The 60,502-nt window shown below is 37.9% G+C and overlaps 7 protein-coding genes across 12 annotated transcripts in view; 3 read left to right on the top strand and 4 right to left on the bottom strand.

Moving 5' to 3' along the window:
- Positions 1-2,117: 2,117 nt before the first annotated feature.
- LOC107226026 lies at positions 2,118-15,433 on the top strand. The gene is made up of 7 exons (XM_015666699.2): positions 2,118-2,249; positions 8,445-8,691; positions 8,786-8,985; positions 9,110-9,313; positions 9,404-9,631; positions 10,870-11,333; positions 11,790-15,433. Exons 1-7 carry the CDS (start codon positions 2,192-2,194, stop codon positions 13,572-13,574), a joined length of 3,186 nt encoding a protein of 1,061 aa, XP_015522185.2. The 5' UTR covers positions 2,118-2,191; the 3' UTR covers positions 13,575-15,433.
- A 364-nt stretch (positions 15,434-15,797) lies between these two features.
- Positions 15,798-27,898, bottom strand: LOC107226022 (serine/threonine-protein kinase dst3). 3 transcript variants are annotated; one of them, XM_046739118.1, is made up of 6 exons: positions 25,970-27,898; positions 20,935-21,056; positions 19,596-20,142; positions 19,032-19,386; positions 18,850-18,907; positions 18,327-18,630 (listed from the first exon to the last, which is right to left on the bottom strand). In XM_046739118.1, the coding sequence occupies exons 1-6, from the start codon at positions 27,104-27,106 to the stop codon at positions 18,471-18,473; spliced, it is 2,379 nt and encodes a 792-aa protein (XP_046595074.1). In that variant the 5' UTR covers positions 27,107-27,898; the 3' UTR covers positions 18,327-18,470. The 3 variants fall into 3 exon arrangements, with proteins under 3 accessions (XP_015522181.2, XP_046595075.1, XP_046595074.1); XM_015666695.2 differs by having other exon boundaries at positions 15,798-18,630; positions 18,850-19,386; XM_046739119.1 differs by having other exon boundaries at positions 15,798-18,630; positions 18,850-19,386; positions 26,897-27,897.
- A 1,578-nt stretch (positions 27,899-29,476) lies between these two features.
- On the top strand, positions 29,477-36,552 carry LOC107226019. Its single transcript, XM_015666691.2, has 9 exons — positions 29,477-29,886; positions 29,990-33,810; positions 34,269-34,547; positions 34,649-34,799; positions 34,894-35,067; positions 35,247-35,514; positions 35,613-35,765; positions 35,913-36,055; positions 36,145-36,552. The coding sequence occupies exons 1-9, from the start codon at positions 29,663-29,665 to the stop codon at positions 36,431-36,433; spliced, it is 5,502 nt and encodes a 1,833-aa protein (XP_015522177.2). The 5' UTR covers positions 29,477-29,662; the 3' UTR covers positions 36,434-36,552.
- Positions 34,337-38,328, bottom strand: LOC107226018 (leucine-rich repeat-containing protein 34-like). Its single transcript, XM_015666690.2, has 5 exons — positions 38,165-38,328; positions 37,909-38,074; positions 36,826-37,826; positions 36,545-36,706; positions 34,337-34,439 (listed from the first exon to the last, which is right to left on the bottom strand). Exons 1-3 carry the CDS (start codon positions 38,326-38,328, stop codon positions 37,509-37,511), a joined length of 648 nt encoding a protein of 215 aa, XP_015522176.2. The 3' UTR covers positions 34,337-34,439; positions 36,545-36,706; positions 36,826-37,508.
- Positions 38,329-40,700: 2,372 nt separating this feature from the next.
- LOC107226023 (serine/threonine-protein kinase Pink1, mitochondrial) lies at positions 40,701-45,520 on the bottom strand. 2 transcript variants are annotated; one of them, XM_015666696.2, is made up of 7 exons: positions 45,220-45,519; positions 44,185-44,459; positions 43,178-43,713; positions 42,833-42,955; positions 42,183-42,600; positions 42,009-42,107; positions 40,701-41,925 (listed from the first exon to the last, which is right to left on the bottom strand). In XM_015666696.2, the coding sequence occupies exons 1-7, from the start codon at positions 45,332-45,334 to the stop codon at positions 41,671-41,673; spliced, it is 1,821 nt and encodes a 606-aa protein (XP_015522182.2). In that variant the 5' UTR covers positions 45,335-45,519; the 3' UTR covers positions 40,701-41,670. The 2 variants fall into 2 exon arrangements, with proteins under 2 accessions (XP_015522182.2, XP_046595016.1); XM_046739060.1 differs by lacking the exon at positions 42,833-42,955 and having other exon boundaries at positions 45,220-45,520.
- A 411-nt stretch (positions 45,521-45,931) lies between these two features.
- Positions 45,932-48,840, top strand: LOC107226028 (ubiquitin-conjugating enzyme E2 J2). The gene is made up of 4 exons (XM_015666700.2): positions 45,932-46,625; positions 46,782-47,016; positions 47,265-47,393; positions 47,490-48,840. The coding sequence occupies exons 1-4, from the start codon at positions 46,501-46,503 to the stop codon at positions 47,700-47,702; spliced, it is 702 nt and encodes a 233-aa protein (XP_015522186.1). The 5' UTR covers positions 45,932-46,500; the 3' UTR covers positions 47,703-48,840.
- A 2,515-nt stretch (positions 48,841-51,355) lies between these two features.
- The window catches only part of LOC107217181 (protein twist), a 16,442-nt gene continuing 7,295 nt past the window's right edge, over positions 51,356-60,502 (bottom strand). Inside the window, exon 3 of one of the 3 annotated variants that reach the window (XM_046739061.1) lies at positions 51,356-51,471. The gene's annotated coding sequence lies outside the window, so the exon portion shown is untranslated. Of the gene's footprint in view, positions 51,472-56,066; positions 56,532-59,382 lie in introns of those variants that run through there. The other 2 variants (XM_046739063.1, XM_046739062.1) reach the window with 2 other exon arrangements.

Below are 60,502 nucleotides of genomic sequence, written 5' to 3'. Positions count from 1 at the left end.
TACGCGCTTGTTGTGAGTCGCGATTAAAATTCACGTGTCAACAACCGGTTAATCTGCAGTATATGCGAGAGTGCCGAAAGTTTGAATCACCCGTCACTTAAATTGAACCGCCGCGCCGATCAGAATTATATATGTATAATGTACCAGGATGTAGGTATCGGTCTTATTTTTCTTTTTTCATCACCTATTTTTCTCTTTCTCTCGAAGGATGAAAGCAAAAGCTAAAAGAGTCCGGGAAGGCACGAGGCGATTGGTCGGCTACTACCGGGTTGACGTCATCTACCAATCAGCGATCAACTTTCAACTCTTGCTTTCATCTTTCTATACATATATAATGCGGTCGAAAGATGGACAACTACGACAAGTGAAACTCGCGCCTCCCCGCAAATCATTCCACGATTATTTTGCCCCATTATTCCTGAATGCTTCTTGACTATAAGTACCCATTCGCCTTTGGATGTGAGTTCAAAAGACAAACAAGACAACATCCGCGATTGACGTAAAGCATCGATATTAATTAAATGTCAATCAAAGAGAAACGAAGAAACCAAACAATTCGCAAACTTGATTTTTCCTCTAAAACGAATTGTCAACACCATGAACTACAAAAAAAAGTTGACTATATTGTAGTTATGCTCTTAACTATACGCATACGCACGCCGCACGTACGAGTAAATTTCACAAGCTGAATTCTTAGTTTTTAGGCTTTCGTTGAAGGTGAAATCATAACTGACCTATTCTTGCTGTCATTTAGTCCTGCGTGAAATAACTCTGGTCAACTAACAATACCTGAAAGTAATCATTACAGCCGAAAAGAAATTCCAGGCGTGTGAACGGCGGCCATGTTGAATTTCTTATTTCTTCCAGCATCTCAATTCCCGTGTCAAATACTTGTATGTTTGTTAGTTTTCTATCACCGCGCACCTGCGAGCATTAGGATTTAGAAAATAATTACTAGACTTCACATTCCATAAACATCTTTTCATTACCGAGAACGAGATCGTACAGTATCCAGCTCCATGCATATGTATGATTGTATTTTCGGCAAACTGGACACGGTTGACTGTTAAGGGAGCGCCTGGAATCTCTACCCCGGGACGGTGGCGTACTCGGCTTGTGAGCCCTGAGCAAAAGAGTTTGCCTCGTCAAGGTGGGAGTCAGTTCAGTTATAGTAGGCCACCAGGCTCGGGCCTCGTGAGCTCCCGCGGCAACGTTCGACTCCAGCAACTCTCTCTTTGCCGGATAAGGAGGCATAAGTGCAGCGCTCGGTGTGGCGAGTTTAGTTCGACCGGATCGTGGCCAGAGAATAAGATAGGTGAAAAAACCCGCGTTATATGGCCGTTGATCCGTTCTCCGGTACGTTTGATAAGGCCCTTCTTGTTAGGGGGCGATGCGGAAGAACCTGCAGTGCGTTGGTTCCGCGGTCCGAAGACATTGCAGCAGCGGAGTTTGTGCATAAATGTTTTACTCGTGCTCTCTTCGACAGCTGACTTCGATCACTAATGCCGCGTTTCGACTGCTGCAAGTGAACCGGAATACTGAAGAGATTAAATAATATAAACTGAGTGTAAACAATTTACTTTAAAACCCAAAGCGTACGATAATAACAAATATCAACGTGATCGGAACTAGTCGCTGCACCGGTATTTTAACATTGTGAATTATGCTTAAAAATAATTAATAAAGATTCGTCGAAATGCGATAATTTTACCGAATAAATGAAATTAATTTAATAATTCAAATAACGCAAAAAAAAACGATACATTACATGTTTATATGGCTGTGACAATAATTTCGAATCTCGAGTGTGGCCGCGTGGTGCGATAATTATAAAGTTCCTAAATTAGCTTCTGTGTTTACCTTTCGATAGAAGCCTACATGGTGTTGATTAACGCCACCGTGCACGAGGTTTGTCCACACTTGTCTGCGCCACCCGTGATAATTGACAGATCAATTTCAAATGTTATAAGATCGTGCGTTCGGGTACGCCGATAGAATACTGATAGCCGGTTCAAAACTCCAAAAGTCTCGAGCGGCGATAACCGCATGAGTAGATGGTATATCTATTTGTTAACAATATTTATTAACCGAGCTACCGAATCGATCACCGAGAATACACCTCCTGCATAAGATATGGAAGTTTAACTACTTGGATATAATAATCACTTTTTCACGAGTGCAAATACCTGCGATGATCGGCAAACTATTATTGGCCGGTTGGATACTTCAATGTCTTCGAGGTCTTCACGGTGCGTATTACAGCAATATATGATATATGTACATTTGTGTGTTATCATTTACGAATATTTGTTTCCTCTGATCAGTAGTCAATCATCGTGATTAAAATAAATCAAACGATTGAATATTTCAACGTTTAAAACAAGCAGGATTCATATTGCAACACGTACTTGCATCCAGGCCATTGATTGTAATTAACAAATTGTGCGCTCTTCCGGTTCTCACAGAATTTCAATTCTCACGTCAGGTTAGATGCAATCACTTGATTTTATAACGCAACTGACGCATATGAACGAGCCAACGTGTGCATGGACATAACAAATATTTCATAATATACCTATAATGTTTTTTCCATGTTTTGTTCACCTCTAGATGTTAAAATATTCTTAAATTACGGTTAATTATCTACTTAGAAATTTACTGCCGCAAGTGCTTGACCCCGTTGACTCAAGGCATCGTTTCAGTGTGATTTATAAAATATCGTAAAAATTTCGGACACTCGAACATGTATATATATATATATTTTTTTTTATATAGGCGTATGTACGCGCCTCCGTGTGTATTTGTATAAGAAAACTGAATCGTCATCCACGCCTCCTAGATCTGGTGAAATTATTTCTTTAGAAAGGCAAAGACTGGACCACAAATGAACCAAGGTAACTAACTCGCTCGAACACGCGCCAGCGAACCGGCTTAACTGAATTAAAAGGATCTAGGTTATCCCCGGCTGTATGTAGGTGTATACGTATATAACTCGTTCTAATCTGGATTTTGACCCTGCAGAGAGAGAACCGGTATCGGTCGAGCTGTTAAAGATCACATCACTCAAGTTTGTTAGACTTTATCCTATAGTAACGTGTGTAGGAGTACATGAAAATTGTTTTTCTCTTATCGCCAATTATTACAATATACATTTTACTTACTTTAACTCTCCGATACGAGAGACGGATGTAAAAAACATATTGATGCAGTTACGTAAGAATCGCTTGCGTAATGACCCATGAAATAAATTGCGTTGTGGGTGAATTTCATTCGCTCCAGGATACCTGTAAGATCTGTCTACAAGAGTCGAGCCGCGCCCTTCACATTGCAAGTGAAACATCCTGTATAAAAGTGTATGTACCATCCACATACATATACCTATGTACGTAATGCAGCGTTCCGATAAATGTCCGTCGCTTTCACTGTCCAGTGTCTAGCTGGAGGGGAAGACCACTCAATGTTCATGTACACAGTTCATTATACATCTGTATTATACTTCCACGATGCGGCGAGTTCACTGCAATGGAATTTCCAGGGTTGAAAGAATTTCCCATGTCAAAAAAAAACCCGGTCTCTTATGCAGCTGGAACCAGGTCAACTTCTGGAGTTGAAAAACGTTGAAGAAAACGGTGAAGAGAGAATCGGAGTACGTTTTTCTCGCTGAAACTTGTATACTTCCAATACTCGTCCATCGCTCATTGTCAACCTGTAAAAAAGCAGAGAAATTTAATTACTGCATTTTCAGACTATCGGGACCGAAATCTTTACGGTTGTAGTAATCCTTCACGCCATGGGAATTCGGACTGTCTCTGTAACTTACGTAAGGATAACTTTAACTAAAGCTACCCAGTCAAAGCGTGACGTGCCGTACAGTAGTTCGTCAGCTCCGCATTGTCCCGAGTAGATTTACTTTAATTTGCCAATTTTATTGTCCCTCGGTGCGTACTCGTTAACTACGTTTCCTTTTTATCTCAAGGACAAAGGATGTGACAGTACTCTGCGTAAATACAATTCATGTACCTACACCTACCTACTGGGGTGGGTGTGTGGGCGGGCAACGCAATCAGTGAGAGGCGAACGCCTGCAGACGAACCATTCTCGGTTCATGCTTTGACGACTGTGGAGGGAGCTATGTGAAAACTGAACAATTTGACGTTCGTGAAACTCCCTATTTTCGTCAAATACACGAAGGTAACGCGTGATCGTGAGCCTTTAAAATCCAGGAAGCATAAATTCAACTTCTCTCAAAGGTCACTAGGTCTTACGATTGCAGCCGTTACGAGTACAGTTAATAATCACTGAGTCGTACCGACTCAATTCGCGACGGTAGGTAAGTTCATCGTGAATTTATGCTTCGCGGGTTTTACGTACAGTATACCTGGCCACCCAGTACGTGATCGACGGATCGCGAATCTTGCGTGCAGAGACCGGTCCCGATTTCCAAATACTCGGAATCGCGCTGCTAAAGCACTGACTCTTACTACCGAAATCACCCATTGACGATTCTTCGTTATAAGTTTATTATACACGGGATAGTGACTCCATCAGTGTGTCGAAATTTTTGTAATCCTCGATGCGATTCTGCAGTTGCGAGTGACGCTGACTGTCAAATCGCAATCTCTCGCTGTAGAAACCGTTGAGCATTTGTATAATCAGCGGAATTTCTTCACCGATGATTGATTAGCGGAATGATTTATTTATAGTCGTCATATTGCCCTTATAATTATTCAAAACTGTCGGTTTAATGCAGTTAGCTGCGATAGCGTGTTTTGAATAATTATAAGGACATAGATATATATATATATATATTGCAACTTTCAAATCCACATACCGCAGACGAGAATATTATTGGATACTTTGAATAGAAACCAGCTGCAAGTGTTGAATGCATTCATTACTTTACTTAGCGAATAAATAAATTTTGAAGAGTTACGAGCCGTTTCTCTTATGGTACGAATGTATCCACTTTTAGGCTCATCGAACACTTCGAATAAGATTACAGGTGAAGTGTCTCTGTGACCAACATAGAGCCTTAACTGCGACGAGAAAACGTTGAAGCTTTCAAATTTTTAGATTAAATCAACAAAAGTTATACAGTTTTCAAACTATCGAATGACCTCATGTACATACGTGGCGGACGTTAAACCAATCAGAAAGTGTGACAGTGATGCTCATACCTTGCAGTAACCAGCTACTGGAATTGCATGGTGATCAAATGACTCCACCTAACTAAAATGCGACACTGATTTGCATGATTTTTCCAATCTTTCGAACATCAGATGCTGTCCAATTCACTTACGAGCACTTGAACCTCATTGGGAATGGCTTGAAATGATCCAGAACATCCAGTAATCGGTAGATGACAATCACGACTGTGCTGTAATCGCGACGTCACCAATCACAAGCAAATAGCTGTAGAACATTCTCGAAGATTGACAGGAAGGGATATTGAGATGTTGAATTTGAATTTAAAATTAGGAACAGTATAGGTATGATGAGGTTTGAAAGAACAGTAGCTATAGAATTTTTGAGAGCGTATAGTTCACTGCATTCAATGCGGAACATCGATTCACGAAGAATAGGAAGCGTAGAAATAGAGACAATTTGATACGCAGCAAGTGACGACCTATTTCTCACGGGTCGAATATGAAAACAAGATTGGGATGAAAAGCCAAAGAAAATGGCGATGTAGACTGTTGAGGTTAACATCAAAAGACTCCGCTCATCGCGTACCGCAATGAGTTTATTGGATATACGGGTTACTCTGACCACGTGCGCGGCTGCTTGTGCCTGTATTAGAATAACATTAACCTCAGGAGAAGCACTTCTCATTGTATTCTCATACCTGTAGTCTAAGCCTCAGACTAACGAAGTTCATTGATCCTGGACAACGAAAACTGTGTCAGTAGTCATCGCACAGACACTTTTAGAACTAATCATGCCTCTAGTAACCGTCTCCCCGTTAGCTTAATACATTCTCCTGTGACATAACTTATATGGAAGATAAAAGGGGTCGTCAGTTATTGTCTGTTAATGACGACATGTCCTCGAATTGAGAAAAGAAATTGCACACTACATGCATTACGAGGATACTGGACTTGTGCAATATTCAAGATATACCGGGTTATTTTCGTGATGCGCCATTCAGGAACCCCTAATTATAAGCAAATCAGGGTACAAGTCCACTCTGAGCAGCTCCGAGCACGGAGCCTAGATATAAAGAGAACAATCATGGTGGGCGTTTGGCTTTTATTTACGGCCAGAAAAAAACGAGCAAGACCATTTTCTCGCAATGTCTACCAAGGTAACGCTGGTGACGTTAATGTCAGGTTCATGGCGTCCGTTTGTTATTGTTTGTAACGCGTGGTCACGGCATTCCCCTTCTTAAATTTAAAAAACCAGACATTAGCAACTCTAGCAACTCTATTGTAGAAAGATTTTACTACAAATTTTCGGTCGTTTCTTATACATTACGATCGTTCTCCTTATACCTGGGCTCCGTGACTCCGAGTTTCACCAGGGCAACATCAGTCGCGTGCTAACAAAATAAAAGAACATCGGAGCTGCTCAGATGGACTTGTACCTTGATTTGCCTACAGTTAGGGGCCCCTAAGGGTGCATCACGAAAATTACCCGGTATATGCACTTTCTACGCAATAACTGTATGATATTTGAACATCAAATCAGAATTCTCAATTTTCGCACGATACTGTAGTATGCATATAAATGGTGGTTGAATTCAACGAAAAAGCCTGCACATTGCATATGCGAGAAAGGGTGCGTTCCGAAATTAGCTAACAGTGCTAAAAAATTCCCTAGGACAGAGACAGAGCTACCCACGAACTCGGCGGCGCAAAAGAGATAAAGGATTGTCAACAGCACTGGGAGCTAACTAATACCGGAACGCATCCTAAATATAGCTACAATATGGTTATACCTAGATTGTTTTGAATAGCGCAATGCAATGCAAGTTAATGAACTGAGTCAAGCTTGTTTGTCGAGGAGGTGTATAATGGGAGGCGGGCTTACGCATAGCTGCTTATTGTTAGAGATTCGTTGTTCTTCTCTCTCGTTGTTCTCGTAAGAGAGTAGGTAATTGGTTCGCGCGACAGGTGTCCAAGTTGACCGGAGATGTACCGTTGGATTTGTCGGGGACGAGAACCCGCACAATTCTTGAGTGCCTACCGCGTTCCGCGTCACTCACTTGCGCAAGCACATTGTCTCGTACCGTTGTTTCTGGAGCCCAACCGCGGCCTGACCTCCTGCCCAACTCTCATCCGTTTCGATCGTCATCAACTCACCTAGTTTACCCCTACTTTTCGTCCCCCGTCAACCCGAATCCATATCAATGCCTCCAATTTATTTATCCGATACTTCCGTCCCATCATCATTATCGCAAATTACAGAAAATATTCATACACGCCTCGTCGCTTAACGTGCAGAAAAATTAACGCGGTCAAATCACAGTTCAACGAATCAATCGATCGTCAAAATATTTGTCCGTTATTCAGGTCAAGATTTTACAACGATACTTACTGTCGCATAATTGTACCTATTAGGTGGTTTATGAAGGACATAAAATTATAGTACTATACCATTTTTATAATTTTTAAAAGTTTATTTTTATGCTTAATTCAGGCATACAGGAATCAGCCGTTTCAATGACACATTCTTGTACAAGACGACGGTATATTTTGCAGATTATTTGCAGGACGTTAAAACTGGTGTAGCTGGTCAGGCAGCACTTACGTATTGCCTATTGAGTAATGGTTGAAACTCAGATATTTCTTACGATGATATGACGGAACGCGGTGTTTTACCGAGCATAACTCCTCAAATCGGTATAACTTACACTGGTATCCATATGTACTGTGTAGGTTGATGTACTTGCGAATTTATTGTATGCGTAAAGTGCCTTCGAACAAATTGACAATTTCGGAGATAAACGAAATGGGTGAGAAATAGCATGTGAAAATTTTACAACCAGCTGTACTGCGAATGACTCAATCCGCTCTGAATAATCACAGATCTGCAGATGAGCGTTGAAGACTACAATCACAACAGAGAGACAGTACAGTCCGTATACAACAATGTGACGTTATCCAGATCATGAACGAACAGCTTACCGTTACTCATTTATCGTTCATTTAAAGGTATATAGAACAGACCAGTTGCAGCATTCCATTCGCATTCTTTTAATAACAAGTAACCCCTCACCGATCATGCAGATTGCGACCGTAATGTGGATAACAAATCATCAGCAAGGCTAGTGAAGGTCTATTCAGTTATATAATAGCGAATTGAGCATTAATTTTTACAAATTATGAATAAAAATCCTGCACATAATGAGGATAAACAACTAAAAATTACCTGTTAGACTTCTGCAAGGACCTCACAATCATCATGACCACTTGTATAAATGAGAAAATGTTGCATCTGTCTAGGAGATCTAGCGACGCGTGCGAAGTGGCCCACGGCCCTGGAAGAGGCATACGACGAACGAAACGACCGCGAGATATTCCAGGCAGTGGTACAATCGATGCGGGAATGGGAGGCACACAAGAAGCACAACCGTCGATTGAAGCGGGACGTCTCCAGGGTTTGCTACGAGGATGTGGGCTGCTTCGAAGACACAGGACCATTCGGTTATCTGGAAATGTTGCCGTCGCCTCCCAAGGACGTCGGAACCAGGTACGCCCGCTAACGATAAGACCGATATAGTCTCACAGTGTATTCGCCATAAGAACATGCATGGTTATATCGATGAAGGATTTTTCTTCGACAGATTTTTGGTATACGGTAGCAGAAAGGCGAGATCCATCCCGATGGATGTTCCCGCTGAAGAGATAGCCGACAAGGCGTTCCAGGCCATCGACTCCGAACTCCCAACCAAAGTCATTGTCCATGGTTTCGGCTCCAGCTGTGACCACGTATGGGTATACGAAATGAGGTCTGCTCTCATGTCCGTTCACGAATGTAACATAGGTGAGAGAGAAGATGGATGATTAGTATTAGAGAAGGGTAATTAGCGGCGATGCTCACCACTAAAAAACTTCGTGCTTACTCAACTTCACGTTGTTTCTTTCTTTTTTTTTTTTTGCCCTTGCAGTATGTGTAGACTGGGGTCCAGGTAGTGCTGTGCCAAACTACGTAAGAGCCGCCGCAAACACGCGGCTCGTTGGTCGTCAGCTCGCGAAGTTGGTGCGCCAGCTCAACGTTCCATTGGAACGTGTCCACCTGATCGGTTTCAGCCTGGGAGCTCACGTAGCCGGCTTCGCTGGAGCAGAACTAGGCAATGTTTCTCGGATCACGGGTAAGTTTCATGGTACCAGGCCGTTCACGCCAAGGATTTCGTAAGTCTCGCGTTCCTGACCGACCAAATGTTACTTCGGTCTTCGCACAGGCCTCGATCCGGCCGGGCCCCTCTTCGAGGCCCAGGATCCAAGGGCCAGACTCGATGCCACTGATGCCAGCTTCGTAGACGTAATTCACAGCAACGGTGAGCAACTTATACTCGGTGGATTGGGATCATGGCAGCCGATGGGCGACGTGGACTTCTACCCTAATGGCGGCCGGATGCAGACAGGATGCTCTAACCTCTTTCTGGGCGCCGTTTCCGATATCATTTGGTGTAAGATATTCTCATTGTGTTTTTGCCGTCATTGACCATCAGTTTTCATCCACATTTTGCCTTCTTGAAATAACGAGACGCTGGGAGATTTTCCCAAGAAATAATAATGTTTCCCGCAGAACGTTGTGCACAATTTTCGGATATATCATATAGAATTTCGATCCTCAATGCGGTTTCTTATACTTGCAAATCACACAGCGTGCAAACAGTATATTGGTCAATCGAATATGATATCTGGATATACATAGGTATGTATGTATAATGTGCAGTGTACATTATACTTCTTGCTCCATAATGAGGACAGGTGACATGAAACGAAACGTAAAAAAAAAAAAAAAAAAAATTGGGATGCCGTTCAGAGAATCGATTTACCTTTTTGTCGCCTATACTTGAGAGGATTATTGTAACTTGAGTACTTTTTCGTGTAGCGGAACTCAAGGAGTTTGAGATTACTGTGCCACGGTCGCGTGTGGCAACACCTGTGACTGCTTCTTTACACATTCACGAATAGAAACTGCAGAGCCGCAAAGTATACTTTGCGAAATTATTCAAACAGATTTTTTTACTCATCTATTCAAGTCATGTATCCACTTCTTATTATCTTCCAAATTAGACCGTGTGCTGCGTAAGTGAATACGCTATGTACCAATTGTGTTGTAACGCGGTCAAATTTACACCGTTCGTGGCAACTGACATACCTTTTGCATGTGTGATTATTTTACTTTTGTTATGCGAAAATTTAATGTAGTTTATAGAGAAATCTGACAATGAGACGTGTGCACACTGCACGTGTATCAGCACCAGATGATAATACGAGCATTGTGTCCGTCTTATAAACAATCGTTTGAACAACCCAATGACTGACTACTACCAATGAATAACAGACGATATTCACGGTACGAGAGGTCACAATCTTTGATGAAAGTCAGCGCAGTGGCCTCAAATAGTAAACAAAACCCCATACAATGCGGCGTCTCGAATAGACCCAGACACCGTGATATTGTCTATGTGGAGCGTGTCATTCAAGACAGCATGTATAATGATGGAGTAATAATTGTTTCTGAGGAAGTCACGGCGAACTATACATAGGTATAGTACATCGTACCTATGTGTGCAACAACAAAGCAGCGCGTTATAAATATTCATCCCTGCGCAATCAGCCTCTTCGTCGCCATTCATCGTATGCGATAATAGCAATTTCTATATCCTGACTTTATTTTCTTTTAAACCACACACAGCCAGCGCAGTGGAGGGAAGATCGTTGTGCAACCACAGACGAGCGTACAAGCTCTTCACAGACTCTGTGAGCCCCCGATGTCGGTTTCCGGCATTTCCCTGCGACCATGGCTACGACGGTCTTATCCGCGGCGATTGCTTCCCTTGCGGAGTAAACGGCGCTGAAAAGCCGTGCGGGGACATGGGATATTACAGCGACGAGTCGACTGCCCGTGGCCAGCTGTACTTGGTCACTAGAGACGAGGAACCCTTCTGCGCACATCAGTATCAGATCAAGCTGTACAACAGCCGAGGGGAAAGACCAGCGAGAAGTTATGGAAAGCTTCAAATTTCTCTCATCGGTCAGGGCGCCCTTAACGAAACGTTCACCATGACTCGTAAGGACGATGAAGAGCTTCTGATCGGGGCAATTCTTCAGAAGATCGTCGTTCCTCACCCAGCCGTTTCCGATTTGGAAGCCATAGAGGTAAGGCGATGGTTTTTTTTTCTTGCATGTTCTTCCGCGACTGCTGTTACACAGTTCGCAAAAATCTTCATGAATTTTTCACAAGTGATTGAGTATTAAAGCTGGATTTAATGGAGCACTTGAACGTTTTTCACTTACATTAGCAGTAATGTAAGCGTTGGCATTCGCAAGCCAACTAACCGTGTAACGACTAATTGTGAGGTAGTTGAAAATCAGTGAGAGTAAATTGTTCCTTTATTATCGCTCCGCAGTTATCACGCGGAATTACACCACCTGACAAACACCGCAAAACTTTCTAACAACCACAATGTCGATTATATAAATTTCATACCGCGTCATTTCAATTTCTACTAACAAATTCGAGTTTAATTTAGCAAAAATTACGCGAAACTCGTGAAATGAGTAGAACGTTTCTGTACATGAAAATAATTCTCTTTCCTCGTTTATCAACTCCAGGTAAAATACACGGCGTACAGTGGTTGGATATCTTCCGGTCTGGTCTCCTGGAGCATAGACAAGGTGTCGATAATCGACAGTTTCGGGAACAGTCTTTCGGTCTGCAGGCGAGGTTTGATATTAGAATCGAACCATCCGGTATACTTGCCGTTGTACCCAGGGGAATGCAACATCCCGGCGGAGCCGGAAACTACGGCGATACCGCAGACGACTCCTTACGGAGATCAGCAGTTTGCCCATGAGAAAAAGGGAGGGATCGGGCCCTTCACAAAGGATCAAAACTTTGAGAAAGACGGATTTCTGGCCGAGGTTATCAGCGAAGAGATGCAAACCCGACCGCAGAAGGGGCTGGGTCCCTTCACCAAGGATCAAAACCCGAAGCCCTTCGACAAGGAGGCCTTCACGCGTCAGGATATCTTCAGCAACGCTAAGAAAGTCTTCGGCAATGATATAGCTTCGTCAGAGAGCTCATCTCAGACGGCGAACCCGTGGACTGTGGCCGACCTCGCTGACGGGGACTCGAATTCCCTAGAAAATGTTGAGGTGGAAAGCGGTCGAGGTTTCTCGGAGAGCACGTCTCTGCAAGTCGCCTTGACGGCCACGAACAGCCCGAGATCGTTGGAGCAACCGACCACGAATTTATACAGTGAAATACGCGAACCGGTGCTGAAGCTCTTCGGCAAGGAGAGCGGAAGGTCGTTGAAACTGCCGGAAATAACGGAACCGATACTGCGCCCGCGACCGGCGAGACAGAACGAGAAAAGCAACGGAATCCGGCGCAGCGGGAGGGGAAAGCTGCCCTCGGATCCGGTCAAGGACACAGCTTCGAGAAGTTTCACGGTTCAATTTCTCCCGGAAAGATTGGCGGGGATCTTGGCTCACGCCGAGAGGTACGCAAGGCAGACACTGCTGCCTCTGATATCCCAGTACACTCCCAGCTTTGTAGGTGGACCGAGGTACAATCAGCCGACTTACTTCCCGCCGTTGGGTGACATCGTTAACGAACGTTTAGAGGACTCGAACTCCAGGGAAATCGTGAATTCCGAACAGAATTCCTCGTCGGTTGAGAATGACTCGTACGAAGAAGAAGACTCATCAAGGGTGGACAATTCCAGGATTGGAAAGACGCTGGAAGCCGAGGAGGTGATTTTCGGTAGCAGCCGCGACAGTCAGAGTTACTCGGATGAGTTGACTTCGGTCCCCGCAAAGACCGAAATGGACCAAAGAGTTGAGAGCCTGAAAGTCGTAGCCAATCTCACAGAGGATAGACCGGAAAACGCGACGTCTGGTAGCCAAGAGACGGGGGGCAGTTGGCTGACCGAAGATGGTACCGCCTGGTCCAAGGAAGATGCCGGGGCTGGACCAGAGACGAAGATCGATGACTGGGTACCAATAGTGCCAGCGGACAAGGAAGTGCTGGAGAAACCAGCAGTCGGTGTGACGCCGCCCGTGATAGACGGTAAAGACGACCGGAAGTTCATTCCTCTTATTGACTTCGCTAACCCTGACGAGTACTTTGTCTCCTCGACATCAAAGAGCGTCGGCGACGTTGCGAAGAACTCAACGGCGGAAGACGAGCGTCTCAACGACTCTACGACGATCCAAACTTCGTCACACATCCAGAAGATACCCGCCAGGAGCAACGACCTCAAAGAGGCAAAAACAACACCAAAGTCTGTTATAAACACAGTATTTCCGTACATTTATGAGAGGAAAAATGATCCCAGGACAAGGTACATACCGCTTCTTCCTGAGGAAGATATGCGGCCTTCCGGTCTCGGATAATTTTTAACACTTGATAATCAGGATGTCTGTGGACACTGGTTGAAAAATTCCAGACATCCTGCACTGCTTCCAGGCTAATAAGTAAAGATTATTCAAAGTCATTCCAAGTCTATGTTCTCTTATTCTGAAGTTTTGATTTCGTTACAGGAGTTAAGGCTATAGGTATATATGTATATTTGGTTATAAATATATAATCAAATGTTCATTTTGGTTGAATTTTTCGACGATCATACGTTAAAGAAAATTAGATGTCACGAGTAAACCTTTCATTTCGGTGCATGATCAATAAGTTATTACGGAGTAAAGAATAAAGCAAAATTGACTTATATTCTTAATTTTATATTGCATATTGCGACTTTATAATGCAGGCAGTATGTTTACTGCCACCAGACTGCGTTTTCCGATATGGTCAATCCCCATGGTATGGTAATGTGTAAAGCGATTTTATTAGATCCTTGGTAGGAATAAACTGGTTTCTAGAAGGTGTACATATATTATATTCGATAGAAAATGTATACGAACAAACTTGGCAGTCCAAAATACATAAAATCACCAATTGGCTTTTTCAAAGGTCTTGTAGACAATCCATATTAAACGTTCACTAGCGATTATGCAGTCAGTAGAAGCGCTCGTTACGAACTTGCATTTTGTGGTTATCGATTATCATTACATTACAAGTCGTTTTAATTGTTAAATTTCATCACCACGACATTTTCTTACTTTTTTCCAAATGTTAATCCGTTTTATGTAAATATATATACACACATATCTGTGTGTGCGCGTGAAGAATTCGGCTGTGATAAGCAGCCAGTAGAAAATAGCGGAATAAAGTTACTGTATAAAAGGCTCTTATAAAAAATTGTAGGTAAAAATTACGAGAGCTCTTATTTTTATTTTTGTATGTATATATGAATCTTTATAGTATATATTATATAATAGTTTTACGGAAAATCATCACTTTAAGTTTACGAAATCAATTTTGTTGTTGCTGTTATTATTATGATTATTTTTTGAGTTGTAATTTTTATTTTCGCTTGTTTATTTATATTTATCATTCAATATATTATATTCCTAAAACGCGTTACGTTAAATTTTGATTTAATGTCCTATACATATAATAGCATAATTCACATACATAATTTAATACGCTATCATTATTACCATAATTGTTATTAAAGGGCGAGCCATGTTAAACGTTGCCGTTAGTGTATTTAATATATTTATCTACACATATGAATTAAACATACTTCGATCTACGCAAAGGCTGTCAAGTAATTTAAAACCTAATGAAAAATCAAGAAATCCCCACGTACGTAATCATCTTAAAGGAACTTACGGAATTACAATATAACTTAATTACAATTAAATATTATTTTAACGTAGTGAATGACGATGGATGTAGGATATTGTATATACCTGTATTATAAATTACCGCAATCCGCTGAAGAATGAAGTATAAGGTCCATATGTTTTAGTTCTTTGCATTTTATTTTTATTTATTGTTTTCGAGTTTTTCACTATACAAAGAAATATCAAGTTACGTTTAAATACGACAAGAGTCAGGTGTGTATGGAAGAAGAAATGATTTGTTATTATTATAAATTTAACTCCCCCTCTCCCTTCCCGCCCAAAATCAATTTTCTCTTTTTCTCATTGTTTGTATAATCTATGTCTGCTTTTACGTAAAATAAATATTTATATATGTATATTTATTTATATATATATTTTTCTTCTATTCAATCTTCCTAAAATGTTCTCGTCACGCTGTGCAGTTTAGAATATCTTTACGATGAGTAGATTATGAAATTTAGTCCTGGATATGACCTTCTTCGTGATATGTTCTTTTGTATGAATGGTTTCAACTCAATGTAATTGAATGTATAATCAACGAGCGATCCGTAAATAGAAGATTTTTTTCGCCCAATTATTAGCAGTTCATGAATTGAGGGTTTAACTTTTTTTAAATTTCAAATATTGTTTTCAAATTTTCTGTCCTTGCAGACGAACTCACTCATGGATAGTTATTGAAAAATTACTTATCATACAGTCTTATTACGTGCGGAGCATAACACTCGCTTTCAAAAATATATTTAAAATTTATATTGGTTTAACTTCACTTCACTGATTAAAAGTTTGCAAACAAAAAAAAAAAAAACAAAAAAAAAACAACAAAAAAAGACAGATATGGATAATAATACAACCCAACAATTACCATCGCTATCGTAATGAAGATTTTTGTTATTTTTATTATTATAGTACGATACTGTACCCCTTACGTAAATTCGTAAATACACCATCTCAACGCGAGGATACGACACAAATTAAAAAACACTGAGTTACCTACAGGATCATTACGGTTCGTTCAAAATACAAGTAACGATTTCATACACCATACAATTCCTTCGATTAAACAAAATCCCCTCTTAGTTTATACAAATTTTTCGATTTTTTTCTCATTTTTCCTTGCTACTTTTATGCACATTCGCATTTCATTCACCTCGCATATATTATTATTATTATCATTATCATTAATTCTATAACAATATTATGTTTTTTTTTTCATCAGCCCTAATGCGTACAAAATATAAGGCCGCCTCATAAATACACTGACTAGATCAGTTTTCATATCATATATTCGTATTTCTTTTCCTTGCTATTACACTGCTGAGTTCGCTAATTCCACTCCAAATGGATTGAAGTGCTCGAAATTCTTATTGCGCATGCTTTGCGATTTGAAAGAAAAAAAAAAGAAAAATTGCGCAGAGCAAATCGTGTCACAAAAAATAATTGCCGAACTCACCTCGTACGTCCTTGATGATAACCATATGATACATCGTCTTTCTACAGTTTAAAGTAGTATTATCGAAACGTTGAAATATAGGTGCGGACGATGAACAAGTGTTCACCAAGTAAATATGTATGTGTTCACTTACTACCGTTTCCCGTGTAGGGCTGAATCATGGACACGGTGTACATGCCACCTTGAAAAGATCGCAAAAATGAAAAATAATTCACCCTGTTTGAAATTGACCATTGTAACAACAATAGCGAAACGGGACTTAATTACTGATAAGGAATTAAAGTTACAATTAGGGACACGTTTAATTTTCAAGTTTATGCATACCCCTACTAGTCGGACGGTATATACGTTCTCCAGTTAAAATGAAACCGATCTTATCATCAAAACTACGAATTTGTTTTAGTAAGCTGCAAGTTAGGAGAATAATTTAAATATTATAAATAATCTTTATACTTCAAGACCTATTCATATATATATATATATATACTGGGATTGAATCAAGTACCGTCAAAAAATCCACTGTACGTATAAGTAATATCTAAATTGTTGATGTGAAATTTTCAGCTGCTATTTGGAGTTTATGAGTTCAATAACATAGTTTTTTGATAAGAATAACCGATTCACTTTTCCTAAATAAGGATGTTCAGGACGGAACTGGCTAGTAGGAACTATGAGGCGGTGTATGTTTCAATACTTGGAAAGTGACAACTCGGCACTTGTAAGCCCCGAAATAAAAATAGGAAACAAAAAAAGAAAAGGCTAATAAGTTCCGATGACGGAATTTCTGTCGTAAAAATCTCAATGTTTTTTTTCAATACGATTAACTAATAGTAAGCATTTACAGCTCTAAAATTACAACGGTGTTGTTAGTTTTATCACTTTGCTTTTACTTGTTTGTACAGAAGTATATGTTTTTTATTTATTATGTGTATATACCTATTATATATATTGCATGCCCGACTTCCTACGTACGATATTAAGTTGACATTTGTAGGTCTTTGAATTTAATCTGAATCTGAAAAAAAATCTTTAAACAAGTTTATAAGGCATGAAAAGATCTTTTTCACTCAAAGATTGACACGAATTCTCTCTCTGCGCTCAAAAACAAATAAAAATCAACTGCGATCTGCCGAATAAAAGATTGAATTGAACCCTTAAAAAAGATCTGTAATACGTAATCTCAAGGTATTTTACTGCAAACCAGGGAATAGACTACAAAGTCATACAATTTTTTTTAGGAAAATGCAAATGAAAAATGCATCAAGTAAATTACGGTCTCTATTCGACACGGCCATCGCGTTTGAGGATACTCAAAAATGCATTCGACAAAGCAGCATCCGTTAAAATCTAATTTGACACATAGAGATTTTTTTGATCTAAAAATCTGAAAGTAGCGGGTACAAAATTTATATTATTATTTATCATACATCATAGTGTATAATATATAATATATTATACTTTCTATATGTATATATATACATGTATATACCCGCAAATAAACCTGTCTAAAATTTTTCGCTGATCAATTACTGTGAAAGGTAGAATTCATTTGTTAAAAAAATACTGTTAAACAAACGGAACATTGGTGACAGGTACGGACGTAATCTTGGATGACCCTTGAAGGGAGTTAACTTATCTCACAAAAAATTGAAAAAAAAAACAAAAAACTAGAATGAAAAATACTCAAAATCCCTCAATATCATACGTAGAGCTGGATAACCGGATCTGTCATTTTTTATCAAATAGCGAAAGTTTGCTACGTACAGCGCCTTCGCATACGACGAGTCGTTGAGCCGCAGAGATACTACAAATAGGTACAGTCTCCTCCATACTTGCTCTCAACAGAGCTATCCTGCTCGGTCCGACTTCCAGACTAGATTCCCCTATCCTTAGACTGCTACCGGAAGCTTGTTTCCTCTCAAAGTATTCTACTATCTTAGATATAGTTTTGCTAGTCGAATTTATGCTGCCTAGTCTATCCTCCCAATAAGACGAATCCCCGCCGCCAAGACTTGCTATATCTTCCGAAGAGTCTGTGTATATAGAGCTAGTTCTGTGATCGTCTAATAAAAATAAACTACTAGCTGCCGAGCTACTCAGCGTGGAAGCGTGTCTACGATTAGGCGGTTCAGGGCTGAGATCTTCACCGACGCAGCTCCAGAATCCAGATTCACAGCTACCGCGTCTTCTTGGCTCCCAACCTTCCCTGAACAAGGGATGAGTGAACGAACTAGCAGCACCGACTTTTGTAGCGACCTGAAAATACGGGGCGAGAGTCAAGATTTGCAAAAGAAAAAAAAATCCTTGTGTCTTTCGTCATTATTATTATTATTATTATTATTTTTGTTGTTGTTGTTGTTCTTGTTGTTATTTGTATAGCATAAATTAAAATACTTCAGGCACAGTAGTTGTAGGAAATAGCGTCACAGTTACACTTCTTTAATAAATAATACAATAGATCGCAGCTTCATCTACCTTTTTCTCCCACTTTTTTCTAGCAGTCGGACTGCTTGGCTCAGAATTTGGTTTCCTCCTGTTTAAAATTTTAGCTATACTGTCGTTCTGTGCAGGTTTGAATTTATTTGACCCGCTGTCGGTAAGAGTTGGTCTAACATCTTCCACCGACGGTAATTCCAAACAGCTAGAGAATAAATCACCCAAAATTTTCTTGACGCCGCCCAGGGCGTGGAATGGATTCGCCGTCATGGGCCTGTAGTGGGGATCTCTCTTGCTTGCCAGTTCCGCGACACGTCTAGCCGAATGGCATCTAGCTTTGTCTGACGGGGTTGCGTTGTCGCAGCCCCTCGCATCTGCTGAATGACTTCTCTGCCTAGCTGCTCTTCTCTTAAGGCATCGACTCTCTCTTCCAATCTCATCCAAACTAGAGAGCAGTGCTGGATCAACAGATTGCCGTTTGTTGAGTGCATCTTTGACTTCCTCTTCGTAAGACAATATTATTGTCTCCAAGCTGGCAACTATCTCTGGAAAAGTTGGCCTTGACTTTGGCTCGTACTGAAAGTGGACAAATATAATATAAATTGCCAAGGTCAGAGTTTAAAAATAATTTTGCACATCAATCTAACAAAACTTGATGAGTCTGTTATGTTGTAACTTAATAGGTACGGAATGCTTCACTTGCAGGTTTCACAAATGCTGAAAGCTGAAGCGAAGTATAATAGATGCTTCGAAAAAGTTTATAAAACTGCATAAAACTAACTTACTCTACAACAATTAAAGGCTAATTGCAAGAATGCGGGTGGTGGATCGGAGGCGCTGCAGATTTCGCCGACAGCTAGATAATCTAGGCCAAAATTATCGGATCTTGATAAAACGTCGGGATCGGCAGAGACTCTCCCAATAAGCTCACAGACGACGATTCCAAATGAAAAGACATCCGATCTGTGATCGTACCATTGTCCCTTAAGACACTCGGGCGACATCCAATACGGACTTCCGACTGTGCTCAATCGGTAGCCAGAATTTGGATCGGGAATTTTAGCTGCAAGCCCAAAATCTCCAACAACAGCAACCATTTCACCGTTCGCTTTATCTTTTTTAATTAACACGTTCTTAGATGTCAGGTCACGGTGAAATAGGCCTCGGCTGTGAAGGTAGGTCATTCCCCTAGCAACGTCTTTGGCAAGATTCATTCTCACTAAATGAGGTAGTGCGACGTGTCTGGCCATAATCAGCTGCTCTAAGCTGCCGCCATTAATGTATTCTGTAAGAGCATGGAGCTGACCCTCGTGGACGCAGACTCCCATGAACCTGAAAAAAAAAAACATTTCAGAACTGGTTGGGTAATTTTTATGCATTCCTAAAAAAATATAATGAGGAAAAAAAAACTTCAACTGATGAAATATTGTTCGTTTGGCACGAAACGGCATTGTTCTAAAATTCCATTGCCAAATGTCATAAGATTTTTCATGCGGAATGCTGTTTGTATCTTGTTAAAATAGCTTTTACTCTGACTGCATCCAACTAAGAGAGGCAATCCCCTTTAGAGTATAAATTTCAACTCATTATACTTCTATAGAACGGCAAAGCGGTGTAATAACGTTGCGTAATTAAAAAATTAATACAACAATCATCAATCTTTCTAATTTACCACTTTACAGAGATACAATCTGGTTTAAAAAATCTTGTACATAATGTTGTAACAATATCTAAAAATCAAAATGGTCAAAAATTCGAGTACACAATTATTGTAGCAAATAAAAAAGTGGCGATTTAGCATTGTATTCAAGCAAGTACGTCTTAAAAGAAACATACTGCATGTATTGTTTTCACGTTTGTTATATCTATCAGACTTCTGTATACAGTCAGTAACCTTCGCTTCCAAGTATGGGCTAACCGAAGGTCTGTGTCCCTGGTATGTACACATCTATATATCAGAAACGTGCAGAATGATTACTGAGTAAAAACTGCATTAACCAATTGTACGACTGATTTTCCATTATTCATTGCTTGGCTGGTTAATCCGGAGTGTATGAAATTACCCACGGATTTGCGAGGGCAAACTGCTACGAAGAAAACATTCTGAAGAGAATCGTCAATTACCTCAATATATTCGGATGACTCAGTTTATTCATCAATTGAACTTCTTTGAGCATGTTTGGCCTGTTAGCTGGCAGTTGGTTCATTTTCAAGACCATAACTTGACCCGATACTTTGTGAGTCACCTGAAACAATGTAAAAATAATCTCAAATGGGGGGAAAAAAAGATGGAGAAAATCATAAGCGAGTTATGTATAATTTTTTCTGCTATATCACAAATCATTCGAATTACAAAATTCGACTGGAACTTGTCATGCGCTTTATTTTTCCACATGAAACTTTGGGCACCTCGAATAAAAACGGCGGGGGGGGGGGGGGCATATATTACACTATATAATCAATTGTGCTGAGCATGTACGCGACTCACAGAAAGTTAGCAGTTTTCGGAAGAGATTTTCTCATGCACTTTTTTTTCTTTCAAAACATGATAAGGCGACTTAAAGTTTCTTCTGTCACGCCAGGGCATGGCATATAGGCTCAATAGTTTGTATTTTACATTACAAAGCAGCAGAATCATTAATCTAACAAGATAAGTAGTTCTTATCATAAGTAATTCTTATCATAAGAATTCTGTTTAGCAAATATTTCAGCATACCTAATGTCACAGCTCAAGTTTTACTTTCCATGGCAATGTTTCTAAACGAAAATCAAGCAGAGATATTTTGGAGTCAAATTAATATATAATTAATGTTAGCGAGACGAGCAAATTTCTCACAGACGTTGTGAAACGTGAGAGGCATTTCTCATATACAATGGGGCATTCTTACGCTATTGATATGAATCTTTAGATTGCAGTGTGCAAGGAGGAGGCAGACGAGAGAGAGGCACGTGAGAATGTAAAATGATTCTCACAGGAGAAACTTAACTTATTAATGAAACCAGTGTATAACATCTGGCGGATGGAAGAGAATTTAGAAATTGACTTCAGGAAAAGTTTATACTTAAAGGAGAACTGACTACCATACACGTAAGAACTAACGAAAAGAATTTGTTAATTTATGAATAGAATTAAATTTACATAATTTCACTTTGCTTTGATTCCAATCCTATATATAGTTTACAGTAAAACAAAAGTCATTCTTTGCAAAAACTATTCAACATAGTATGATGTTTTTTCGAAAAATAAATTATATTGTATTCATAAACGATGAATTATACAACAAAGTTTTGAAAAAAATACAGTTAAAATTAAAGAAAAATCGTTCAGAAAACTGGACGGTGTTGGAGATCGGTATCTACTGTTTGATATTTTTATCGTCATTCAATCGAATGCCAAATATTGATTAGAAAAATGATTACAACATTCACACCCACAATCGAAAAAACTCATGATCTTATCGCAAAAGTAAATAAAAGTGTGATGAGAATATCTTGGCAATGCTTGTTACAATTGGACGTTAGCCAACAAGTGACGAATACAAGCCAGCTGAAATGGTAAACAAAACCTTCTCTCAAATTGTGCACTTTAATAAAGTAACGTTAGGAAAAAAAATCAGAACAAAAATACATGTGTGTATGTATATACGTATTACAAATATACGTACTTTTTCTGAAATATTTGCGATAGTCGAATTGACGTTGTGTCCGACATATCAGTTGTTTATCAAAATTTCAATCAATCAACATAGCAGTACGATATCTGTTAATCTTAGATAACGAACAGGATCCACAATAGGTACAAATTTGCTTTATGACTAACAAATATCAACAAATGACTAATCTAAGTATTTTTGTACCTTAAGCAAAGTATTTAAATTTCCTGCAAATATGAGAGTATGTTCGCAAATGATAGTTTCATGAAAATTTTAAACGGACAGTGTTAGAAGAAAAAATGAAAAAATAAAAAATACAAGCCTGAGTGAAATTATTTCGAGTGTTATGAATATTGATCAGGATCGGACAGTCCGATTACTATGATCCGATTCCAATATAATTTTGGCATACTGTTTTTTTTTTTTTTTTATGCAAATGAATTGAATAATTGTGGTAGATCGACCCGGTATCATCAAAAAGAGAAGCAAACAAACGTGTTAGTGAGTGAGTGAATCAGAAATGAGTGTAAGAGACTTATTAGAGAGTGTTCGGACTCCATGGCCATCAAGCGTGACCGGCTTTCTCATTTAAGCATTCTTATTACAAGACGAAATGGTTGGTACCGTCTTAAGTCACAGGCAAGGTCGTTTCCAGTGGCCGTTAAATACATTAAAAGCAAAAATAGTTTCCACCTACTAATGTATATGTATACCCGAGTTATATGCATGCATACATGTATATATACATATACAAACATACGGATCTTTCCAAGCTACGGCAGGAATATCTATCTTTATTCTACTACGGATACACTAATCACATTGGCGACTAAATAGATTTACTTTCATACATATAACCAACAATAAGGTATAGTAATGCTGCGGTACAGGGTGTAAAACTAGACGTCCCTCAAACAACTGGATAGTCATTAATCTTTTCTTTTCACCATTGTTTCCATTAATCAATCAATTAAACAAGAAAGTAATACTAACAAGGGCTAATACATCATTGGAATAAGTGTTTTTTCAAGAGTAAGGGCTTACAAATAAGTGACCATAGACATTTGCAAGGGGTCGATTGAAGTATAATTGATTAAACATGCGGACATAATTCCACAGTTGATGTGAATTTTGCGTTTATTTTTTTTATTTCGAATACCAAGCTATTTTTTGAAGAAGATTGCAACCTTGGTCAACTAATGCTTAGTTATTCATTCACCTTGCACGCACATGTGTGACATTTGGGAGTTACGCATGATAAAATGAAAAACATCCGCGAGGCTGAACTTAATAACATTAACATAACGAAACGTCTGGGAAAAGACCATTATTGCACAATTTCAGTATTACTTTGAAGGAGTTGGTTTTTCAAAATAAAAGTATGTTTTGTTTATTATGGTTTACTAAATTTCAGACATTCCTAAAGGTACAAACTAACGATTGTTCCTGAACATGGATTGTTACAGTAATGTTACCAAATTCACCCTTATAAGCACCCAAGTTGTTGCTAAAGTAAAACAAATATGAAACATGTCTTCAAAAAATATTTAGTCCATCAGGCTGAAGTTAGTAACATTAACGTAACCAGACGTGAGGCTAAAAAATCATCACTATTGGGTAATTTAAAAATGACTTTCTAGGAGTTGGCTTTTCAAAATTAAAGTATATTTTGTTTATAATGATTTACTAAATCTAGAAAATTTCCTAAATATGCGAAGTAGCGATTTTTCTTAAACGTATATCGTTACAGTAATGTTATTAACTTCATCCTGATTCTAGTCTTCTGCTACAGTGGAAAAATGGTTCATTTTGTGATCGACACTCTCCCAATAATAAGCATACCAGTCATCAAGGGCAGAGTGGAAAATTTGAGATTGGATTTCAGATGCACGAGGCAGAAGAACGAAGAGATGAAAAGAGACAGAGACTCAGGCATTTCAAAAATAGATTGCGTGGGTCCAGCTCTATCTTTGCTCACTCCGTCTCCTTCCACAAAATATCAGCAGCTTAAGTATTGCCCCTGTTTTCTGAAAAATTTTGCCTTGCCAATGCGATGAATAAGAGCAGAAAAAAAAGTAGTAGGAGAAGAACGAGAAATCTGAAAAATTGCCACGAGATGTAATATTACCTACATTTTTAGGAAGCAATTTGAATCCTGGATTATTCAGTATCCTAAAGTTTATGGATGTAGAATTTGTCTCAGTTACTTTCGAAACAAGATGTTCATCCTCGCAAAATTATTACCTAATTTTAGAATACCCACCTGGCAAATATTTCACTTTTTTTTTCTGCGACAAAGATGAGATGATGTGATATAAGGGGGTGACTAACGTGGAAACTAACTGTTAATATGTATTAACGTCTTGGCGTATAGACCAAGTTCTTGGTGCCAAGAATGCGACGAGACTTCTGAATCTAACCACAGTCCTACTTTGCAAAAGTTGAGTAAATGCAGAAAATTTGTTAAAATACTCAAAATGTGCTTTGCAATAATATAATAGCTAATGGATTGCCGCTATGAATTGCCAAATACATATAAATGATATAAAAACATCTCGTCCAAAGCGTTGTACAACTGGTTAGATAAAGTTCGACATAATGTATAATGATGTTGAACGGCAATCCCTCAATGTCGAATTTCATTTCTTAAAGAGAATATATAAAAATCTATCAAAATAATTGAGTTCCACTGTGACTTATGGCAACGAATTTCATCATAGTCTTTTTTCATTCATGTCCAACGCTTCAAGTTCTGTTAATTTAAATAGAAAAATGCAACCCTCTGATTTTTCTCAGTTCAACACCCACTCATGTATATGACAGAACATAGGTAAGAAATGTTTAAAATTTATAAGGTTGCTAAATATTGAGGTAAAAGCCTAGTGCAGTAGCTGTATATGTTCAAGTTGGCAAAGAAGCAGTAAAGTTTTATTAAAAAAGCACAACGGCATATCTAATCGTCCGTGATGTTAATCTAGCAGATAACGCATAGGTGACGTTAAGTACTCACAATCAGGGCTGCTAAAAAACTGCAAAAGCATACACGTAATAACTGACAATTGAGCTAAAAACCTTGAATACTTCGCTTCATCATTAAAAATTTGCCAACAACTTCGTCGTCTAATTTAGATGTAAAACAAGAATTTGGGAGCAACTGGGAATCCTAGGATATGAAAGGCGAATGTGATGTACTTTCTTTAATCTGTTCACATTATCAATGTATATAAAACCAAATGAATTAATTTCACGTCTGGCTGTCAGCCAGAGGACGATTCATTCCACAGGTGAATCTTTGTATTGTGAATCAAAATTCTCTTCACCGTCTACCTTCATTAAGAGTTGAATTACTGAATAATTAACATACTGTTTGTTTCTCACCCTTTCAACTGCTATGAAAATGATTTAAAAGATATTTGCATGAGTATCTGATTGGTACCGATCTACCGCAATAACAACTCCAACTTTATATCATAAAACATAAAAGAAGAGATACGTCATCGGTTTACCTTAAAGACTTCGGAGAAGAAACCGGCGCCAATTTTTTCGAGATAAAAATCGTCGAGTCGGTTAAGAGAAGCGACGGCATGTCTAAGGGCTTGACAAGAAGCTCCAGTTCTCCTTTTAGTCGATGAAAAATCTTGACTGGCATCACCGGAACAAACATTTAAATTAGCGCCGCTCTGCCCCTCGAGTTCCGTGGGTTTCCAAGGGTCCCTCGTCTTCTCACGATCCTTCAGACTCCTAGGTGCGCTTTGCAATTCAGTGGGTAAATGGAGCGAAGGAAACGAAAGACAATGCTGCAGATTGTCAGTGTTTTCGCATTCTTTAAACGGGTTTGAAGAAACAAAATTCATCTGATTTGGCAGAGTGTTTGTTTCATCGTACGTATCGACGCCGCCTGAGCGATATTCAGGCGCCTTTTCAAAACCCGCCGACGTTCTGGCTCCCAATAATTGGCCATTGCAGGCCTCCGGCATGGATTGAAAATCTGGGAAGTGGGACTCGCCGTGCTTTTCCTCATCGCTGCCACCCTTTTCACCTTGCTTAACACAAAGCGAAGGATTTCCAGCGCACGCTTTACGCTGATCTTTGGCAGGTCTCAATGTCTCCTTGTCTCTGTTACCAGGAGACAACTTTTTCGTCGCTCTATTGACTTCCCTGTTTATAACGTCAACATTCAAACAACCCAGACTTGACAACGAAAGGTTTTTCGATATTTTGGAAGCACAATTAATACCGGAGTTCGACTTGAGTGCAGGGCAGTTGGGATTGGAAGAACATTTGTGTATCATTGATGACAACGACGAATCTCTCGCACCGAATGATATCTTATGCTCTTTAAATGGCGCGAAATTCAAAGTCGAGGAGGAAGATTCCCTGGAGTGCAAATGTGAATGAGAAGCTTTGGGTTCTGACCTGCGAGGCTTACTCACATCGGCACTCGTGTTGCCTGGAGCCTCAGACACAACTGGCTCGTTTTCCTTTGGCCTCCATGTCTTCACTTTTTCATCTAAATTTGCTGCGGCGACTTCATCGGTAGAAAAACACGGCAAGCACGTGGACGATGGTCTGGTGTCAGTATTCAACGGAGATACAGATACCGGTGGTCCAGGGGTATTGGAAGGCGGTACTTTGCCTAACATTTTGTTACGGCGTATTAACAAGACACGTTACAAATGGCACAACGAACAGCTTTCAAGCTTTCACAGACCCGCATCACACCGAAGATTCTTTCGTTTCACACTTATTTACGTTAGAATACTATGAAACACATCAGCACGAATTTTTATCAACACATTCAGTTTAGTTATTATATATCGCATGAAGAACTGCTTTCAAATAATTACAATCTCAGAGTATAATACCCCTAAACTCTTCTATCCTACCAGCATTGGCTGTCTTTATTTTAGACGACTGTATTTATCACCATTACAACAGCCATGACCTGCAAAACAGGCTAACTTGTCTGTCAGTTTTGTTTACTGTCAAAATCTAGGCAGGTTCTGGATCGCAAGTCGCGTGCCGTGACAGTTTGTCTTGGGGAAGTTTTACAGCACGCACGGTTAGGATTCACATATTTTAATTTTATCTAGTCGTCTAAGCAGGTCGAACAAATTTTTCCTCTACTATTGCAGCGTTCGGTAAGGGAGAAGAGTGGCGGATGACGGGCCAACTTTCAAAGATTTCTTTCTGTGATCACTGCGTCGCATAGACAGAAGTGGAGCTCAATTTTCACGGGTATTATTCACTGTTTATCGCTGCTTATTAATTAGCTGCCAAGATACTTTACGCGTCCGTTACACTCTTTGGATATCGGATCGTCACTTCGGACCCATCGCTTCGTATTTTATCAAAACTGTCAATAATAAGATATCAGATCGAGAAACGCTAGCCAACCGACAACACTTCATGGCAGCCATTATAGAAATGAGTTTCTTCTGAGCCGACGATCCAGGCGCCCCTCCGCCGCCTTGCGGTCATTTCTCGAACTACTTTCCTCCTCCCGACCATGTTCAACCCCTTCCTGCGCTTCGATAGCTTCAATAATACGCACGCAAAACATCCCGATTTCCATCCCTACAGCGTCGGATTCAGTTCAGGGACATCCGAAATAACATAATCTCAATTTAAGCTCTAAATCGTCGAGTCGACGACGTCACGTATTTATAGTTTTACCGAATTCACCGTATTTCAAATCTCTTGCGTTCATACCGTTCGAAGAGTTCAATTTTTCAGGAATCGCAATTTTTAATGCAATGCGAAGCACAGACAATTACCCTCATGGAATATAGACATGAGGAGGAAGACGCAGAAGTGGAAGAAGCACACAATGCGTATTATGTGAATACTCTCCAAATATAACAATTACAATAAATCACTAGTAATTAGATGGGTACACTTACGAGGGTAAGATTTTACCGAAGTTTAGATAATATCATTTTTATACAAAAAAATGTATTTCCATTAATTTCAGATAGATATCGACGCTCTAATTATATATGACCTGGAAGCTATTTATACGAATAAAATGATAGATTGTTAGGATAAGACTACGTATACGTTTACCATTGGAAAATCTATTTATAGTAGACCAATTATTTTATGATTCGTACTCATTTTCAAGTGATACTTATTTAAAATTGGTATGCCTGCATGGTTTTTTACGACGGTTTAGTGAAAGCTGCATGTGAATCCCAGAGCCGTGTATGGATGGTACACAATTCAACTTTTCATTTTCGGTATAAGTATTTACCGATCCACAATAGGCAATATGTAATGTTACAACATTATTACCGGTGAATCGGGCATAAAAATTAATTATATTCAAATATAGCTATAATAGTATAGTATGCCGATATACTGTTTGTATACATCCACGCACGTGTATGTGCTATTTATTAACTTTCTTGGAAGAATACGTGCTTTATATTCATATCTACATAACAAATTTATTACTGAACACTATCCAGAATAGTAAAGAATAGAAGAATAGTTCGTTGAATTACGTAGTGAAACCATTTCCTGAAGAAGACCAAATAAAAAATATATGCTTTCAATTTATAACGTGATGAATCATTACCTGGGAAAATAATTGAGGGCTCTTGGAATGACAATTATGATGCTGTCCCTTCTTAAAACAGGAAGCAATCAGACAGTTTTAAAATCAATATGTACCACCATAAATTCACAATAAAAAATACGAATTATCTGAAAAATGCTCTTTCGTGTGCGCCTAAATTGTCATAATTATCAAACCTGCGTTTCATGCCCGAAAGTCGGATAACATTTGGCTAGGCATATTAGACAGAATAAAAGTTTTCAAATAAATTAAAATCGTTATTATAGAATTTAATGAAAAATAATACTTTGCCAAGTTTGACAATCGAGAGAGTTTGTTTCGTTCATTTTCGCACTATAGAAGTAATCCGCTTCTGTAACGCGAATGGTAAATACGCTTTATCATATTTATTACCTTGTAATGGTAAGTAAGGTTCGGTTACCGAGATACGCTGCTTTCAAAAACCTATTTCATGCTAGAGGGCGCTCTCAGGCTTTGTAAATTCGAAATCAAAGAAGCGGGTAAACAAAGGAATGCAGTGTCAATCATAACCTCTGAGAGTCGGTTTATAAAATTGAACTTTAGTTCATAAGTGAGGACACAAAAATTGTATTATTTTTCATGTGAGACAACAATCAAGATGATCCGCAAGCCGCCGTTGAGGACTTATCAAAAGAAAAAAGGTGCACAATCGTCGTTTAGTTATTCGCATACAACATCGCGAGAACCTGATTTTTTCAATAAGAAAACATTAACTAAAACGAGGAAAAGTAAGCCTGCACTTAGTCTTGACGATGTGGACATCGACGAACTCAGCTCTGGCTACTTTGAAACCACTTTTGACAAAATTGCCAAAAACGCAAGGTGAGTGTTAATTTTTATTATCAGCGATGAATTATGTTACCTGTTCTATGAACACTTCTACTCATGGAAAAACTTGTTCGACGTTTCATGCTTTCAATTCCAGAGTCCCAACACCACCCGTTTCATATAATTCAATTGTAAACATCAGCAGTGATGTACCGCCGCAGGAGTCATCACATGTGAATAAAAATGTGTACGAATTGTCGCTGAAAAATGATCCGGCAGTGTCTAGAGCCGGTAAACGAGCCAAACGTAAATTGATTCGATCTCGTGTAGTGCATCAGGATACCGAAGTAGTTGTAAAAAGACGATTGAAACATGATTTGATTAATGTAAGCACAAAAAAGTCCAGAACAGTAAGAAACGTGAACAGAAAAGTACCTGCAAAATCTCGTATCAACACGCCGAATACTAAAGTAAAACTTGCAGTTCATACGAATGACTCAACTTTCAGTAACTCTGAAAATTGGTTTGTACAGCAACCAGTGACACGTAATCGGGCCGCACGAAACAAACACAACCAAAAAAACAGTTATCTTTTGAGAATGAAGGGTACTATCACACCAATCTCAGACTTATCTTTGAGCGAAAACAATATCAGTCAAAGTTACAATGCCAAGCTTAACAAAGTGAAAAGTAAACCTAAAAAAAAATTTTTGAATAGGATTTATGATGATTGCAGAAAATTGAAGGTCCTTAATTATTGTGACACATTACCAAACGATCCAAGGGACTTACCTGAATTCGAAACAAATGACAATAGATTAAAGGAAGATGATGCTGAAAAACCACAAGGCATAGACGAGAATAAGGACAATCTTTTAACCAGTACTGTTTCATATGAGATGCAAAATAAGGCTGTAGTTAAAAATTCTTCGAAATCAATACAAGTTAAGAACTTCCAAAGACGTTCAGCATCAGAATCAAGTGAAAGTGACTCTTCAGATTCTAATAAGTACCATAGAATTTTAAACCGGAAAGCCAAAAAGAAAATTCAAACCCGTTCAATACAAAAAAGTGGAAGTCCAGAGTATATAAATGTAGTGGATAATTCTAACAACATTTCGAATATCAGTCACCAACCTTGCAGTTCGAGAATATCTGAATATAATGTCAGAATGAAAAAAGATTTTCTCCCTAAACCTTGTTCTCTCAGCTGTAAAGAAAAAGAGGTTCTGATGTTGCGTGAAAATCAATTCACCACGACGTCAGAAGCTTGTAACACATATGCGTCTGAGGATCTTTTTCAAACTAGCATTTCAAACACTGCGTCAAATATTGAACCACAGTCTCACGGTGTCAAACCTTGTACAATAGAAATTACTGATTGTGAAAACAAAAAACTTACGGACACTTCAAAGCAATGTGATACAAAGCATTCGTTGTACTATCTCAAGTGTAGCACACCTATAAGTGCATATGTAAGAATTGACAAATCAATGAATGGTCTTTCGCCTATTACTCTGGGTAGTCATATGAGGCAGAGGATTGGAAAATTCCCAACACAACAACACACCAATGAACTTTCAGTTATGAATTCTAATCCTAGCTATAGTAAAATTACTGAACAAGATTTAGCAGCACAGAGAGTAAATGCACGCCGTAAAAGAGCAAAAAGAAAACTCAATATTTCAAATAAAAAAAATGACTCGTTGAAACCAGGCAATCGGTATTGGGAACAAAATGATATTCAAAACATAGTTGTTAAAAATTCTGTGAGTCACGAACATACTTCGTACAGTGCAAAATCAGTAGAAATACTTTCTCCGACTTCCCGAATTCAAGAATCTCTGGAGATTCTGAAATTGGATTCTGAAAATTCGAATCCTAAACTTGACGTAGGTCATAGAAATAAACGCACCGGCAGTACTAGATCTGGTATATCTGAAAATACAAATGAATTTATGGGAAAATCTAAGGATACTTACGCACAGCTGACACCCATTGGTATTATAACTACACGCAGTGGAAGACAGCTCAAACTGAGTATGACAATGAAAAAGAAGTATTTCAATGACTCTAACGATCCCAAAATGCATTCTAATCCTGGTTCATTTGATGGCTGTTCGGATTTATACCCAGAATACGAAATCATAGATAATTCTGAAAATCTGGAAAATCGCGTACCGAAAATTGAAATGATAACAGAACGTGCTGTCAAATTTGCAGAATTGCAATGTCCATCAAAACCCAGTACTATTTGCAATATAGGCGGCTTCATTTCCCGCGATTCGCCCGATGCATTTGGAAATGTTTCTTCAAAAATTTGTGTCGTAAATGTTTCAAATAAACTGGCCACAAATAACTCCACACATCACAAGTCAGCTGATATTAGTGATTCAAATAATTTTAAAGTCATATCTCAGATTGAAAATAGCGAATTTTCATTGCAAAATTGTGAAAATAAATCCAGAATTCATGAAGACAAGAAAAATAATACAGGTGTATATGATGAAACGGGTCCGAGTAATATAACTACTGCGAATCGAGAGATTTCACAAAGCATTGTAGATTCTACCAAGAATTTTAATTCTTTGAGCATAAGGTCAAACAATGACATTGAATCTGAATCATTGCTAAGCTGCAAAAAACATGCTAGCATTAGTGATATGGTGTGGAGTACCATAACAGACAGTAATAATAGTAAGCATACGACAAACAATAAAAATAAAAATATGGGAAATGATTCGTCGTCTGAATCACAGTTGTCATCTATTAGCAATGATGATTGTAGTAGCGCAGAATGGAGTACTATATCGGATAGTGAATATAAACCACACAAAGAGAGTATATTGAGTAATCAAATATCAAATTCTCTTGAACATGTGACAAGTTCAAACGAAACCCAACTTAACGAAGGTGTGTCAACTGAGGAACCAAACGAGGCATCGAAATATGCTGACGGTTCATCTTTGAATCTGACCGAAATCGCTCTGAGCAAAAGACTGAGATTATTATCTAGTAGAATTAACACACGGCAACGTCGTAAATGTTTGTTAAAACTTGAAATAGAACATATACCACAAGATGATGAAGAACCAGCTGCAGTTCCGATTACCGATAACACAAAATTGATCGAGTCATTTGGTATGGTTTCGATAAATGCATCTGATTCGAGAGAGGATGACAAGAATAAAGAAGGGGCGCAGTCTCCTTATGAACCCAAAACAACTGACGTGTTCGTCAAACCAATGGGTGTAAATCTGGAAATAAATTGGCAGCCATTGGTACTAATTGAAAAATTAAAGGAACCTATAAAAGTTGCCACTAGCAAAGAGCAGAGTCAGGGCGTAGGACTTTCTGCGATTCGTGATACGGATGAAATGTTATTGACGAATGCATCTGATTCAAGAGAGGATGACAAGACTGAGGCAGAAGCACAATCTCCTGATGAACCTAAAACAATTGACTTGTTCAAAAAACCAATGAATATAAATCTGAAAAAAAACTTGCAGCCATTGGTATTAATTGAAAAATTAAAAGAACCTATAAAAGTTGCTGCTAGCAAAAAGGAAAGTTGGGGCTTAGGACTTCCTGCGATTTGCGAAACGGACGAAATGTTTCAAGCAAGTACGAGGGATTCTAATAAATCCAGTAACATGAAAATGGAAGATGCTAGAGGTACCTGCGATAAGAACGAGAATTCAAATTCTCGAGCTCAAAACTCTAAGAGAAGTAACTCCATATTTAAAACAAATCTGACTCGTGTATCAGACTCTGATCGTGATAATACCAAATTGGATGCGACTGAACCAGGAATAATAGGCAGACAGTCAGTGTTTTTAAAGCCAGGAAAGGAATGGACTCGCTCTCTGTCCATACTTAATAGTATCCAAGATAGATCGGACTTAGAGATACTGAGCATTGGAAAAGGGAAAAAATGGCAAAATAGCGTGCAAGCAATTCTTGATATGCAACAAGAGAGTAAGTATGTAAAGAAGCCTTCTTTGACTATCTAGCGGTTCATGGAGATGTTTTTTGTTTTTAAAAACAATGTCCCATCACTTAAAATCTTAACCCATAAGTATCACAATTTTATTATTTTATGCTGTACAATTTTGGACTTTTTTAAAACATTTTTACACACAACGTATCAGACGTGATGAACGGAACGCAGTATTACTTTTTTTAAAAAAACATGGAAAGAGAAAAATACTCGGATCATTTTGCAAAATTTTGAAATATAATTTCTAGTAAATGGGTGAGTCTTGATCAATTCGAAAGTCTTGAAATTATTTTGATATAACTTGTAAATATTTTCTGTTCGTTTTGCGTATTGGGCGTCAGAGACTTAGGACTTATAGATTACTTATTTTATGCAATCTATTTTTAAGATATAAAGACAAAATATCTAATAAAAATCGTCTGACTGTGTATAATAGGATTGATTCAAAGTTGTCTGGGAAAAAATGAGGATGACAGAGAAACGGAACAGCGCTCAAAGGTGCTTGATTGCACTTCGATACCAGATAGAACAACATGTGCGGAAGCACAAAGTACTGGATCTGCTAGTCCCAGCAGGTTCATTCGTCGAATGTCAATCCGAGTAGTCCCTGAAAACAAGAGGCTGAGTCACATTGAAGATACATCGTTTCTTGAAGCTTATGGCATATCTGCTAGTAAGAGTAGAAAAACACTGTCTCAAAGATCAAATTTCAATCGTAAGGCTCACTTTGTTATACTAAATATTATTTTTAAATTAGCGTATAGTATTTACTTTTTTTCACCCAGAAATTTACATTAAGTTTATGAATTTACACAGCCGACAGAAAGACCCTGGTTTCTAATGTGCAATGCGAAACTGTGGAAATCGAAACAATTGAAAATGAAAATCTTATAACCGCAAGAGATGTCGTTTTACAAAGATGCTGCCAAACGGATTATTTGCCTTTCACTGAATCTTTCCCTGAAGAGTGAGTAACTTGGTTTGTTCGAAACAATATCCTTTAAGAATTTGAGTAAGTTTTAATCTTAATATTTTCATTTCTCAACAAATTTGAATAACAGGTACATGAAGAGGTGTCGAAAAATTGGCGAAGGTGTCTATGGAGAAGTATTTCTTTACGAGCATAACAAAAAAAAATCTGTCATCAAAATAATTCCAATTGAGGGGAATGCACTCGTAAATGGTGAACGACAGAAGAAATTTGATGAAATCTTGTCAGAAATAGTAATTGCAAAGTAAATGTCACTATCATTGATAATTGAGTTCACATTTTATAATTGATGACACATACCAAATTTTTTTAAACAGTTTGTCAGACTACACCGTGACTATACAGTGTTTTACCTAACACTGATAAATGCGGACATCATGCTAGAAACTTTATACCCTTCTGACTGATAAAACCCATTTTCAGAGAACTGCACAATCTGAGGAACGGCGAGAGCTATCAAACCGATGGATTTGTGGAGGTAAAAAATATAAGATGTATCATTGGAAAGTATCCCGAGAAGTTGATAGAACTGTGGAAAGCCTACGACGATGACAAAGGATCGGATAACGATTGTCCTTTGATGTTTGATGAAAATCAATTGTACATAGTATTAGAGCTTGGTCATGGTGGTCAGGACCTTGAAGCTTTCGTATTTCAATCAGCTGTCGAGTCCCACGCATTATTTGTACAGGTATCTCAGTGGATAATCTGTAATAGTCACTTGAAATTTTTAACCGTGCTAATTTCTTATATACATAGTAAAAATACAAAATTATCACTTGTTCATAGGCAGCGTTGGCATTGGCAGTTGCTGAACAATCTCTGGAATTTGAACACAGAGATCTACATTGGGGTAATATTTTGATATCACATACCAAAGACTCACGAGTCGCCTACAAACTCAATGACAAAGTTTATACGTACCCCACTAGAGGAATGCAGGTAATGCAGTACAACTTACTATACGATAAAATTTTACAGTGATCACCGAATTGTATTTGGACTTGAGATAACATAAAACAGTAATTTATCAATAATGAAATTACCTCAATGAGGTTCTACATGGATGAAATGTCTGTTATCTTTCAGGTCGCAATTATAGATTTCACGCTGTCGAGAATGTCTTATGAAGGCTGTTGTATATTCAATGATTTAGCTTTGGATCCTGCCCTATTTACAGCACAGGGAGAATACCAGTTTGAAATATACAGAATGATGCAAGACAAGATTGGGTAAATGTTTACACATACAAATTTGTTTTAAATCTCCAAATGGTTTTTCATGGTAATCTTAGAATAAAACACATTTTACAATGTTCCAGAAATGATTGGCAAAAGTTTGAACCTTACACAAATATTTTATGGCTGCATTATGTTCTTGACAAAATGATCACGGCATTGAGATACAAGCGACAGTCGACCAAAGTGCATAAGGAGGCAATTTTCCAGTTACAAGAATTGAAAGATATCGTTTTAGACTATGAAAGTGCATTTGACTTTGTGACTAATTGTGAGAAAATAACGAACCTACAGTGCAAAAGGGCGACTTTGACAAACGTTAAGTCGTCTCATTGTCAGGTGCAATCCGATCAATTAAATCCAGAAAAATAATGCTACGTTACATACTATATAAGTTTTATAAAATTTAAGTACTCAAGAAATAATAGGCAAAATATCATCAAAATATGTAAGAAAATAAATTTTAATAAATATAGTATTCACCGAGTATTTAGTCATCGCACAATTTCCGGTCATTGCAACACGAATCTTCATAGTTTCCAGAACACATTGTTTCAAAGGTTGATGTTCGCATTGATTTTGATACCAGACTTTGAGGACCACATACCGATGCTTCTTCTTCATGTATCTCGCCCCTCTTAACATCTGTGGCAAGACATTGAACTTAATGACAATTAGTCGTTTTATTTTCTATGATTCTTCAGGATACGTTTTTAAGCGCACTTCAATACGTTTGGGTGACATGACCAGTGAAGTGTACTTACCTAATGCCGCTAGGTCTGAATTAAGAGTATCTTCGCTTATGTTGATCCACCTGAGTATATACTCTTGCATTTCGCTGTCAACTCGCTCTAAGATCAAGGCAATCTTTTGCAATTGGTCAATCCCATCCGGATAGTCATGCAGCTCATTTGATTTAGTTGAAATTGATGATGAAGCATATTCCACTTCTTTAGCGCCACATTTACAACAGTTGCAGGTAATCGGATGTTCATCACGCTCGGACATTGGCAGATCTTCGTTTTTGCCTATGAGAATGCACAAATTCAACATGCGTGGTCTTGAATAGTTTTTGGGCCACAATGGTACCTTTGCATGGCAGGCAATAACAACATGCGCAATCATCGTGATGGCATGAACAAGACGGTCTCGGAAATATAGTTACGTCCGACTGAAATGTGCTCGGTTTTCTCAAATCAACTTCATATTTACACACATTGCATGTACAAGTTTCAGGAACGATATCCACAGTGGACGAGGCCAAAGAATCCATCACTTGGTTGTTTCCACATTCGCAACACACGCAATCAAGTGCGTGAGTTTTATTTATCTGTTTGAATACGTTCTATCAACTTCTATTGAATTGATCAGTATTATATCATCCCACGATAAATTTTGGTAACTTCAAAAAGAAGTCACTGCTGCTCGAAACATGCGCTAATGAACGTCATGGGCAGCACAATGACAGAATGAATAAAATATAAAAATTATTTTGATCGACAAGTACTGGATATTTTCTGTCTTCGATGGGGACAGGATCGACGTATTTAAAGTGAACTTTTGGCACAGCTTTCCCGGAGAATTTGTTCTTAACATAGGGTATCTGCAGCGGTTGTGGATGAGAATAACATGGAACATCATAATAGCGTTGTTTGTAATGATCACTTGGATAATGAGCGAGATACGATTCATGATCAACCCTGTAAGGCTGAACATCGATGTTCTCTTGCACTAGTACACCAGATACGAGCATTCGTTCTACAATCTGAAATTATGATCAACATAAATTTGATTTTACCTCATGCACAGGAGACAACTTGCAGTTGCATCTCACATCTGGGATTCACCTTGGCAGTACAATGTCCCAAAGAGTTACCAAAGATTCTCAGATACCACAAACGCGTACTCTTTTTTATGGAGCCGAGTATGTCCACTGCACCGTCATCTGTTATTCTGTTGTACGAAAGGTCCAGCATTCTGATTTTTGAAAATGGCATGCCAACACTTAGAGCCCTGAATGAGATTAATTAAAATGAAAGCAACAAATTAATACTCAAAAGTATTGATTCAATTTATTCCTGGATTGACAAGGAAAGCAGTTACCTAGCTCCTTGACTAGTGATGATGTTGTGAGCAAGCCACAAACCACTGAGCGATGGTTTCATTTTCAACCAGTTTCCAAGATGCTCCATTCCGTAATCTCCTATATTATTGTTGCACAAGTCAAGCAATTGCAATGTTTCGTTGTATTTTAAGTCCTCTAACATTATCTCGATGTCATGGCAGGAGAAATTGTATTTTTGTAAATGCAACTCCACTAAACACCTATTGAACTGGATATTCAAAAATTGAGATCGATATGATCGAGGGTACAATAATATAACTATGATGTGATATATCTCAATATATGTCACAGGAGTTCTGCATTAAAGATTCTTTGCATTGATTTTCATGAGGACACAATGAATATTAATACCAGTTATTTGTGGAGCTTTACACACTGATCAAATCAATAGCATCAATCGTATGAACTACTTCGTGTTATATAATGAGTTGAAACTGAAATTGCACTCCACACATCACGTTTTTACGAAAATTAATTTTGCGGTATAATTTAATGTGTTACCCGCAACATGCAACCGATAACGCTGGCAAAGTGAGTACTATCAAAAATATACATATAACCAGGGTTTGGTCTGCTAAGATCTAATATTTTTAACGTCTTGTTGCATTCCTCCTGGTCCCATCTCATAACAGTTGTAAAGTAAACCAGACTCGAAGCGGTCTGATCAACTTCAGCCACATCTAAATATCTCAAGCAGGAATTCTTCAGTAGCATCAAACCTACTTTTTTTGCACTCTGAAAACATTCCACGACATAAAAAACTTTCTACAAATTTAAAACCTTACGTAATTTGCATTCTAATACTATTACCTCAACTCCGAACTTGTTCCCATTAAGTCTAAGAGTTTTCAGTGGAACCCTATCACCATCCTGACATAAATGGTTGATACCTGGTGCAGCGATATTGTTATTTTGCACATTAAGTCCCAGTATGTGCTTATATGCCTACATATTTTAGAATTGAATATGTGTTTTTTATTTTACTTCCTATCAAGTCATGGGTCAATTTTATATTTACAATAATGTAATCGACCAGGTTGATAAAGCCAGCACAGTGAATGTTGTTGTATGCTAAATTAAGAGAAACGACGTCTGTATTGGCACGTAAAAATACCATTAGATATGGCACATCCCAATCTTGAAAGCGTCTCCTAAATTTCATTTGATGCTGTGTAAGTTTTCTAACGTCAAGTAGTCCCTGAATTAACTGACGAATCAAAACTTTCAAGGTTTTGAGCAATATTAATTAACATTCACTATATAGTCACCCAATTCTTGGAACCAAATCAGCCCCCCGCAAGATCAATCTCCGTGTGCCGTTATACCATTTTTCACAAAAGCATGAGAAAAATAGACTGTTCATTATTATTTCTCCTTTCATATCCTTGAAACGTTTCGGGATATCCGGTAATATCGCATAATTGCGGTCATTATAAAAATAAGGAGAATGCTCATGTTTCCAAGGGATAGTAAAATCGCTTTTTGCACAACCGGGACAATTTGCACAAATTGCATCATCGGTGCATTGATTCGTTATCTCTGCGCTGTTTTCGGATACGATTTCTCTCTCCTCACACGAGCCCACATTGATAACGCGAGAAATTTTCGAAGGTGGGGTGCTTATTATCATGTTACGATATACATCAAACGTTACATGTTCTGACATTATGATTAGTAATTCTTTTCTTCGCAAGTTAATGGTTTATCTGACATACTGTCACTCCCAGTGTAGTTAGACAGAAAAGAAACAATTTTAGACTTTAATGTTTTGTTATTGTTCCATGAAGTATCTTTGTCATATTAATGGATGAAACTTTATTTGATCCATACTTCAAGCGATGCTATTTATGGTTCGTAAGACACATATCATTATTTGATATACACTGAAAAATATAAATTTCAGTGTGGAAAAAAGAATGCAAGAACTAAGAATAACTGAGGAAGTGGAAGAAGTGCCTTTGGATGTCATGTTCGCAGGTAATTCAATCAATATTGACTTTTCTTTTCATATTACCTCTAAATTACAGTTGCTTTCACGCACTGTTTTGTGGTGATAAAAGCTTATGACACTTTTTCAGCATACTGTCGAATGGATCCACTTTCCAATTCGACAGGCGTAAAGTTGCTGCCACTTTCGCAAAGCGATAAATGGCTGGCGTCAGCTAAAATTCTTGATATGCATAAAGTCACAACGACTGACACTGGATTGTGTTTTTTTAAATTTCACAAACGTGCCATCAGTTTCGAAGAATACCTCATATACTTGGAAGATTTGGCTCAAACAAAGGGTTTAAACATTGAAGACATGAAATTTGCAATGCAGAGAAGTGGAAAGCCAGTTCATCCATTAGATATAAAAAAGAAAAAAAAATGATTGTTAGAACTAATAAACACGAGATGCAAATATGCAGGATATTCTTCAGGATAGTTTTCTAGTCCCAAATTATATAACCATTTTATGTATGTATTGTTAGCACTGTTATATAATCTGTACAATAGTTATGAGATAGATACTTAAGAGCACTTTCCACGTATATTTGTATTCTCTATTTGGATCCTAGTTCAACTTCAAATCGATATTTACATCTCATATACAAGTTTTCACAAATACAATGAAATAATAACAGCCAATTCAACATAATTTCCCCTAAAGCTAGATTTCAGAACACGATAATTTAGAGAAATATACTCTTTATCAATATTCGACTAGTATTTCTATGAGATATTTAACCAAGCTGCAATAAATAATGTTATGTAATTCATCATGAGGAACTCAATATTTCAACAGGCTCTTACTTATCTCGATACAATCAAGTGTATCGCGAAGTACGAGTAGTTCCGCAGTATCTTGCGACTTTCATCGATATTTGCTGGTACGGCAAAATTCACAGTGCTCAATTTTATAATACGACAAATTGTTTATTCAAGGAACCTTATTTCTTTCACGTATTCAAAATACTTGTTGTGGATTAACAATGATATAAGTAGAATAAAATTTGAAAAACAACGTAATAGGTTCAAAAATAAAGCTGATAATATCTGTACATCCTTTTCAAAGGCACTTTCACCAAAAAGAAGAGACTGACATAACATTATTCTGCAGTACCATTTTTTGTGCTTCGCGCAGTTACAGAAGAGAAGAAAAAATATTCTTCCTTAAATCAGAAAATTTATGTACAGTAAGATGAATAGGCATACGTGTCTTGGAAGTAACGTAGAAATTCATTTTCGACATTTTTTCTCAATGTAAGGATTGCCTTGTATTGCAATAGCGTGTAACCATGTTGGTTATACCCAATAGTAATATGATTCCCGAACCAACATTTTTGTAAAGTTTTGAAGACTATTGAAGAAATAAATAAAATTTATCAAAGTTCAAGAGATAAAGCACAACTGATCTCTACCAGCATATCATGTTTTATCAATGCATCAGTATACAATACTCTAAGAATCATCTCTTGTTTCCTTCCAATAATACTAGAGTTTAAGTGTGGTTATGAATCCACTTCAACGCATCTCTTACATTTATCAGTGAAACTCTACTTAAAAAGCTGGCTATCAATTGATACTCGGGCATTGTGCGACGTCCACATGATCGGGTAGATATTTGCTGAGTATATTCACGATTGGAAATGAGATCTGCGTTCAATTTCTGAGAAAGTTGATTTGGCGTAGAATCAGTGATCTTTCGACCCTCGCAAAGAACTTTGGTCGTGAGACACAGAAGCCATTGAAGAATCTTGAACACAAAAATAATAATAATAAAAATGACAGTACATCAACGCGTGAAATTTAAAGCTCAAAAAGTAGAACAACTATCACCTCGTTGCTTGACGGTAATTTACTGTCGCTGTTTAACCAAATGCTTGGTGCCCAGAGAAAGACTTGTATAATGGTTGCCGCCATATCGGGATTATTCCTCTGTAACGGAAATAGAAGTGATATTAGTTTTGATGAATTTTTGAAAACACTTCCTTCCCTTAACAAAATAAATACCTTGTACATGCTTCTGTTAAGCATATTCTTAATCAATGCTACAATAACAGGTGGTATTACTTCTGGAAGTGGCGGTAATTCCGATTCTATATAGCTGTGGTTCATCAGCAGTGGTTTTTGCCCTTTTTCCCCATAAAATGGATTCTTCTGACCAAATATTTCGTATGCAATAGCCCCTGCAGCCCACAGATCAGCTTTTGTGTAATTCAAGCTAGTGAATGGTCCTGGTTCAGCATTAACGATTTCTGGAGCCATCAGTGCACTGTTTCCTCCTTTGTCAATATCGTGAGAACTATATGGCAGGTAGAGACCATGAGTTTTGTCTGCCAAGCAGCATCCAAAATCAGTTATTACCAACGACGGGCAATTATCACGTTCTTCTGAAAGGTCCAGAAGAATATTGTCACTTTTGAGATCCCTGTATTAAAAAATTTCACTGTATTAATAAACATACATTACGTGTAACCAAAAATACCACATTTTTATCTGTTGTTCAAAACGTAAATTAAAAGCAGCATGAAGAATTCACGCTAATTCTTTTTTAATGAACAAATATTAAGTCATCCATTGGTATAATAACCACGGTGCATGATATAAGAAATATTCGTCTACACCAAGTGGAAAACGTAATCCAACACTGACTCCCTTACCTGTGTGCAATACCTGCTGAGCACATGTGAACAATCCCTTCCAATAGTTGTGCTAACAACAATATCGATTTTCGAACGATTAATTCTCTGCCCACCATATATTGTTTCAAGCTAACATCATACCTGAAATACAATACCCGTATTGTCATTGGAAATCGATACACTATATTGATATCTCATTTCGTTGTAACATAACATGTAACATGACACACATGATTCTAGGTATACCTTTCCCAAGTGTTTCTCTTGTTTATAATTTTAGAAAATACCAATAAATTTGATCCAATTTTTCAGAATCTGCAAAATTCCGGAAATTTGAAGCTCCCAGATTATATTGTCAAGTACCTTTTCATCAGCAAAAAGAGGCTCATATTCCTTCCAGAGCCGTTCGGGTTAATCCTAGGTGGAAGAGCGTCAGGATACATTTTCGATGATCCCGGTAAATCAGGAACTCTATCGGCAAAAACGCAATACATAGCAACGATGTTCGGATGTGGAGAAAGAATTCTTTTGTTGTCAGCCATTTTCTGTTCCCACAAAGCCAGTTCTTCATTCTGACAATGTTTTCTAGCTGGTACAGTCTCTCTGTACATAGCTCTCAAAATAGCTGTTGCATTAGACTCTGCGTCATAGTTGAACATCATTTTAATAGCTAACGGAAAGCTGGACAGATCCTTATTACTGGTATCAACAGTAATTTGAGAATCCTGTTTTTCTTCGGGGTCAATCGGACGAGTGGCATACACGACTGCTGAGCATCCTTTGGCTATTGCTGGTCCAATTACAAAATCCTTTAAATCAACTGGATTGTCTTCAATCGTTGTTGCTTCGTAATTCTGGTCGTTTTTTGGAGTGTTCCATTGTACCTTAGACACAGCCTCCTATGAATGAGGTAACAGTTGATTACATAACATGTTAAATTTATTACAGTCTATAGACGATTTTCAGACGGTTTAGCGTTCCTTTTCGTGGCTAGAAAATTTTCACAATCGTTCATTAGTTAAATTTTACAAAAACAAGTGTGTTGAAATAACATTCAACTCACATGTGACTATCTAAAATCCCATTTACAAAATAATTATAAATGCCAGCTAAGTTTGAACTTGGAAAAATGATATATTTATAAACAACATAAAGTCTGAATAATAATAACAAATAAGCTGACATTTGAATAAGAGCCATTTGTAGATGACATCACCATGTCTAATGAAGCTTTAGTTAAGGGTTTATTTTTTCCTTTGAATGACATGATAAAATATGAATTTCATAGAAGTTGTGTTGCAAAAAATGAAATTTGTTTGTAAGAGCATCTAATTTTTATGTTCCAAAAAAATATCTGGAAGTATGCATACTCTGATTTCCCAGCAAACGCCTTCCAGCTCGTCATCTTTGGTAAGTATTCCAGTACCAGATGCCAGCGATACGCCAACCAGAGCAAAGAATGGTCTTGAATCTCCAAATAATAAACGTTTTGCTGCACGACGTCGTAAATCTCCGGCGAGACTATTGGTCACTCGCTTCAAAACATTGTCAACAAATATCCGCCGAGCATGGAGTCCCAGGAATCCGAGGTGTCTCCCTGCAGCAGAGACATTACCACCCGTAGGCAGCTGGCCCTGGGTCTTACCTGAATCAAGAATTTCAAAATACACTAGTCATAGTTTGGCAAGAAATTTTATTTTTATTTTATGGTGTTGAAATATTTATTAGATTATAGTTGAAGAAGAAATTAATTATGAGTCAAGAATTCTTGTTCATTAGTAATCAATCAACTAACTAATTGATACATAAAAATCTGAATTGAATTAAAAATTGTCCCATAAGTATGATAGTAAACAAGAATGTTTGCTTTTGATTCTGTAATTCTTTGTGTTGTTCTCAACATGAAAGTAATTTATTCCTACTCTCTCGCATAAAATGATGTTTCAAGTCGAAAGTATGGAATAAAACAATGAGAATACACTCTACACTGAATTGAAGCGGGAGTAAAATCTAACATTATTATGAGCACCAGTCGCGTTAAACGTATATAATCACATGTAAAATGCTGAGTATATAAAATTGTACAAAACTTGGAAGTGCGTATAATCGCAACAATGAAGGTGCCTCGAGTGATTTTACTAAAAAAAAAAAAAAAGACAATGAAAACAACGATTCGTACCAGCTCTGAGATTGGAAATGACGTTTCAAATGAATGCAGTATTTACATATACATTCCAAGTACGACATACCTATAATACGCCGTTACGTTGCAAGGGATAACCTAATGATAGTGACATGGTTATTTGTGACGATTGCCAGCGAATTGGTACCGGACTGATGAGATTGATGTGTCGAGTCGATTTGAGTATGATAGTCACGGGTAGAAGATGACAACAGGCCCTTACCTACTTCCACAACGTGTATTTTGTTGCCTTGCGTGTAATATTGTGGATTGCGTACTGAACGGAGAAGGACACGACCATTTTGCAGGAGACGTTGCGCTACCGTTCGTAACGACATTTCTCCGCACTCGTGGGCCGAGAGAGCCCGGGCGGGCCCTAACCCAGACGCGAAGAGTTTTAACTGGAAAATTTTGATCGCGCAATTATCAAGAGTCCTGGAACACTCTAATTATTTTTAAAAGAATTCGAACACGTCTTTTGTCGCCAGTTCAAAGTTCACCATTTGCAATTATCATACCCATGGATGAACCTGCCTTTCGGACCCGATTGGGTGAAATCAGCCTCCATTTTGCGCAGACTCGAAATCCGCAAAAGCGCGGGAAAATATGAAATCAGGAAACAGGACGTATACTACTCGCGGGTTTTTCCTTCTTTCGGATAAGGTACCTAGTGAAGCTGAATGCGACAAAAAAATCGTATCGCCAACAACGCTAATATAACGGTATAAGTATAATTAATTTTTCTGTCATAGCATAGATACTTATCATACTTCCTAGTTCGCAAGTACATCCGCGATTGTGGCGTTATAAAGGTAAACTTGCGTTGTAAAATCTGTTCAGTCTACTGATGATACATTTGGCGAAGTGCGAGGACACGCATAAAGAAAAATAATTCCAGTCAACCAACTTCTCTCAGTCTGAATTGATCCGTATTTACGATTCGAATGACGAAAGTGCGCCTGACAATGAGCGATACTTGGAATATAATGGTCATGCGTAAAGCGCACAAGTCAACTACGCAGGATGCTGGATTGTTTCACTTCCGGTATACGGGTCTTCCATCATATGTTTGTGTGCCGTGAAAATTGTTGGTTGTCAAAGTCGAAGGATATTTTTTCATTCGTTGTGACTCCTGATTTCTAACAATCGCAATAATATTCGCCCCGTATTTAGCCAGGTATTATCAAAACTCTGCGAGTGTACCGTGAAGTCGTATTTTCCAAACGCTCAAATTCCAGTTAACCTTTACAACGTTGACGTGGTTTTTTTTTTTTTTTATCATTTTTTTTTTTCATCGTCAAAACTGACGTCTGACTCCTCTACGAAAATAGGTTATCACGTTATACGTATACATGTAATTAATTGTATCGCGGTAATGTGTCTCACGAAAAACAGTTGAGCCTGATGTGAGAAATAATTAATACTCATTCGTGAATACAAGTGTGAAAACAGTGAAGTTTCCATTACCAATAGTACCGATCAACCCAGCCTAGTTTATATATATATGGTAATAATGAATAGAAAGCCAAACACTGCCACTGCTAGATTAAAGCAAGACTATTTGAGACTGAAAAAGGACCCGGTGCCGTACGTCGTAGCTGAACCCGTACCTTCGAATATATTAGAATGGTAATAAAGATAACATTATTTTGATCCTTCGCGTGCGTAAAAGATTGACAATTCATCCATTTGCACAATATTGATGTCAGTCGACGTATAGCATTGAATCAGGCTGCAAGCCTACGACGAGACAATTGATTTGTTTATTTATTTTTATACTTACAGGCATTATGTTGTCAACGGTCCGGAAAGTACACCTTACGAGGGTGGATTTTATCACGGAAAGCTCGTATTTCCACGGGAGTTTCCTTTCAAACCACCTAGCATATACATGACCACGCCAAACGGCAGATTCAAAGTAAACACACGGCTTTGTCTATCCATATCCGATTTTCATCCAGACACTTGGAACCCGGCATGGAGTGTTTCCACCATTCTCACCGGTCTCCTTAGCTTCATGGTAAGAAGGCTTCAGTAAAGTACATTTCCCATGTGCTAGTACTTCACATTGAAATTGCATATTTTTTTTAAGGTTTTCGCCAATATTGTTTCAAAAACTGTTGCAATACTTAAAACAAATGGAAAAATTCATATTCTACTTATTGTTGACATGTTGCTGGTTTCAGTCAAAATTTCAAATATTTACAATGTATTAAAAGTTTTGAGATATTGGAAAACTGTTGAAATATGGATATTGTTTTCGCACAGATTGAAAAGAGCCCGACACTGGGCAGCATAGAGACACCAGACTATGAAAAAAGGCTGTTGGCATCGCAGAGCCTTGAGTACAACCTCAAGGATAGTACATTTTGTGAATTATTCCCAGACACGGTATCGGTAAGTCGATAACCTCTTTGTTTAATGAATTTTTAAGATTCATTTACTCATTATGCAGCAAACTAGATACATAGATGCAATGATTTCACTCGATAGGCTATAAAAGCAGAGTTGGAGCACCGCAAGGAACTGGAAAAGCAAGCAAGGCATCAGTCGACAGCATCTGAAGTATCTTCGTTAATTAGAGATCAGTTTCAGAGAGAACAGAGTCCGCTTCATAGTGCCCTCACTAACCTCATTGTTATCGTAGGTTTTGCCGCGTTTGCCTATACTGTGAAGTATGTTTTGAGAAGCATTGCTACCGAGTAAATTAATTCTAGTTATATCATAGACATATTATGTTCTGTTCTACTGAAAACCTAAGAATGGGGTTCGTGTTTCTGTTATAAAAACACACTAGGAGCTTCGAAAGATCTGATATCTAGCGACTGGTCGAGCAGACGTAGGTAATAGTTCTTTTGTCCTGGACACGGATTTGATAGGAAACAATGATGTTGTTTTGATACCGAGAATGACTATTCAGTCTAATGTAACCAGGTCCGTAATCACATGGTTGAGTGAATTACTCGCATTATCCAACTCAAACATATGCATTTCCATTATTCATCTATAATATTTCTTTTTAACAATTATTTGCTTCAATTTTCATGTGTTATCTAGTATTCGCATTATAATTATCGTTGAATATGCAGATTCTAAATCACAAAATATTAGTAATATGAAGAAGATATATTTCTATAGATTTATAGAATACCTTCTACCTTGTTATTCATTTTAATTAAGCACAATATTACTCGCGAAATCATGCAAATTTTTCAATTTATTTCATGTTTTTCATTCATGAAAAACGATGGTCGAAAATTTTTGCATGTCTTCAGCTATGCAGAAACAATTACACAACAAAGTATGGAATTGAGTATGTATGATGCTCGACCAATTAGCCAATTGATTCAATTATCTTCTTCATGTCGATATGTATTATATGTCGCCGATCGATACAGGTAGTTTTTGTAATAGAGTTACAGAAAATGCAGCTTTCACTAATATTTGAAACATACGTTTTATTTGCATTAACATCTTTATTAGAAAACAAACACGTTTCTGCTTCGTATCTCATCCCTACCAAATACAAACTCAGTATGAATTCAATTAGATCGTGTGATGGAAATTAACTTGACGTTAATATTCATAAATGAAAAAAAAATAAATAAAATTGGATCAAAGACTTTTTTTTTTAAACAACTTGAAAGCGGAATATGATTAATAATAAATAGGTAAACATAAGTAAACGCTGTATGAATTTTTTAGGCACGTTCAAGAATCGTGAATAACATGTTTTCATTGATACGTCGGATGATCGTCAATTTACAAGGTATATTTTTAGTTTTGCAAATTAAAGTGTGATATTCGTATCAAAAAGTTGAGGCACAATTTTGGCTCGCACTTTTATATCAAGTATCCGCAATGCACAATCTTGATATTACATGTTAAACTACATTATCGAGTTGAATATGAGTAAAAATAATTGGGTTTAACGGTCGCACATAGAACACGAGATGATTTTATGATTCTTGTCGGAATTTCTTTTTAAATAATTTATATTCAAATTAACGCTAACACTTCTGCGATCGTGCCGAAAAAAATTCATGTGTAATGATTCCTACAAACAATAGATGCATGTAAATTTCAGTGTGACTGTGGTTAATGGAAAATAATTCCTGCATCACAGTTATCGCTTACGGTGTATAGGTTCAGCTAAAATATCGACGCATTGATATTATGTTACAAAACGGTAGGCTTATCGCGATGAGTATGATAACTAGTACCTAAACATATTATATTTGATTCATAAGATCAATATTGAATGTGCAAAATGCTGTTGATACAGTATTTGTTGAATTAGATTGAAAACTACGTTTCATCCGTAGCAAATGTTAAAATTATTATAACGCATCGATGTGTCGATATTTTTCCCCAGTTCTTTTCTCGTATTCCTTATAAAACATTTTGATATATCTGTCAGACGTTGAATTCAATTTGGATTAAATGAAAAAGCGTTGAACGTTTTAATGTAAATATGAAATACTTGGTGGTTCATCAAAGTAATTCGAATTTAAAATATGGATTGCTATTAAAAGTACGCGACGATGTAAGGAAAACGACACGTACTTCCCTATTTTGAAATCGAATGTAAAGTAGAAAAATAAACAACACGGAGATAACGTCACTTCTATTGGTATTCTTAATCTCTTTATCTGAGGGATTGCTAAGCACAACAAATCTGCTTCTCGGTATAATATTTTCAGAATCAACTCATTTTTCAACCCTTGTTTAATAATTCCCCATGTAACTATATCGATATCTATAAGTTGTAACACAACGCTTCGAAGAAAAACCAAATTGAATTAGATTCGAAATTCGCGCCCGTTACCGACGTGCGCCACAGTTTTACCTTGGCAATCCCGCGATAAGTGCACAGGTACACTTTGTATATTTGACAAATGTGCTAACGAAATGATAATTTCCGACTCTTCCCATAATTAGCGTACTCCAAACGTAACGGCGTAGTATTTCGGTATGGAACGTAATGACTGCGCGTTGGAGTATCGTTGTTAAATATTGTACGTACATTTAGGATTTATTTGTAAATGGGAAATATTTTAATTACCTTATATTATATACATGATGTAAATACGATGTATGTTACTCCCGTAACACACACTGTAATATACATTATTTGCTTAAAAAAGAAATTCGTTCGTATTCAAACCTCTCTCTCCTCCTTCCATTGCGCTCAAGTATACGCCGTTTTGTACGCAACCCGTAGATCACGGCCAATCTCATTGTCGGTTTGTGCCAGACGGTGGTGCCGCCGGTGGTGACGGAGGGAACTAATTTAGCCGCAGTCAGTTTGGCGGGAATCCGCCCAAATCCGACGGTACTTACGAAGTTTCCCAGATTCATTTTCTTCTCTTTTTCCCACTCACGGAATCTACGTTTGCCAGTCAATTCACACGGAGTTTGAAAACGCTGTGGTAGAATCTCGTTCGAGATAATTGGTCGTGTGAAAAATCTGAAAGTTTAAAAATATCGAACTGTGATATAACTCTGATATTCTATCGTGCCATCAGCATCCGAGTCGAAAATTTTGCAAACATAAATAGTGACTCGCGATTATTTCTCTTACACAAGCGAGCGAGAGGTTTACCAACCGTTGTAAATGTTAGATTTCCTTTGAATGCCGTATTGTCTAAAACCGCCCGGGAGGAAGGATGCGTCGAGTAAACACGACGAGTTTAAAGTCGATGATGTATACGCGTATATACGTAGCGAAAAAAAAAAACCGGTTGCTCACCTAAACCGAGCAGCTGAATTGTCCTTGAAAACGCGAAGGCGGCATACAAAGGGTGAATTCATCCTCAAATTATTTTTACAACTATAGGTTGAAAATTACCTTATAGCTCAGGAATTTCGTAAATTTGAAATGCTTAACATTGTATCTGGTAATTTTCCTTGAAATTGACCGCCACCAGAGTTTTTTAATGCGAAAATTTTCAACTAACCAGAGCAAACGCCGAGATGATTTACGTACTCCAGACGACTCAGCAGGCCCGATTCTCCTGTACGCAGCTGATTCTTAAACCGACGAAATCTAACTAAACATCCTCCAGATTTTTAGTCAACTGTAATTACGAGTACCTTGAAATAACAAGGAAGTGAATCGCGAGAGACTTGCGCATGGTTTATAAGAAATAAAATGGATTCTTTCCATGTCCGTTTAATTGCGAAATTTGTCATCACAGCTACTTTACTATCCACGTCGAGCCGTGCGAAATATCCAGCAATTTAATAACGATCATTCCGTATTAATGATCAATGTGCGGTTTCGGCAGAAGAAGAAAACAGCAATTTATTCTTTCGAGAAATAACAAGGAAGTGAGTCTTAGGGGTGGAATCTCGCCACCTTCCTCTACAGTCTAACCCAACACGCCCCTGATATTCATCATCCGTAAGGCGCCAGGACATCGGGGAGATGCAGGAGATCCCATCCCGTTCTGGTCCCGTCTCGGCTCGGATCCTGCGCAAATAAGATGCACGTGTCCTTAAAAGTATCTCAAATACACCACGCTGGATGTTCCGTCAAAGGCTGACACGCACATTAATAATTTTTCGTTAATTTTATTCTAGTGTATGATGAGGATATCCTCACTGCAAGGAGCAATGATTTTTGCCAACATAAACACAGATATAACTGATTTATTTCATTTAAGTAAAAACGTGTTTATAAGAAGGTTACTAGCAGATTTATAAAAAGTAAAATTGAAAAATCCATGAACTTATATTTTTCATATTTTTTAGATATACAACTGTACCAAAATTGATTTATTAACTTGTATTGGGTAATTACTCCCTTTTCATTCAATAAATAAACAAATAAATAAACACATCCTTATTTTCGAACTCGAGGGTTGATAATAATTTCCATCCATACCACACAAAAATGAATCGATCTGTTAAATGTTTGAAATTTCGATTGGAACGAGACATATACATTTAAACAATTTAAATGCCTCCGAATCTTCAGAATCTCGTAATTCTCAGTTTCAGTATTGCGCCGAAAGAGTCAGTAATTTAAATTCCCTGGAAGCGAGGGTAAAATACGTGATTAAAAAGCGGTGACTTTGACGAGATTTTCGCCGTCCCGGATATGATCCGGCGGGAGTTCGGGAAACCAATTTAAAAAGTCATCAGTCGTCCGAATAGTTCGAGGAATCGTTTTACATCTTGTTTCCTGGTCTGGGCCTTCCGCTTCGAAGACCGTCTCATAGTCGACTTTACACCGTGATGTGATCTAGGTGCACATGCACGAAGGCACACAGAGATCGCACAGAAGCTTTTCGATGTTTCGTAAGTCTCTCGTTGCCACGAGGAACGTTTTGTGCCGCCTTCGTCCTTGCCAGCCAATGCTCAAGATAATTAAGCGAGGGGAGGACCTCATTACGCGACTTAACGAGCTCCCTTCACCGACCCCGAAAGCCCTTCCAAGTCCTTCTTCTCCGCCTTGGGATCTACCAACATCGGCCAGGACTCTTTCCTCAATAAATCGCATCCTTCATTTCCTCCCGCAGTCCCGTCGGAGGGACCTTCCGAAATTCTTTTCGGCTCTTCACGTCTTTCTCGGTCTATGTCAAAATGACAATGAATCATGAGCTATCGTAGCGAGAGAAATCTGCGACGAACGAGCATACAGAAAAACGTAACAGGGTAAGTGGGTGAAAATTTCGTTTACCCACGCTTTTACCCCCAGATTAGAACTTATGCTGTAATTCCAGTTCATACGCTCTGTAAACCTGACGTCGTCATAATTGTAAACCGAAATAGTCCGTGTGAAAAGTCAAGTTCCTTCAAACTGTGTGGCACCGGTTGAGCTGTGAACGATGTTTGGAAAGTGGTCGACGGTCTATAAGCGACTGTAGCTGTTACACATCCTTACGTACACAAGGCCACCGTACCTTGTACCTCAAAACCGAGGTTGAAATTTGTTTCCTCGCATATAAACCGATAGGCGTTGTAACAAAAAGAAAGGATGAAGAAAAAAGAAAATTTCAGTCGCCGTATCTATTTCCATCTTCCTGGTATAAGTGGAACCTCATGTGCAACGCGAGTCTGTACAGCAACGGATAGAGCTCAGGAATATGTATGCCTTAGGTTGGGTTTAGGTGAGCCTTCTTGGCTTGGATGGAAGGCCCTGTTCTTCCACCGCGTAACTCAGCGTGGTTTACGGGACGTAACGGCCGCTATATTCCCGGGGGATAAATATCATCGAATCGGGTCTAAATATGACGTGTTAAATTTGTCGGGCCAACGTCGAACAGTCAAAACACCGCGACCCTCGACGCGTAATTATAATCGCATATCGACGCCTCTTAAGAAAAGTATCACGACTCAGATTTCTTACGAAAACTAACACGTTGAGATTTACACCGCGAAAACTGGCATGTTTCGGGTCTTCTATATTTCTATTATCGCGACGTTGTATCGTTCTTTGACCGTGTACTGTGAAATGTACAAATGGCGTACAAAAGACGAGGTTGAAGTTACTAACGTTATCGTAACGGAACATTGGGAAAAAATTACTATTTTCTTACGCTTACAATGATTTTTTTATTGTATTGTTCCATTACGGTTTACTTAATTGAATCGTTACGATAACCTTACTATAACTTAAATGTGATTATTAAAGTTACTTTGCAAATTACGTGAAACGTTTTAGTTTTCGTAAGAAATTTTAAACATGCTAAACTTTTCGTAACAGGCGTCGATATGCTCTTGGGAAAAGAGACCCTTTAAAATTCAGGACAATTATGGCAAGGATTGAGGTCCGGATAATCGGGCGATGATTTACTCGTGACGGACTTAAGATTGTAACGAAAGAACCGGTAGGTGCAGTGCGCAAGAATTTATCGTCGAAGATGCGGTAAAAAATCTTTCCGAGATAAGCGCACTGTTAAAAATGATTGTGATTTTACTATAGATTTAGCGTACAAAAGAGTTGTCTATTTGCGAAATCAGATTGCAAATATGAATGGAAAATTTTCGATTTTACTAAAATTTATAAAGGAAAAACACGGTAAAGTAATTCGAATTTACTAAATTGCGTAGTAAATTTAATGTATTTGCTAATTGAATGAACATTAAATGTACACTGAGAGAAATTTTTAGTCCAGGTTACCGCTCAGTCCTTAACTATTTTCATTTTTTACCACAATCGAAAAATATAGTTCCAGGTAGAAAATGAAAATTAGTTTTCTAGCCGTTACCGGAAAGTCTAATATCCGTTACTATTCTTTCTCATTATCATCACTGTTACTGTATTTTCATCTAACTGTTGCGAAAACTTAACGCTTGTGCAACAATAAATTGACGTCAAAGCCTTGTTTAACTAAAAAAAGTAGGGTAAACCTCAGAAACTGATTTTGCGTTCCAGTTACCAAAAAAAGGATCGACGATAGTGCAAAATGGTTACGTAAAGCTTCGTTTTTCGTAATTCCAACAATATTCAAACAATTTTTTTAACGATACCTGTTTTACCAAATTTTTCTGGTTACTGTAAGAAATGAAATTTTTCTCAGTGTATGGTGAATTCACTGTTCCGTATCCGAATAAAACTTTCAATACAGCGTAGGAAGTTCTATACATAAATTTTCAACACCGCGATGCCTCCGCGTCTGTAATCCTTCTCTGCGGCATCACTGTAGTCGACACTTGTTTATTGCCTCGTTCGTCTCATTTTTGTTCTGCAGTAAAACCGGCTGCATCCCACAGCTCCAGCTCCGACACATCGCATGTATAATCGGTATAATGTACGCACCGCGATCCAACACGCATGCGTCTTGTCATCGTCGCGAAATAACTGCAGCGCGATTTTACGATCTCGTATTTGGAATACGTCCCTCAAACACCCTTGGATCGCCGAAACCGCGATCATGCGCAACACGTTGCGTTTCATTTTTGACAAATTCACTTTTTTTTTTTTATTTGTGTAACGCAAAAAGTTTTAACTGATTTAATTACGAACATGTTTTAGTATAATAGAATTGATATTAAAATATTTTAGATACGAATAGTTTTATTGTCACACGATTTTTTTAGTTTTTGTTTTTTACATATGTACAGTCGTTATAAACAAAAATGAGGTTATATATATAGTGTTGCAGTACAATGGTCAAAAAAATTTCGTGACAAGGAAGGCGCTTACTAATTTTGAAACACCTATCTAACCTCATTATAAAACCGTATTTATTTTGATTCGATCAAAAGTTTAGGTTTAGTTTTTTTGTTACAGCTACTACCAATAAAATTGAATGTTTAACGTTTTGACCAAACTTTTTTGATTCAGGCTATTTTGTTATTTACTATACATACCAGTCAATTACTTGCAATAAATGACAGAACAGCCTGAATCAAAAAAAGTAAGCCAGATCGATAAAAATTCAATTTGACTGGTAGTTGTAAGTAAAAAACTAAACCTGATCGTATCAAAATGAATATATGGTTTTATATTGAGGGTAGACAGGTATTTCAAAATTAGTAAGCACTTTACTTGTTCAAAAATTTCGTTGACCAGTGTTATTTGTCTCGAAATTCACTTCTTTCTTATCCTATCATTCGATAGTTGGGTTAATAAGAGAAATTTAACAAAAATCTAACAAATTTGTCGCGAAGTGCGTAAAATTTACCACCGATTTCAAAGTCAAGAGGTGTTTGAGACTGTCTAATTTGCGCGTCATAATTATCATGACGTCACTGTTCGGCAGGATTCCTAACCTAACCTAACTATTAATACCGAACAATGACGTCACGAGAATGATGGCGCGGATTCAAAACAGCGAGTCTTAGATCTCGTGACTTTAATTTATGACCATACTTTTAATCGCTTAGCTTTATTTTACTAATAAATTAAACATATGTCAAACATTCTCCCCTCGGCGTAAATCTCCGATGTTTAATAGGCGCGATACAATCATGTACAAAAAACAAAAAAAAAAAAAAATTTGCAAAATTCTAACCTCCTTTGGCGAGGAGGGAGAAAACCTCGTCCCTGATTCACCGATTCACCCTAAAATCCTGTGATATTTCCAAATACCAGAAAGAGCGAACGGGGTCGTCGTGCGGTATGAGAAACGCGGGTGGAAAACCTCGGGTGGGCCAAAGTTTTACAGACCTACTTGCTGAGCGGACTGCAGGAGTTAAATCGTTGAAAAGTATAAGAACGGTTGTCGGTCCGTAGGCAAGCCGCGATCGTAAAACCGAGTTGAAACGTACTCCCCATCTTGGAGATCGGTCCGTTCGTCTTGTCGGTGGCAGTTACGGGAATCTGAGAAACCGGCTAATCTAAACATAGACGGATCGCGGCGCGCCCCGCGCAAACGGACCCGGGTGACAGACGGCTCAAGGATTCTTTCGTTTATACGAATTAAAACCGAGACGAGATCCCCTCGCAAAGCTGTGCGTTATACAACGTATACAAGTCTCGACTTCTCCCTCGTCGCACTCAACTTCCACGAGGCTGAATGTCCGAAGATGGTTTTTTTTCATCACCTTCTGGATATAGAAGCTGAAAGATGGTCGGAAAATCTGTTCGATATTAGCAACACTGAGAAAAGTTTCATTTGTTGCAGTAGTTAGAAAAATTCAGTAAAACAGGTATCGTTGAAAAAAACTGTTTGAATATTGTTGGAATTACGAAAAACGAGTCACGCCTAACCATTTTGCGATATCGTCGATCCTTTTTTGGTAATTGCAACGCAAAATCAGCTTCTGAGGTTTACTCTACTTTTTTAGTTAAACGAGGCTTTAACGTCAATTTATCGTTGCACGAGCGTTAAATTTTCGCAACAGTCGCAGGAAAATATAGCAACAGCGATCGTAATGAGAAAGAATAGTAACGGATACCAGACTTTCCGGTAGCAGCTAGAAAACTAATTTTCATTTTCTACCTGGAACTATATTTTTCGATTGTGGTAAAAAATGAAAATAGTCAAGGACTGAGCGGTAACCGGAACTAAAAATTTCTTTCAGTCAACAACGACAAATTTCTGACCAAATTTTAGTGGTTTAGCCATAAAAAAATTCACGAAGTCGAGCCCAAGCGAATGACCATGGCATACGATTTGCGCAGCAGGCATTTCGTGGAAAGAATCCATGGATGATTGATTATTTGAAATTGCAGGGGACGATTTGATTTACACGTGTATTTTTTTTCCGACGTATTTCTTCCGTTAATAGACCGTGTCAATTGTCTGCCTTTTCATTACCGATATCCGACACTGTGCTACTTATACGTACGCATTAGCAGGACAAAGCGTTGAACGAAGTGATTCTGTCACGATGCCAGAAACGTTGAACAGACGGGGATCGTTACAGTGAAGGAATATGAGTTATTTACTTCCGGAAGAGAAAAGTACGGCTGATTTGCGGGACAGGGAGTAACTGCCAACTCGGATTTTACTTAGGCGCCGGTTTACTATACACGTATATGAGGTAGTTTTAGAAACGATCGTTTAGTGGCAACCACCTTTCACACTTAGGCAGCTGGCGATGGCTGGCGACTATGTAAGCCGATTGGAATGAAGCTCTGTTGCACTCTTCGCTTTTCAAAATCCGCTCGGTCCTTAACTATTTTCATTTCTTACCACAATAAAAAAATACAGTTCTAGGTACAAAATGAAAATTAGTTTTCTAGCTGTTACCGGAAAGTCTAGTATCCGTTGCTATTCTTTCTCCTTACGATCGCTGTTGCTAGATTTTCTTCCAACTGTTGCGAAAATTTAACGCTCGTGCAACGATAAATTGACGTCAAAGCCTTATTTAACTAGAAAAGTAGAGTAAACCTCAGAAACTGATTTTGCGTTGCAATTATCATAAAAGGATCGACCATAGCGCAAAATGGTTAGGCGTACCTCGTTCTTCGTAATTCCAACAATGTTCAAACAATTTTTTAACGATACCTATTTTACTGAATTTTTCTAGTTACTGCAACAAATAAAATTTTTCTCAGTGTGACGATTTTTTTTATTTTGAACCACTGTAATGGCATCCACCATTGCAAATGGATGTCTGACCTTAGATTCGTCATCAGTGATCCATAAAACCTTCACCCACCAATTTCTACGATAATTCGAATATTTTTAGATTTTTTTACACCGTATTGGATCCCTATTTTGGGATTCGGAATCTGACTTCAGATTCGTGATCAGCCACGCGACAAATCAAAGAATACCAATTTTCATACAAATCCAAATGTTTTTAGTTTTTTTTCTTCAGCTTATTGAATATGCGAAATTTAAATTTTTCAAATCTGACCTCAGATTCGTGATTAGCCACCTAAAAAACCTCACGGTACCAATTTTCATTGAAATCCATTCATCCATTCTCAAGATATCATAATTTTTATTGGACTTTGTGGAATTCTGTTATTCAAATAATTTTCTCTTCAATCAAAAAACGGGAAATTAAAAACTACACGAACGCAAATTGTTCATCAAAGAAATGAAAAATCAGGTATAATTTACGTATCAAATATCGATGATTCCCACTTACCGTTGCCTCTCAAACACACGCTTGAAATTTAAGAAAATTTAATCCTCTCTCTCCCGCCGTTCCGTTTCGTCTTGCAGTGTACAGTTCCTTTGATGCATCCGAAAAAACGTCGATCAACCGTGAAAGAAATGCCAAACTGAGCGAAAATCGAGTCGCAAAATGGAAAAAAAACGAATAAAAATTTTTAAAAATATTCCCTTCCTTGAACGCGAGCGAAAAAAATTATGTAACCGTAAATCGTATACAGATACAAATTTTTTTTCACTTCCGCACGCGTCGCGCTATCGGAAGTTGGAACTTTAGCGACTGAAATCTTGGCGACAAGATTCCGGCTCGTCTGATTCGCCGATAACGAATGAAATGACGCGCAAGCTCTATCGGATGAAACGATTCGTGAACTCGAGCGAGGCGGAGCTTGTAAAGTCTGGTTGCGATAATATTTGCACTAACCCGAGGCGATCCATTAGCCGAAAGAGCAAGGAAGGCGTGCGTCGAGTTTAGTCGGTCAGTTTTATTGAGCCAATGTGACAGACAGAAGCTGCAGAGTCTCCTTCGACATTTTCGAAGATTCGTAGATTCTGCTCGAGTTGCGATTTGCGTGTTCTTTTGGTAAAATCTGCGAAGTGAAATTTCCCGAGATTTATGACGATCGTTTCCGGAAAGCGAATTTGGGGGCGTCGATGGAACAAGGAACCTGATACAATATAGTCAAATTCTTCCAGTCTTTGGAAATTTTTCGCGCACAATTAACTGTACAAATGAGAAATGAAACGGTTGTGTCAAAATCATTCGATATTCTCCGTTTTATTTATTATACCGACGATTTTTTTTTTTCAAATATAAAAATACTGTACAATATATATAATAATATGAACGTAATATACCACGTATCATGTATATAACGTTCTAACAAAAGCTGCATGGTAGCAATAACAGAGGAATGAAAAGCTAACTCTATATTCTAGACTTAATATTTCACAGATTGTAAAAATGATGAAAAATTACTAAAGGCACTGCGATGTATATAATTTATTTCACGAGCTTTGATAATGAGGATCCTGCTTTTGATTGTTTTTTATTGTCGTGTGTTTTTTTTCTCCTCAGACACACACACACACACACAGTTCGGTGTTGATAAATTATTGCATTATCCGGCCACTGCAAAATAGGCATACCGAATGATTATCGTCGATATCGTTATTGTTGAATATAAAATATCGTACAACCACCTACTTATATATAAATATTCTGAAAAACTATTGGCTAAACTATATGTATATATAGTATAATGATTCATGGCATAATATACAGATAAAACAGTAACAACGATGCGGACAAAATACGAATAAGCTAGCTTCAAAATTTCACTGTACAATGTATAGAAAGAAGCTTAATCTCGCATATTTATTACTCCACACTATATGCACTACGTAGTGTTTGGTATTTTAACTGTACGACCAAGGCTTGAATAAAAAAAAGGCACTGAAGTATAGCAACGACACTATTAGGACGATGCCGATTTTTTCACTTGGCATTCGGAATTTCTGATTTCATACTTATACATCTTACGTTCTATTCTAGATTCTACGCGTACTTTAACTTACAATTAAACCTAAATGAAGATATGCGGCTCGTAAAACTTACGGGACTAGGAGAACCATTTCTGAATCTCTCCATACAAATCTTACCTACCATATGTAAAACTTATATGTAATAATTATTCTATTTACGAATACGTTAATATTCATACGTGTCATATATATATACACATATATACAAATACAAGATAAAGTATACACTTTTCATAAATACAAAACGATTTATTGTACACATTCGTAGACAATATACAAAATAGAGAATTGACAAAATCGTGGCTCGATGAACCCAAGGCATAAAAAAAAAAGAAAAGAAAAAAGAAAAAAAAAACTCCGCGTAGACAACCGTAGATAAACTATAGCATAAACTTTCGCAATTGCAGAGCGATAGAATTTCAGGCACTTTTTGGA

The sequence above is a fragment of the Neodiprion lecontei genome, chromosome 4 (genome assembly GCF_021901455.1).
Source record: "Neodiprion lecontei isolate iyNeoLeco1 chromosome 4, iyNeoLeco1.1, whole genome shotgun sequence".
Classification (NCBI taxonomy): Eukaryota; Metazoa; Arthropoda; class Insecta; order Hymenoptera; family Diprionidae; genus Neodiprion; species Neodiprion lecontei.
The sequence above is the reverse complement of the archived record's forward strand: the minus strand, read 5'-3'. Positions and strand labels throughout refer to the sequence as shown.

What these genes read in the sequence shown, in the direction of transcription:
- LOC107226026 (XM_015666699.2), top strand. Translation starts at nt 2,192, where the DNA reads ATGATCGGCAAACTATTATTGGCCGGTTGGATACTTCAATGTCTTCGA. An exon ending in CCCAAGGACGTCGGAACCAG is followed by an intron (nt 8,692 to 8,785) that starts GTACGCCCGCTA and finishes TTTCTTCGACAG; the next exon opens with ATTTTTGGTATACGGTAGCA. An exon ending in CCGATTTGGAAGCCATAGAG is followed by an intron (nt 11,334 to 11,789) that starts GTAAGGCGATGG and finishes TATCAACTCCAG; the next exon opens with GTAAAATACACGGCGTACAG.
- LOC107226022 (XM_015666695.2), bottom strand. Translation starts at nt 27,106, where the DNA reads ATGTTAGGCAAAGTACCGCCTTCCAATACCCCTGGACCACCGGTATCT. An exon ending in AGTCATCCGAATATATTGAG is followed by an intron (nt 20,143 to 20,934) that starts GTAATTGACGAT and finishes TTTTTTTTTCAG; the next exon opens with GTTCATGGGAGTCTGCGTCC. An exon ending in GAAAAAAGTGGGAGAAAAAG is followed by an intron (nt 18,631 to 18,849) that starts GTAGATGAAGCT and finishes CCGTATTTTCAG; the next exon opens with GTCGCTACAAAAGTCGGTGC.
- LOC107226019 (XM_015666691.2), top strand. Translation starts at nt 29,663, where the DNA reads ATGATCCGCAAGCCGCCGTTGAGGACTTATCAAAAGAAAAAAGGTGCA. An exon ending in TCAAAGATCAAATTTCAATC is followed by an intron (nt 34,548 to 34,648) that starts GTAAGGCTCACT and finishes GAATTTACACAG; the next exon opens with CCGACAGAAAGACCCTGGTT. An exon ending in TCAGAAATAGTAATTGCAAA is followed by an intron (nt 35,068 to 35,246) that starts GTAAATGTCACT and finishes ACCCATTTTCAG; the next exon opens with AGAACTGCACAATCTGAGGA.
- LOC107226018 (XM_015666690.2), bottom strand. Translation starts at nt 38,328, where the DNA reads ATGTTAGAGGACTTAAAATACAACGAAACATTGCAATTGCTTGACTTG. An exon ending in ATCACTAGTCAAGGAGCTAG is followed by an intron (nt 38,075 to 38,164) that starts GTAACTGCTTTC and finishes AATCTCATTCAG; the next exon opens with GGCTCTAAGTGTTGGCATGC. An exon ending in TGGGACATTGTACTGCCAAG is followed by an intron (nt 37,827 to 37,908) that starts GTGAATCCCAGA and finishes TCATAATTTCAG; the next exon opens with ATTGTAGAACGAATGCTCGT.
- LOC107226023 (XM_015666696.2), bottom strand. Translation starts at nt 45,334, where the DNA reads ATGTCGTTACGAACGGTAGCGCAACGTCTCCTGCAAAATGGTCGTGTC. An exon ending in AATACACGTTGTGGAAGTAG is followed by an intron (nt 44,460 to 45,219) that starts GTAAGGGCCTGT and finishes TTCTTGATTCAG; the next exon opens with GTAAGACCCAGGGCCAGCTG. An exon ending in CTCTTTTTGCTGATGAAAAG is followed by an intron (nt 42,956 to 43,177) that starts GTACTTGACAAT and finishes ATTGTATTTCAG; the next exon opens with GTATGATGTTAGCTTGAAAC.
- LOC107226028 (XM_015666700.2), top strand. Translation starts at nt 46,501, where the DNA reads ATGGTAATAATGAATAGAAAGCCAAACACTGCCACTGCTAGATTAAAG. An exon ending in CCGGTCTCCTTAGCTTCATG is followed by an intron (nt 47,017 to 47,264) that starts GTAAGAAGGCTT and finishes GTTTTCGCACAG; the next exon opens with ATTGAAAAGAGCCCGACACT. An exon ending in TATTCCCAGACACGGTATCG is followed by an intron (nt 47,394 to 47,489) that starts GTAAGTCGATAA and finishes TTCACTCGATAG; the next exon opens with GCTATAAAAGCAGAGTTGGA.